The sequence below is a fragment of the Danio aesculapii genome, chromosome 6 (assembly GCF_903798145.1).
Source record: "Danio aesculapii chromosome 6, fDanAes4.1, whole genome shotgun sequence".
NCBI classification, from domain to species: domain Eukaryota; kingdom Metazoa; phylum Chordata; class Actinopteri; order Cypriniformes; family Danionidae; genus Danio; species Danio aesculapii.
In genome coordinates, this window is record NC_079440.1 from 46,336,242 (window position 1) to 46,397,189 (window position 60,948).

The 60,948-nt window shown below is 37.2% G+C and overlaps 1 protein-coding gene across 1 annotated transcript; it reads right to left on the reverse strand.

The window, feature by feature from the left end:
- Window positions 1-12,459: 12,459 nt before the first annotated feature.
- rybpb (RING1 and YY1 binding protein b) lies at window positions 12,460-50,764 on the reverse strand. The gene is made up of 5 exons (XM_056460383.1): window positions 50,578-50,764; window positions 49,843-49,968; window positions 20,435-20,710; window positions 20,263-20,358; window positions 12,460-15,599 (listed from the first exon to the last, which is right to left on the reverse strand). The coding sequence occupies exons 1-5, from the start codon at window positions 50,601-50,603 to the stop codon at window positions 15,350-15,352; spliced, it is 774 nt and encodes a 257-aa protein (XP_056316358.1). The 5' UTR covers window positions 50,604-50,764; the 3' UTR covers window positions 12,460-15,349.
- Window positions 50,765-60,948: the final 10,184 nt, after the last annotated feature.

Here is a 60,948-nt window from a genome sequence, read left to right on the forward strand (position 1 = left end):
TGATGACGTAATTATCATTCGACTCCCCAACAGCGGCACCTTGCTCATCAGCAAAATCCTTTGTTAAGAGATACGAGAAAGATGAAAAATAGATAAATAAAAATAAAAAGCGCAAAGGTAGTGCTGAAAAGGCCAGAATTTTAAAAAAGCTGACTACATTTTCGTTAAAACCAGCAGCAGCGAGAGTACAACAACACATGAAGACGATGAAACAGCCAGTAAAATATTCGTTAAGCTAGTTAGGAGCAGTGCAAAACAACATTGTTTGCAAACCCCCATTTATGTAACTTTTTCTTGTACTGTAGCTCTTCAGCAGCAGCTGCCTCTTGTCTAGTTTACGGTTAACAGTAAGAGCCCCGTAACGTTACCAAGCATAAGTCATGAGCTCAACATACAAGAATGAACAGGTAGGATTGTCATTGAGTGAATATAAGAATTCAAATAATTAATATTAATGAATATTACACCTGCTCAATGAAAAATGCCCTGAGACAATTAATGAAATCAGATGATTCACTACACTAATAAATCTGACTTGATCAGAATGCTAAAAATGGGAAAAAGATGACGCCATCATTAGAAAGTAATACTGTGATTAAAAATGTCAGGCAGATAATACTGCAATATTTGTATTATTCTTTATTTGTGTTTAAGGACTGGATATCTGTAAACAATTTTGCACAGAATATATATATTCAGTTATTGCAGAAAAGGTAATTGGTTTTGGAGATTTAGCAACCCTTTAAAGTTCTCATATTCACGAAAAATATTTGAAGTTAGAAAGCAGCTGTTTCCTTGAAAAAGATGTGATAGTGTCATTAGAAAATGCAATACATTTAATTTTAATCTTTATTTTATACATTTAGCTTAATATATATTTGTATTTATTTGATATTTTTTCATTTCAAGGTTTGGATATTTATGAGCACTAATTCTTACAGAAAATGGATTCTAATATTGTTACATTGTGTTAAGTGTTCAAATAAATCTTCACTGTGAAGTACTCAATTGGAAATTTTCAGTTATTTTAATATAGTCAGTCATGAACTGAGGTGGGCCGGTCTAAGGCTTAAAACTCCAGGGCTGAAAAGGAGTCCCACTCCGGCCCTGTGGAAATGTATTTTACCCCAGTATTATAAATGGTGTTTCTGTGAACATAAATGAATGCTGATGTCTATTTAACTGTTTATATTTTAATAACATTACAACATCGATGCGGTAAATGAAATCATATAAAAAAATTAAATCATATATATATTAAAAAAAAAATTAAATTAAAATACAATTTTTTTTTTTTTAAATCACATTAACTGTTCACCGGAAGTTTCTCAGTATGGGAAGAAACACTAGCTCTGCATATATCCCATATAAAACTACTAAGTAACCTATCTATAGAATTGTAGGCATCATAATTAAGCACATCTAAACGTTGTCAGAATTTACTTCTTAATGTAAGAAAACCCCTAGCATTCTGTCATATTGTATCTGCGCCAAATTGATCAACTTAAAAGTAGGCAAGAAGAAGGATGAGGACGGATGAGAAAAGAGGCAGATTTAAAAAAAAATCCCATAGATTCTCTGGTGTAAACACTTAAACCAAACAGATCACCGCAGCTGTCTAAATCTCCACCGCTCTTCTATCCTTTCAAACCTTTGCAAACACTATTGTCTTACATTCATCAAACAGCGGACTGAACAAAGAGAGGCTCAAATTCTAAGCATGCAAGATTTCCTTCCCGCAAAATGGAGATCAATGCTATATTGACTCACACTCATCAGAGTAAATGATTTTTCCTATTGATTCTGCCTGAAGACTGACATGTGGAAGCCAGAGGAGTTGAGCTGTTTTATGGTAAGATCTGTAAGTGCATTTCTGTGGATGTAAACAATCGAACACGCTTGGTCATAGGTTACCTAACCAAATACATATCTTATGTTACGGGTTGAAGAAAAAAAAAGAAAAGCTTAGCAATCATGTTCCGTGAAAGCATGCATCTGCTTGTATGGGGATTTTGGAACTGGGCCAATTTGACTAATTTAATTAACGGAGTAATTTAAGATGAATAAAAAAAGTCATTGTCAGTCAGTATAACAATATTTAAGCTGATTGTCATGAGTTAAAATATTGAGCATTTCCGCAGTGTTGGACTGACAATACAGGTCAAAAGTGCAACAACTGTCTATGATTACCCAAATTAAGTACATTTTTAAAACTACCAGAAGATGTCTGAAAGCATTCTTTAAGATGTCAGATTTTTCTAGAGCATGTCTTTGGACTGTGGGGGAAACCAGAGCACCCGGAGGAAACCCACGTGAACACAAGGAGATCATGCAAACTCCACACAGAAATGCCAACTGACCCAGCCGAGGCTTGAACCAGCGACCTTCTTGCTGTGAGGCGATCGTGCTACCCACTGCGCCACTGTGACGCCCTATTACTGTTTGATAAAACATAATTATTGTGAGTAAAACAGACAAGGAAATGGGAAAACTGTGTACAGATTTGACATTACGTCAAAATTATTTATAAATAATTCATTTTCTCAATATGAACCATTGGTAATAACTTATTCAGTCAGATTTGATCAATACTGTTCAAAGTAATCTGATTTAGTTTATAATTTAGATTTTTTTTTTATATACATTATAGAAATACCATTAATAATAAGCACAACTTTGTGCATTGTTGGTGTCCATTTTTTTTTTTTTGCACATATAAACAGTGTTGGGGAAGTTACTTTTGAAAGTAGTGCATTACAATATTGAGTTACTTCCTAAAAAGTAACTAGTTGCATTACTTAGTTACATTTTATGGTAAGTAATGAGTTACGTTACTTTTAAGTTACTTTTATTACCTGGCTGAGGCTTAAAATCTTTCAGAACTTTTTTTTTTGAGTTCTATAATTAACAACGCATTGTATAACCTACAACTTTATTTACCTTAAAAAAAAAAATACATCAAAAAATAATATTATGGATAATGTTGTCTGAGAACGTCCTTACGCCAGAGCTCTACATGCGTATTTACAGATTATTGAGAGTTTAAAGCAATGTGTTTGCTACTTTTGTACTATTTGTCTTAAGTAAAATCACTGTCCATTGAGACAATCCCCTTTTTCTTTTCTCTGATGCGTTCAAAATAATGAACACATTCTCTCCCTAGGTATGTCCCAAATAACATACTTCTGCAGTATTCTACATCATTTTGTAGTATAAATAGTGTAACTAGTGCATTCACACTGAAAACTGTAAAAAGAATAAGTGCACTTCGAATACCCGGATGATGCCCTTATTCAACCGTTAAAATGTAGTGTGGAATGTTGGACACTCCATGCACTCAACAGCCACTGCTTTGCTCACAGAGTGGAAGGGGCGGAGCTTTCGGGCACTGATGTTGGATTACTTTGGCTGTTTCTCAATTCCAAGAACGCGGAGAACGGACTTGCGTTCTTGTGAAAACCTGACTTGCCAGGTGACTTCGGAAGAACGAACTCAGGAGACTGCAAGAACAGAACACGTCCTTTGAGAAATGAGATGCTGTGTTCTTCCTGAGTGTCACATTACCTTCACACGTTTTTAATGGTAAATTATTTAAACATTACAGCAGTTATACAACTATTTATTGTTTTTCCCCTTTTCACAATATTTACTAAGCATAAGACTTTACAAATATACCTTGCACAATACAAATACAATACAAAAAAAAAAAACCACATTTTAATACGAATTTCAACAATTAAACACCCTTAATGTGTTTATGCCTCTATTAAGATTTTCATATTAATGTTTACGTTTACCGTTTCATTTAGGGAAACTCCTGAGGTAAATACTGTAAGTTATTTATCTGAACTTTATTAATAAATCTAGATTTAATTCCTGCGCTTCCCACCTCCAGTCACAATGACTTCTGGGACTTCTAGAGCGAGGTCGGTGCTCAAGTCTGCATCAGTGTGACCTCAATACCAAGAACACATCCCGGAAACTTTCATGCGTCCTCCATTCTTGCTGGAGTTTTGGAACTGAACTTTGGCAGTTGATGATGAGGTTACATGAGAACAAGATCGCTAAAGAATGCATATTGAGAAACAGCCTTCATTTTTTAAAGTTTGGTTTAGCTAATTTGGCAACCGTCTAACATAATCTGGGAAATGGTTTAAATTTTCGCTTAGTAAAAAACAGCTAGTGTTCCATTTTGGATGACACATATATTCATATATTATGCTGTTGAGTGTGTAAGTGCATAAGTACATAGTGGATAAGCTATTGACTGCACGATTCATTGTAACTACTTTCATTTTAATTCAGCAATTTATTTTTTAAAAGCTAATTAATTAAACTAAAAACAGTAACTTAAATATTATTACTTATTTCTTAAAAGTAATGTGCTACTTTACTCATTACTTACAAAAGGTAACATTATTACATTACTCACGTTACTTGTAATGCGGAAACCCCAACACTGCATATAAAAACACTTACATTTACATTCATTTTTGACACTTGCACAGCTATTTTGCTATTCAACACATTTCCCAGTTTTCTCCACTCAGTCTCTGTTAAACACTTTTTAGAACCATTGGCCTGTTTCCTTCATATTAAAATCACTTCCCCTTATCTGCAGATGTTTTCCCATTCCCAAACATATGGAATTCCTCACCCTGTGGTCTGGAGGGAGGGAACGCTGCAGAAGAGACCCATCTGGAGTGGGAACAAGGTGGATAATGGTAGAGGCAAAGCCCCCCTCTCTGCCTGGCTCTCTGGAGAACCCTTGGGCTTGTCTGGAAATGCATCAGTCGGGACATACAGCCACAGCAGGCCGATACAGAGCCTGTCACCGGATAGCCCAGGGAGAGGAGTTAAACTACAATTGGTTCTGCCGTTTAATGACAGAAGCTACAGGACACTAGAGACCGGACGAGTGCAGAAACAGACAGGCTTAGTGAACGCAGCTGAAGGATTATGAGCAGATTTTGGGTGATGATGGAGACAAGTGGTTTTGAGGCCATGGATAATCACACGCAAAGGCAAACTTTGCCACTTTTACATGCTTATTCAGGCTGATCATCTTGCGTAAAGAGCCAATAATCAGCATTAAAGCCCTTTCACGTGTCAGGGCTTCAACACATCCATCAAAACAAGCATCATGTGGCATTTTGCCTCTATATTTAAAGTGACACAAATAGCATTACATAACGTGATTTCATGAGGTTGCTATGTGGTAAAAAGTAAAGGAGGGAAGAATACAACACTGAAAAGTTATTTGACTTTTATACATACCATTTAAATTTACTTGAAATTGCTAGTTTACATCTCAATTTTTTTTGACCTTTGACAGTAGGCAACTCACAGTTTTGATATACACGAATTATATGTTACAGCTAACAAAAGAAATGAGAATTTGCAAGATATTAACACTGAACTCATGGATATAAAAACTGAATTTAGCATTTTTACCTCACAAGTTTGAGCAGACTAACGTTATTCTGCTATATCTCACATCAGAAGTGAGGTGTTTATATTAGAAAAGTCAGAGAGGCTAGTCACACTCAGAATTCCAATTTTGTCTTAAAATTCTGACTTTTTTCTTTATAATTGGGAGAGTAATAAACATGTTTCTGTGGTGTAAACTGCCTGCTATCCGGATGACAAAGTAGAGAAAAAGGATAACGTATTTTAGCCTACCTTATCATGCGGACGACGCTGGATGACGACGAAGATGAAAAGATGGACCCCAAACTTCTGTTCCTTTTCATCTGTTTTAATCGTCATCTTTAGACTTTTTTCACACATGCACGTCTGATTTCGAGTCACAACAAGTTCCTGATTGCCATTGCGGCGCACGTTCTGTTGAGACCATTGGTTCAGACCAGACCCGCTCTGTTAAAGTGGTAGTACGCCCTTAAAAGTATGTAATTTTTTGTGAGGGAAAAATATTTACTTTTGAGTGTGTAACATAAGAGTATGCACGCTTTGGGACACTCTAAACAGATCGGCGTGTTTTCTTTACTTAGCTGTCAATCATCCACACTTGTCATATTTAATTTCCTACCTTATAGAGTGGTGGAACTATTACGTCATCTTGTAGGATAATCGGCTGCTAGCAAAAAAACCGAGAGAGTAAATCTTTGTCATGGACCATATTTCTAAAAATAAGCTTTAAAAGTTGTCTGGCAGGGTGGTGCTGACGTCACAGGTGAGCGCCCCGAAGGCACTGTAGTCCGTTTATAGCCTAATGTTAGCTTTTCAGTTCTTGTGTTTGCATTTAAGATCCAAAAGTGCTAAAAGTTGTATTTTCGTCTGAGGATTATCCGGCTGGACAAAATGTGTAGGTGTAATGATCTGTGTTTGAACACAGAGCTTATTTGCAGTCTTTGAAAAGCCTATGGGAAAATCTCATAGGAATTTTATCGAGGGAACCAGTTTTATGCTAGCAGCCGATTAGCCTACAAGGTGACGTCATAGTTCCTCCACTCTAATGGAGAAGCAGCAGCAGGTAAATCTCCCATTCACGAGTCTTTCATCAATCTTTTCAGGTCTTTGGATAATTAGGCATTCGGACATTAATGTTCAAACACATCTTTATAAAAGTTCACTATTGTTGTTACAGATTAAATATGAACTCGATTTAAATATTTTCCAGTGGGCTATATTAATTAACAGTCATACAAACATCTTTACCAAAGCCTCTCTACTTGACGGTTGGTCTCGTGCATCCATCATGCTTGTAGTTTATCTACACTTTTCGTTTAAGGTTTTAATCGAATTCACGCTCAACACGCAATGTATTGTGGGCAATATCAGCGGTTAGAATATGGATGCTTCTACACTTAAAACTTTTTACTGGAAATAGTAAACCATCTGGGAACCTTTGGCATACTCTCTTCAACATACTACGATTTGGGACATACTAATTCTATTTTCAAATACTATTTAGGATGGATAGTATGCGAATTGGGATTTATTTTAATCGAGCAATCCGTGACAATGGACAATATGCACAGCTAGTGTTTTTCAGCCAATGATGAACTTCCGGTGAAAGGTTTGTGACTATTTTTAATTTCATAAGGTACCTTTTACAGCATCGATGCTGTATTGCAATTCAAATATAATCAGTTAAATAGATGTAAGCATTTATTTGGCTGTTAAAGTGTCAAAAGAGACGAAAGAACGTTTAAATGCAGGCGCCGACATTAGCCGCAAGCCAGGGGCAGACTTAGTGATTTGGGGCCCCTAAGCAGTTTTATGTATGGGACCCTAGCATTGAAAGTCAAAACATTCTATACATTCTAACAAACATTCTAACATTTTATAGATTTTAATATTTAAAGACACCTTTATCGTCTTAATGTAAAATTAAATGCAATAAAATCACAAACAAACTACAGTTAATTAGACTTTTTGTGATTAGATTTTAATATTAATGATAAAAAAACAATATTTAAACATTTAATTTACAATCAATGCAACTAATCTTGTCACCATTTTTCATATGAATTGAAAAAATAGCTGTTTGTGAATCAGCGGCCGTTAATTTTCACTGGGAAATGTTATTATATTTGCACAATCCCTCTCTTAACAAGTAGCTTTTATCATCTGAAAGGTGTTTGGGCCAGAAAGCAGGATCGCTGAGGAAGCTGGGTTTCATTGTTTGGCTTATTTCTACTTTTTTCCCAATTATTTTCAAAATTCTCACTCTTGTACACTCTACCAACCTCTACTCTGATCGCTGGCTGACAGTGTATTTGAAACACTCACACCTCGCGAATGTGCAGTACGGAAGGAGGGAACTATTCATATGGGGGCCCCATGTTTTGAAAAGAAATAACAACGTTAAAACCTGTAATTTTATGATCAACAAAAAATTATAAAAGAGCCATATAAATAACACAGGCTTCTTGGCATTGGTCGGGGCCCCCTAATTCCCCAGGGCCTTACCTCGCTTATTGGTTAAGTGTGCCCCTGCCACAGGCTCGCGCAGAAATTCAATTGAAAATACTGAGGTAAAATTAATTTCCATATTTTAAAGACATGGCGTGAAAAAATATAACTTAATGCAGTGCTTCTTGTTTCGACTGTTACCCACTTTATATCATATCTTAGCCAGGCAGTGAAGATTGCTTTTTTTTTTTGGAAATCAGATCTTAAACACAGTGATTTTGTATGGGAATGGGATGACAATTACCCGGAAGCCCTGGGGCTGGCTGACTGAAATTAAAAGTCAGTGTGCGTATACCCCATTGAAAACGGGAATCCACCTAATTATACTTAATACCTAGTTGCGTTCCTCCATGTTTTCGGACACGGTGATCTACTGTGCACAATAATCTACTGCAAATCACAAAAGAAAAAGCAGGCCGTTTTATTGTAATACCTTTTGAAAAACATCTTTTAAACACTCAGAATAAAACAGACTAACAAGTAAATTACTTTATAAAGGCTCTTGTCTGACTGAGAAGCTGATGTGCATTCATTAATATTATGTCTCCAGTGCTAAAGGTGAACTAGGGATGCAATAAATGATCTAGCTTCTCTGAAAGTGACAGGGTATCAATAAACTGCTGCAATAAAACATTTCCATATGTGATTTCTTCTTTATTTGTGAGCGTATTATATAATACGGTCGGCTTTTGCTGTGGTGATTTGTATATTGGTTTCAGTGCTTCCCACAGTTTTGAATATATTTGCGGTGGTAGCCGGATTGAAACACAGCATTTACCCGCATCACATAAATAGTTAACTATATGCGACAAACAAAACATAATTTCATTTTTAATAATAATTGTATTTATTATGACGCTGTTTCTTTTCAATAGGTTAAAGTAAATAAAAAGACTGTTAAAATAAGACTGAAATTAAAAAAGAAATACTTTTATGCTATTAAGCAGCCATGTGCACCCACTGACAGGTAAAATCTGCTTCTCTCTATCTCTTTCAAGCTCAAAGCAAATTTGAATGCCAAAGCATTTTAGATCTGTATATAAAATAGCCTATGTAATATATTAACGTCATCAAATTAATAAAATAATCAGCAAATGAGAAATAAATGACAGAAAAATGTGTAAAAACCGACAATATCTCTAAAAATTATCATAATTGCAAGATTAAAACAGGTTTTTTAAATAAGGCAAATTAATGCGCTATTAACCATTACTAATGGTGCATATATATTTTTCAGCCAGTTTAAATGTCAGTTCATCCTCTCAGAGTACAGTAAAGTTTTTCTAAATCGTTTAAATTAATGAATCTATTATTTAGATCTATTTATCTAGATTAAAGACCTATCTGTTCAGTAAAGCATACACTTAGTGCACCACTTAGGGGGCTTCCACACAGGTTATGCATCTTGTTGATATACACTGTGAACATCAGCTACGCTAATGAACTACACTGTTCCTATTTACTATGACCTTTTATGTGAAGCTGCTTTGACACAATCTACATTGTATAAGCGCTATACAAATAAAGGTGAATTGAATTATTTACTTTTTCTCTCGGTCTTGCAGCTGTGCGATGTCAGCTGTGAAACCAGGCGGAAAGTAGTATTTAATAAAAGAGTAATGCAAAAACGCATATGCGCTTCAGAAAGCGAATGTAAAAGTTGAGTCCTGGACATTTTAGGAGATTTAGAAACCAGGGCCGGAAAGTTAAGTACCAAAAGAGCCCGTGTCTGTGGGTTTGAAGAACACACTGCACGATTATTGACAGATCTCGTGGGCACTGAACGAAACTGGTGAACAAGAGAAGATTTACCGGGCATTTTAACATAATTTTTCTTTAGCACCTAAAACTACCTTTCTTTTAGCTACAAGACTGAAACTTTTAGGCAAAGAACCCACATTTGTCTACTACAAATGTCCACTATTTAAATTTATTAAACTATATCACAGACTTTGTGAGATGATGACAAATACAAAGTGGTCATTTGTTACAACCTACCCTACTACTAGGGTAGGTTGTTACACTTACTGGGGTGAGTTGTAACAGGTAGACAAAATGCACAAGGGTGCAACAAATGATATGCCACAACACATTTACTGTAAATAAATGACTGCAACAATATAATTTATGTGAATATTGGAAGCGTATGTGCATAGTGTGTGTTTATGCATGCACATGTGCGATTGTGTGTTCATGTCTGTACGTGCACATTCATATGAATGTGTGTGTAAGTGTTTGTATACTTTCAAAACACGTGTTCCAACCTACCCCAACACTGTCACCCATTGTTTAGCTTGCTGTATTAGCATGGTGCTGTGAAATTAGCATGGTTGATACACCATTCTTTACTAGAGAAACTACAATTTGACCTGATATAACTCACACAACATCATCCACAATGGCAAAGGTACTAAACAATATTATCTTGTTGTTATTTTTTACTTTCTTACCTCAGAATTCGATTTTCTGTTGTAGCTTCAGGAGGGATCGCAAGACTAATTGGAAAATCTCCATGTGTGATTGTTAATTTAACCTGAGGAAACTGAAAATGTTACATGAGCCCTATATTATCCCTGATTCGTGGAATTGGTAGTGTTAAAACTCTCCCTGTGTTTCAACTATACCCGGTCTCCCCTACTTAATTGATCACGGATGTTTGGTTATATTGAGCGGAAACAAAAAGTGTAAAAGGATGTTAATAAAAATGTGTTACTAAATATACTTGGGACGGCCGTTAATATACCTGCTAAAGTAAAGTCTATGTGTGACAAGCACTGGGTTTACATTGTGCACTCCTGAGAGTGTCCAAAAACATGGCAGAACTCAACTCAGCCTCACATGAAGTCCCATAGGCTTTTTACTGAGCTTTGCATAGGAAGTTTGCAGGTATTTAAAAAAACTTGCTCATATTAACTAATGGACAAAACGGATAGAAAGTTTTCAGTTTGTTGTCGTCGCCAATAGCCTTGTGGTTAGTGTATCGACACATGGCACCTAGGTGTTCACGGCGACCTGAGTTTGATTCCCGGATCGAGGTCCTTTGCCAACCCTTCCCCTATCTCTGCTCCCCACACTTTCCTGTCTGTAAAATCTCCACTGTCCTGTCACAATAAAGGTGAAAACCCCTAAAAATAAAATTTAAAAAAAGAAAGTTTTCAGTTTGTAGCTAAAATTGGAGTTGCGTAAAAACCCATTAACAGTCAACAAATAATGATCAATCAATGACTGTTCTAAAAATAATAGTTATTTATTTTATTTCCATTCGATTGTCCTAGCATGAATGAACTGCTTTAACGTCACTGTCTGGATACATATCTCCTTTCCATATTGTTTAATTTCATTTCTGTGGAACCAGCCATAAAAACATATCATGCACATCAACAGTATAATCATTGCCTGCTTCACAAGTCAGCAACGAATGAAGCCAAAATGGAAATGACTAAAAAAAATTTGTGTTGACAAGCACTCAGTGCAGAGCTCTAATGCCTCCATATAGTCCAGTGCATTGGGGAACACTGATGCGAGTCATTTAGCTTGAGAGGGAAGAAGAGCTGAATATCTCAGTAGGGCTAAAGCACTTGGTCTCCTCAGGGTGTAGTGTCTCGGCGCTTTACACGAGAGGTGAGAGCACTTCTCTGACATCTCCATCCCAGATGACACAGCTCCCAGCACGCCTCAGGGCACCAGGACTCACTATCAGAGCAGCACACATCACTCAACACGCAGAGGAGAAAGCTGAATTACTGCATAGCAAATTATTTATCAGAAAGGTCAATGGAGGAGGACCAAAAAAAAAAAAAAATAACTGCGGGGAAGTGGCTCTGAAAGCATTTGGATTTTTACGCATCTCATTGTATTAGATATAATATAAATAATATTTATTGTAAATAAAGAAGACATCACTATGACTATTATTATAAAAGAGCTAGGTATAGTGTTATTCGATAGTCTACAGCAGTGTTTCCCAAAACTGTTCCTGGGGGCACACCAACAGTACATCTTTTGAATGTCTCCCTTATCTGACCCATTAACTTAAGGTTTTGGAGTCTCGTCTAATCTTCGGATGAGTTGATTCAGGCGTGTTTGATTAGGGAGAGGTTGAAAATGTGTACTGTTGGTGTGCCTTCAGGAACAGGGTTGGGAAACACTGGTCTACAGAACAAACCATCATTATACAATAATTTGCCTAATTAACCTAATTAACCTAGTTAAGCCTGTAAATGTCACTTTAAGCTGAATACTAGTGTTATGAAAAATATCTAGTCAAATATTATTAACTGTCATCATGGCAAAGATAAAATAAATCAGTTATTAGAAATGAGTTATTAAAACTATTAATGTTTAGAAATGTGTTGAAAAAAAAAAATCTCTCCATTAAACAGAAATTGGGGAAAAAATAAGCAGAGGGGGCTAATAATTCTGCCTTCAACTGTAGATGGAAAGAAAAATCTGCTATATCTTGGATCAGCAATTTCTCCACTGTTAAAGTGGAACTGAATGATAAAGACCAAAAACCACAAGTTACATAAATCCAACATTTTATTTGTGGAAAAGAACACAAGCAAAATGCATCAATAGACATTTCTACTGGAAGCAAAGGAAATGATAAAGAAGCCTCTAAAAGCAAAAAAAGTCGTGCACATGCCAGAAGTCTGTTGAATGTTAGCATCGTTTCAGCTATAGACAAGGAGCAGATCAATGTTTAAAAGAATAAAATAAGAGGGCAGCAGAATGTACAAGTGAAATTATTGAGCTCCACACTAAATTGACCAATAACAGCAACTAGCAAGAAAACGAAAACAAGAGAACTCTTACTGACAAAATTAAAAAGGAAATTTGCAAAAGAAAGCATTTTGTACAAGACAAAATGAAAGGATCTGGGACTATACAGGTACACTCAAATCACACAAGGTTAACGCTATTGCATATGTAAACAAGCATTCTATATTTGGGTTTTGACAAACAAAGCTAAAAAACAAAACCAAAAAAAAAGTGTAACCATCTTTACACAGTAAATTAAGGTTACTGGTCGTACACAAGAACAGAACTGCTTGCGCGTAAAAAGAAAACATTTAGCTCCATTGCCATTCATAGCCTATTATGTTGGCTTTTGCACCGTTTCGAGACATACATAAGCACAGTTTAAATTCATCAGTTGTTTTATTCCCCGTCAAATTTAAATAAATTAAAATACAAGTCATCGTTATTTTTGTATCCTTTACAATTTTACAAAATTCAGATTAGCATTTCTGACAGTGGATAAGGCAAGTGAAAAAAATGGCTATAGTCATACATTTTACGAAATGTGTTAAGCTATACATTGTAAATTCAACGACTTCGCAGGGGTTAAAATGCAGTAAAGTCTTAACGAGAATAATTAAAACCCCATTGATCTGTGATTGGTCAAACATCCCCCATTCTAGTCATTGCGTTGCATACTTCTGAGTGAAAGAAATGATTTTTACAAATAGTGTCTATATTGAATTGCACTGATCTAAACTGGGTCAGAAAGCAAAATCAATAGCAATACAACTTAAATGCTTCGTATCCAACAATCAATACCGGTTTGGTTGGTTAACATCACAAATACATAAACAAGACACACGGTTACGGTTTTAAAACAACCCAGCGAAAGCCTTCATTTATACATGACGCTTATTAATCCTCACACTCCAGTCTAATTTGAATGGTTGTTAACAGAAGCAGAGCATCAAAGTTGCCAGTGGATCAACATGTCCATTTATCACTTCATATCAAAACATATATTAAAAGGAGGGGAAAAACAGCTTGATGGGACTTCACTGTAACACCAGAATGAAAACGCTGGACTGCTAACAGAATCTGTGTGTTAAACGCTTTTACAGGTCGGATTCGAATGTCTATGAATTTACAAGTATCTTCTGCATATATCAAGAGGACAAGAAGTACACATTAGAAATGGATTATATTAGACTTTATTAAAATGTCATATCACACATATGGTAATTACATTTTGACTTATTCATTTGCCTAGCATGTCATCAATATCAAATTCCTTTGGTCCTTCAATAAATAAAACTCATATCATATACACATACTTTGTACAAGTTTAATACAGTTCAAAAGGGAAGATAGGCTGACTTTTAGAACTGTGAGAGCGTCAGCTAGACATCTTGAGTTTTAATAGTGGGAATATTGCGTGAAATCATGCTTGCGTCGTTATTTTTTTTGGTTGACACCGAAGTAAACACATGGGGAAATGTTAGTAGTGAATGCTTGCGAGAGAGTTCATATGCATTCAACTCAAGTTTGATTTTTATTGACGGGTCTTGTTTTAGTAAATCTGCTCTGATCATTTAAAAATAATATGGGGAAAAGAAAAAGAGTTTGTCTTCAGATTAAAACGAGGCTAAGTAAAAGCCCTAACATTAAAATAGTCTCTTTCAATCAAAAATGACTAGAAAAGGCAAAAGTAGTTCTTCAACAGTAAAGGTCTACAGACCTTTGAGACGTCCAGACCCTTGTAGTGTTTTTACAATACATCACACTGTATGTAGACCATGAAGGACAACAAAAAGCTGTCGAAGAAAAAGTTTCCAATACATTTCGCGAGTTAAGTCAGGTGAGCGTTAAGAAAGCTCGGTTCCGGATGTTCAAATCCAAAGCTCACATGTTGCTCGCAATGTTTCCTTGCAGGTTTGTCAATCCCAGCTGTCTTCTCCATTGCACAACGGATGTATCCGATTGGTTCACTGACAAAAGCAGACGTTGGGACCCCCCAGTGCACATATGCTCTGATAAGTCTTGTAAAATGGACAAAAAAAGAAATGAAATCCCAAAACAAAGCGACTGAAGAATGTAGTCTTGAAACCAGGACACAGATATTTCCATTGTTTTCAAAAGCAGAGGGATCTGTTTCAATGGTGTGAACGTCAGTCTGAGGACTGAAACCAATTCACAGTGAATCTAGCACCATTGTGGGAAGTTTCTCAGGAATCTTCGGCAAAATTGGTTCAACACTAAAGGGGAGCCATCAGTAGGAGCTACTTCAGTCGAGTGAAAATTCAAGAGAGAGAAAAACAGAATCTCTAAAAGTTGAAGCATAATAAATAAGAGCAAGAATGGTCCAGAATAGTTGGTGGTTATTGTGCACAGCGGACGTTTACATATATAGAATTTTTTTACAAAAAAAAAAGTTGAGTTGATTCAGCTGCACATCCACGTACAAATATAAAACAATACATACAAGAAGAGTGGGATGTCTCCGGTAAGGGAAAGGAGGGACAGTTTGTTCAATGACCCAAAGCCATGGTCCAACCATTCACAGAAATGAAACGTTCCTCTTTCAGTCATAGAAAGGAATACGAGTTGGCTCAGGGCAAGGCGAGGGGCGAAATAGGGGCAAAGTACATCCCTGCTGTATGGACAGAGCTCAGAACGACTCGTCATGCCCAAGCGAGAGGTCTCCCTTTGGGGTCGACGCACGGGATGAGCCCTTGTCCATGCTCTCTGAGCCGGAGCTCTGGTGCTGCTGTTCAGAGCTGGCGCTGGAGGTCACTGTGGAGGAGGAGGTGGAGGAGGTGCGGGTCTTCTCCTTAAAGTCTGTTATGATCACTGTGACGTTCCCCACTGTGATGGCCAGCTGTTGGGCTGTGCTCCTGTCAATGTTCTTCAGCTTGGGCCTGCGGATACAGAGAAAGAGAGAGAGATATTCAGTCAAGAAGTGTGACTGTGATGGTAGAAAATAGGTGACATGACTAAAAACAGGACATATGCTTCCTTTGTATTTTAGTTAAGTTTTGTATTTCCTTGACAATGAAAAAATTGTCACATATATTCATGAAATTGCTGTACAGAAAAGTAGCAGATGATGTCACTTTGCAACGCATGATCTAGTTCAGTGTTTCTCAACCATGGTCCTGGAGAACCACCAGCTCTGCATATTTTCCATGTTTACTTAACCAAACGCACCTGATTCAGATCATCAGCTCATTAGCAGAGACTGAACGACCTGTAATGGGCAAAACAGACAAAGGAAACATCCAAAACATGCAGTGTTGGTGGTCCTCCAGGAACAGGGTTGAGAAACACTGGTCTAGTTGACCAAAATAAAATAAAATAAATAAATAAATCTCTTGCTGTTTTGGTGGTCCAACACTCACTTATGCATAAAGACTGACTTGAAATATGCATTCCCATGATGTTACTATTTTTGGTTTTAATAGATGAAAGCTATCAAATTCTTAACAAATTGGCATGTCAGTCTTTAATTTAGGACTCCTAAACCTTAGCTCTACATTTAATATGAAAATATCTCCTATAAACACAAGTTCAGCCATTATATATATATTATTTTTTTTCAATATAATTTAAAAGCATTTAAAAATAGATTTGCTTAATTTTCAAAGAAAATACACTTATTTGTAGCACTGGAAGAAAATCTTTATTTAGAATTAAAAACAAGGAACATACATTTAGAATTCAATTAGCCTGCATTTTAATATTTTACTCATTATACTATACTTTATACTCTTTATAACATAATATTGCACTCCTCAGAGTTTCCATTTGTCCAGAGACGCCTTCCCCATCAGCCAATCACTCTCTGATTTCTGGGATTGCAGACATCGTCCAGATCCACAGCAACAAAGTCAATCCTGCCCTGACTCCCAGTTTAAGACTTCTCTCGTTTCCTTAATAAAAGTTTGTCTCGGCAGCTTTGTGAATAGTTCTTTTTCTTACACTTTTACTGCAATTTAGAGAACTAAAACAAACATATTTAGTAAATACGAGTTCGGATTTTTAAAACAATTTCAAACACCCATTTTCTAAACATCAAAGCATAAATGAAAAACCTAAAAATACATACAAGATATCATTTTTCAATTGAAAAAACTGTGTGTAAATTTTATCCATAGGTTATCATTAAAACAAGAAACTCAATTTGCTGAGAGGTGTTAGGAACACTATTTAACCAAAGAAATTGGTAAATAAAAATCTTAGGGTGCTTTCACACTTGGTCTGAATGCCTGGTCCGAACCAAAGTTCAATAGTACACCCTCGGCTGGTTCGTGTTCACACCATCTTTTTTCCTTCTGAACCCTGGTATGCTTGCGTCATCAAGCTGCTGTTTTGTGTACAGCTGTTGCTAGGTGACAGACATAAAAGCAATGCGCCAAAATGGAAACGTCCGCATATCATGGTCATCCTGCTTTTACTGAATCTTTTGCTTTTTATTACCAAAACACAGTGAGCCACTTGCATCTATCTGCCGCAAAAACATTAAAAACATACAGAACATCACGCCATGTTGCAGAAGCCGTTTTTGGTGGACACAAACAGACATTATCACTGTTTGCACTGGGTCAGTCCCACTTGTCACCAAGGTAGGTGATACACACACACACACACACGCACGCACGCACGCACGCACGCACACACGCACGCACACACGCACGCGCACACACACACACACACACACACACACGAACATTATGATAACTAAAGTTTGTTGTACAGTTAGCGGGTCACTTCTGTTATTTGGTACGATTGCATTCATATCAGAAGTGAACTGTACCAGAGTTCACACAAACTGTTCCTCAGACCACCTCTTTCAGGTGGACTCGGGTACGGTTCATTGGTGCGCACCTGAGTTCAGAAGACCGTGCTCACACTAGCTAAATGTACCGTACTCTGACGTCAAACGAACCTGGGTGCGGACCAAAAGTGTTAGTGTGAAAGCACCCCTAAAGCGCAAGTCAAAGGGTTATTATCATTATAACGTCTTACTAACTTTATTTTGTATTACTGCCCCAAATTAGCATATTAGAAAGATTTTATTACTATTATTATTATTATTAGGTGACATGACACAGATGACTTTTGCATATATTTTGAATATATAGTTAGACAACTGGGGGCATGACCTGCGTTTCACCTTTGGCAGTATTTGCATGGTTTGGATTTAAATAGTGAAAAGAACAGGGGTATGGTCGTTGCATGCAAACTATGTTGAGGGGAGAAACATCAAGAAGAGTCCACCACACAGTCCTTAAAACAAAAAAACTAAAGTAGCTTTACACTACACTCTCTACAGAGTAACAACATAAAATTAAGTTACTTTACTAGATGATTTTGAGAGAAAATAAGGCCAAATTTATCTTTTAAAAACAGCTAAGAAAAAGAGATGAACAAAGATCAGCAAAATTAACACGGAACGGCATACATTTCAATAGTTAAACATCACCAAAACTGACATCTACACAAAAAGCCTGATAGAAAATCTTTCAAAAAACTGAGACATGTTTCAGGGTTGTGTGCATGGCAAAAGCACAAAGCTAAATCTCATTGATTGGCATTAGCCTCAGTTGTTAGTATGCCTTCAAGACAATGTGACACAATGAGCTGTGCTGGCAGAAGCAGACAGAAACAGAATGGTGGGACGGCAGCCAACAGGGCGTGTGTGGGAGTAAAACTGTGCTGCTCATTTGAGATCAGCTCACGACTCGCTCATTCAGAGAGAAAGACACATTCAGAGAGAGAGAGACATGTGTGAAGCAGAGAGGTTTCTAAAGTGACTTTCGCCACTGCTGTCTGCCAGCTTTGTTCACTGTCAGAATGACATTCAACACATTCTCAAGCCAGATATGCAGCAGCATGTATTATTATTACACATCTGTTATTGTCACTATAAAAAAGTAGAATTAAACACCTATATAGATATATATGGCATTGTCTAGTCCTAACAAAAGTGCTTTGGATATCAGCACCTGATTTGGTAACAAGTTCTTTAAAAGTGCTGTATGCAAGTTTTTGACTTCTAAAGCATTGACATATCATAATATGTTTGCAGATATTTAAGAAACATGCTGTGAACATTCTTGTTTATCTGAAAAACTTTGCTGAAGTCAGATATACTGCTTTGGAAATGTGAGTAACGTGCCAGAATGTCTGTCTTTTTTTAACATTTAACACACCCAATGCTAGTTTAGCCAATTACATTTCAGCACCCCGGGTTGAATTGTTGGAATACAGCGTATTTCATTCATAAAGTATGCGTCTGTGACCAAAATGCGACCTTCGGTGGACAGTAGCAGACTCTGAAATGAGATGCAGATTCAGAGTTCCACATGAGGCTATTAATTAGCAAATAATATAAATATTATAAACGTAAACATTAGATGAGCAGGTTACATTGTAACCCTGTGTCCTAACAACACGCTACATGATGAGATTTGCAGTTTGCACCAAAATTGGCTGTTTGCACCAAACGAAACACGACAGAAATTTAAATACAGCCATTCAGAAGCACAGAATAGTGCACTTACTGCACTTCAACGAAATGGCAATGTTTATAATCTAACACATATTAAACATTTTTTAACATTATCAAATGTAGGTGCTAAATCACTAATTTGTGTTGGTTTGCATTATTTCACAGTTCTAAAATTCAATTTCAAACTATTTATTTTATTTTCAAGATCTGAGATGAACTGTCTACCGCTGCTTTCAGTATGGCAATAAATGAAACTTAAAACTCACATTATCAGCATTTAACATTGAATAAAGCACATGAGATGTAGCTAAGGTCATCATTGGGAGTTTTCTGTTGTTTAGCTGCATGAAATATAAGTCATTTCTATAATATAAATTTCAGGTGTTGGTTAAGACAAAAACTTCTGTCTTAAATAAAAAATATTCTTTCTATGGCATGCCGTTGCTTTAGAACAGGGTTTAAATCAGCCTTAAATCAGCTTTTAGGCTCAACATTCAGGCACACTGCTGTTTGTGTCATCAATCTGGCAACCTGCTCTTGTGTGTGTTTTCAACCAGGTGTGCAATACCTAGTTCAACCACTGTGGGTCAAACTTGCATACAGCACCTTTAAATGACAAATAAAAGAACAGAAACCTGTGATGGCAATAGTTTTCAGCAGCCATTACTCTTGCGTTTAGATGGTGATTTAGAAATAATTCTGATATGCATATTTGATGCTTTCAACATTTCGAAACATTGTAAATGTCTTTTACAAGTATTGACATTTTGGTTGATTGGCAAGTTTTATTAGGATGGAAGGGAATTTAAAGGGAAAACCCTTTCGACAGTATTAGCCTCAACTCAAGTGAATGGAAATTGCAAAAAATAATATTTCACTTTATGCACCACCCAAATACAATGACTTGTAGAAAGAAAGATCAGTCAAACTGCAATATTTGCCATGTATTGAACACGGTTCCTCTCAAAAAAGTGGATTTGCCATTGCCATAAAATGTTGAAACAGAAAAAGTGGTGCTTTGGCATACTTGGCTGCTTTATGATCAAATTACAAAGATAAAGGTGAGATACCTGGAGTTGTGGGAGTTCTTGATCTTGGTTGTGGATTTGCCAGACTGTATGCTGTTTCGTTCACTGGGTGGGCTTTGATGGATGTCTGACTTGGGCCTGTAAAGAAAAACTCTTCAGGTTACACAAGCCATAAATCAGAAGATTCTCAGATTCTTACTAGTGACTAACAGACCTGTTCTTCTTGCTGTTGGGTTTCTTGGTGATGGCTGGGGTGATTTCTTTCTCCCTGTCCTTCTTCTCTTTTTCGGGCTGCTGCTCCTCACTCTTATCCTTGTCCTTCTGTTCAACGGGGTGTTCATCGGGTGGATTTATGTCGGGACGCTCTTCCTCAGCCCGATCTTTCTCAGGCCTCTCAGGCTTCTCCTTCTTTTCTTTCTTTGGCGGAGGAGGGGTGGCGTATTGCTGAGCCACCTGCTGTGCCACCAGCTGGGAGTTTATCCGGGGTTTCCTGTGGGGCCCAACAAGAGTTGATAGTCAGTATCAGTGTGCCACTAAATCCGTCTTAACCAACAGAGTAAACTCTTTAGTGACCTGCTGAGCCTGGTGGTTTCGGTCAAGTGCAAGTTCACCATCTAAAGCCTGAAGTACAATTATGACCCATTTCAAATAAATGTTGTGGGTTATAACACATTATAAATCACAGTGCCCCTCAGGTGTTTCACATTTATAAGGCAAACTAAACTACTTTAAGTAATGCCCTCATGTACAACAAAACTCTGACAAGATATTAAAATTCAACATTTTCTGGAAGTTTAAACTGCAAAACCTAAAAATCAGTAATAAAAGTGAACAAAATGCATCAAGTTATTTCATAAAAATTAGGGCTGAGCGATAATGCAAAAAAAATATTACGACATCATGTTTCATATCATTCGATATCGATAATTATTGAATATTTTATAACAATACATTTGGAAATATTATGCTTTTTTGTTATTTAACCACTTTATTTTAAATTTACCAACATTACTAAGGTAAATAGTTTTAATAGTCAAAAACAAAAATATTTAAACAAAATCTTTCATGTCTTTATAATAAAATAAACATACGTGTTAAAGAGACTCTTAAATTTAAATAAAAAGTTAGAGTGTGTGCAATGGTGAAGGTAGATCAACATCTGTAAGGTGAATAATAATGACACAGTAAACCTCAAACTCTGTAAACAAAGCAAATTATGATAGTCAAATCTGAGCTTTCAAGTAAAGGAACAAACCGTCATTATTTAAATACATAATGCAATATTACAAATTGAGACTAGATTACATACAATGCTAAAAAAATCTTTCAGATGGGGTGCCAGTGGCTGGGATGCACAAAAGAAACCAAAAAGCCAATCTGGCAACATCCTTTTTTATTTACAATCTTTTCACTGCTGCTATACGGCACTCATTGTTGGTATTCTGACATGAAGTGACAAGCGTCTGCACGTGGATTCTTTGACCATTTACAATGAGCTTTGCGCTCGAGCACCCCTGGCATCTCTCATAACTAGGCAACCATCATGCGTTTTCTCAGAGGATGGAAAATGCGAACGACACTTGTGTGCCGCTTGCTCAACGTATGTGTGCGTGTCGCTCTCATGTGCACGTCCTGCAAATCGTGCGCCTTTATTGGAAATGACAAACTTACACAATCTTATTAGCATTGCTTCCATGGTGCATGCTCAGCAGACACACTTTAATAAAACTATAGCGCTTCATACCGAAACTTCATACCGAATCTTTTTTAATTGATATTGACAATGGTGTTCGGTCAATAAATATCAATACCAAATTTATAACCCAGCCCAAATAAAAATTATTTTATAAATACAAATTTCAAATAAATACATTTTCACTACTAATGTACATGATAAAAACAATAATAACAATAATTTGTAATGTACAACAAAACGTACTAGAAACATTACAAAAATCGAGAACAGATGAAACATTGCTTAACTGGAAACTAGTCAGAGTTACAGCCCAAACCAACATAAAAATAAATAAATAAACACACAGGTATGACCATTCACAAAGCAAAAACAAGTCAGACCAACTTCCAGAGCAAAGGGTTTAAATCACAAAGCTAATTTCAAGAATGAAGAACAGTTACATCAAGCACCATTTTCTAGAATAATATACAGTACCAAAACACATCTGCATGTAATCCACCACAGCCAGTGTTTACACAAAACCACTTTACAGCACAAATGCTGTGGATTGTGGTGAGCACATTAAGACATACCTAGCCAGCTAATGACCACCACAAGCATTTCACTGCCTAAAACCCTTTCACTGGTCCTCTGAATGTGACGACGGCCCTTCGCCAGCTGTGTGGGTCTGCTGAATGTGTAATCTCATTACTCTATTCCTTTAATAAACGACTGTGAGGATCATAGGGTGGGACATTTGCGGCATGTCATTGTCATAAGAACTAATCAGATTAGCTAGGTTTGGCCCCATTTGTGACAAACCGAATAGAAAGAGGTTTTCAAGCTGGAAGTCCTCTGAAATCAACCCCATCAAAACATGGGGTTGTCAATAAACAATAACAATAACAAAAACTGACATAAAACGGCCTATTTATGCAGATTGTGCTCTGATTTACACCAAAACTGGATGCTCCAAGATTGCCTGAATGAGTAACTGCTCTTTTCTATGCATTGGAAGAATTCTGCTGCCTTGATTTACAGTAGAATATTGTACAATTATTATATAAATATAAAAAACATTTAGTATACATGTATAAAAAAAGATACACATGTGTGTATTATACATTATTATGGAAATATAAACTTTTATTTTGTATGTGATTTGTCATGATTAATCATTTAACAGTACTACAAGTATTTACTTTCCCATTTCAGTCCAGATTTAAAGTTTAAACTTGTCAGTTTCACTTGCATCCTCATTTACAAAAAGTGCAAGCCCAATATTAATCGCTCTATAATAATAGTAATATCAGAATAACACAATAAATAAGTTTGACAATAATATTGATAATATTCGTCTGTTATATATCATAAATACACCACAATGTTCTGCTACATTTTCTAAGTTGATTGATGCTGGAAACAAGTCTTTGCAGGTTTGAGGTTTGAGATGCGTTCTTTTGTTTAGTGAGTGTGTCAAAAACACCCAATCAGCAGCAAAGTATATAAACCATGCGGTATTAAAGAGACAACACAATTAGGCATGGGATGATAACCGGTTTCAAGGTTTACCACAGTATGAAAAAGTCAAGTATTTAAAACCATTAAAATTTTTTTTACCGTTTTTATGAATATTTGATTGAGTTTTTTGGGGGGCAACAGTATCTCCAGCAGAAAAGGACCACCCACATTCAAGAGCTACTGATCAGCCCATGAATCAGAAAACATTTGAAAAACAATCACTTATAAACAAACATCCAAGCATGATCTGGACATGGATTGCTGTATAATTTAAAAGAAAGAAAGATATCTAAAGACGCCTATTTAAGTTGTAAAGTTGCTTATTAAGAAGTCAGTGTTTTTGAGACTAATAAAAGATAGCAGAATTCAATGATTTATTTGAATTATTTAGCCTGACGTAATGTTCCAAAACATTTTAAATGTTTTTTAAAATAAAATATATTGTGTTCAACAAGGAAAAAAGTTGTTATTTACCCAGACATTTGAAAAAGAGCATACTTCAGCGCAGTAATCACAATACTGTAAAACCGAGATGTTTTTAATTGATGGTTATCATACAGTCTAGGGCTGCACAATATATAGTTTCAGCATCGATATCGCAAGGTGTGAATCTGCAATAGTCACATGGCAGGATTTGCAATTTCAAGTCAGGATTACAGTTAATCAGTTTAAAACTAAAATGGAGTAAAAGATTTTCATTTGGATGTGTCTTTATGACCCGGGACTGTGTAAGATTTTTTAAAAATTTAACCATTAGGTATATGAACCAAAATGTATTGTATTTAATTATTTATACAATGAAGACTTTACCATGTACACAGTGTTATTTTATATGTTGTTGTTGAATTTCTGTACCTCAACATTGTTAGATTCCACAGAAAATTATACCTGTGAAATGATTCTGTGTGGAGTTAGCATGTTCTCCCCGTGTTCCTATGGGTTTTCTCTGTGTTCCAAATGTTATAAGTTATCTAAGTTATAATTCATCTTATGAAATTATATCACAATATATGAAATCACAGACACACTAAATATCCCATTGTGCATGTGTTTTTATCATGCAGAACTAATACAGTCAGAATCTTTTACTGGTCCATGCCTACACACAATAGGTGCAAGTAAAGTCTGTTCTCTTTTATTCTGAACTGCAAGGTCAGAAACTTTAACAACAAGTGTATTCATTCATTCATTCATTTTCTTGTCGGCTTAGTCCCTTTATTAATCTGAGGTCGCCACAGCTGAATTGACCTCCAATCTATCCAGCACATGTTTTCCGCAGCGGATGCCCTTCTGGGAAACATCCATACACACTCACACACTACGGACAATTTAGCCTTCCCAATTCACCTGTACCGCATGTCTTTGGATTGTGGGGGAAACCGGAGCACCCAGAGGAAACTCACACGGACACAGGGAGAACATGCAAACTCCACACAGAAACGCCAACTGACCCAGCCGAGGCTCAAACCAGCGATCTTCTTGCTGTGAGGCGGCAGCACTACAGCGCCACCGTGTCGTATTATTTGGCAGTATTAAATGCTTATTGATATTGGTTTGATCAGGCTCAGAAAATTCTTCATAAAGAACAAAGAATGGCCTTCTCAGTTAACATACTTGCAACTCTTGCCTCATCAGAACAGGGTGGTCAATGTACAACTGCTTCGGTTTAAAAACTTTTTGCAATGTTTGTCAAGGCTCAATGCTTGCAAGCGAAATGCTACCAGGTAAGTGATTAAAAAAAGGACAATTTTAATTTGTTGAGTAATGCAAAGAATCTTTGTGGGTGAGGAAACCTTTCTTTTGCTTCTGCGCACGCACACGCACACACACACACACACACAAACACTCTCTCTGTAACGGTGGGAAGGCAGGCAGAGGCTGGTGCTGGAGGCTCTCTCTCCTCTACGCGGTGTTGAGTTAATTAAAAGCCGAGGGGCTGTGTCTGAGATCTGAGGCAGAGCGCCATGCAGCCTGAGCCAGCTCACGTTCCTCAAGCATAATGGCCAACATCTGGCAGCAGCTGGGGGTAACAGAGGATTTCAACTGATCATGGGGGAAGAGCTCAGGCCCACGAGTGCTTTTTGCTTTGTCTAAACATTTAGACTTGGGAGTCCCCTTCACCTCAATATTTTAGATCAGTCGCAGTTGCCAATGTTTGGCTGTTTAGATTGTGGTTCGATTCCTAAAACTCATGAATGAAAGATTAAGGCCAAACAAATACTTGACGCAAGTGTACAAACATGGAGTCTAGGGCCAGTATGTGTGCTTTTTTACTACAGTGGAACCCACTGAAAATAAACATGAGAATAGCACACAAACTGTTTTATCCTTTGAGATGTGACAAAACAAGCATCGTGCATTTGCATATTTATGTTTATGACTGCAAGCATGCACGCATTGGGACAACTCATCCATACATTGCACTGTCTGGCATTTGTCCCAACAGTTTGTTATTAGAATCGGGTCATGTAATGCCTAGCTAGGGGTGTAAGAGTTCACATAACAGCAAATAATAATCCAAAGGAAATGCTGTTAGACGAAAATCTCAAGATCTGTTGGTCCTTTTGATGGCCCATAACTCGAAACCAATAGATAACCCATGCTGGAGGTAACATCTGAAGCATGGGAGGGTTTTAAGAAAACCTGTGGCCCTTAGATAGCGATAGTTCTTTCACTCCCCATGACTGATGGGATGCAGCCTTCCTCACAAAGACCAGCCAATGAGAAGCCAATCAATCCCTCATAATGGGGAATCATGTTCAAGAGGCCAGCACAACTCCAATCAATACAACCTCTGCAAAGAATCTAGATGAGCTTCAGGGCCGCTGGCAAAATATACTGGAGCGCATCTTTTAGAGCATGTGGGAATAGTATGCATTGAGTCTGTGCTGGTAAAGACATAGAAAAGATCAGAAACTAACACACTGCAGAATAACTGAGAAAATGTACAATATTTAAAAAGTGAAAGTATACAAAAGTCAAATATTAGCTCGAAATGGCATATCTAATGCAGAACATGGGAGGGAAGCTGTATGAAATACATGCTTTAAAAGCATATCAATTGAAATTATAACTGTATAGTATAGACTTTTGACTCCAACATATTTTTTAACACACATTATTAAAAGTTACTTGTAAAGTTAATGAATGACAATGAGTGTGAATGAATCAGTGATCCCCACATCAGAGTAGATCTGTCACTGCACATGGATATAATGAAATGTTCTACTACGCATATCTGAATGCGGTCTGGACAAGTACTATATCAGGCAGTTTTGTACTGTATTGTCTAATGTAGGGCTGCGATGAGAATCACCATTTTTTTTTGCTTAAAATCAGGATCACGATTTTCTCACAATTCACCATGTAAATGATGTGCGCGGTTTAGGTTTCACTTTCACTGCCGAGTGCACTCATGTCATGGCTGGCGTCACTTTGAGGAAAATATAAAACAAATGCAAACCATACTTCCTGTGCAGCTCGCAAACGATCGCTCTGTGCAACAAACTGAACGTTATTTACAACTTTATTACCTGTTATTCACAGCCTATGCAGGTTCTGTTCACTAAAGTAGACATTATTTGCGGCCGCGTGAGCCTCTCAGTAGTAAACAAACAGTGGGTCAGCTCACGTGTGATTTCGTGGCTGCAAATACATCATTATATGAAGACAGAAATCACATTTTTGGGTGAATTATACTATAAAAATACAGTATGTGACACTTTTAAAACCATTTGGAAGTGTCCAAATTGCTGAGCAACGTATATAAAAAAACGTGAAGACTTGTGCCACCTCTTTTATGCTTCTCCCGAACTTGAAAATATAATTGGCTAAATCGTAGAGATGTTGGATTAAGATTGTGTGGGGGGCTCGTATCAAGATTGCAATTTTTTTTTATTCAATTGTGCAGCCCTAGTCTGATGTTTACATCAATTCTGCTTCATTCTGATATCTTACAGCTAGAAGAAAAATAAATGGAATTTACTTCACTGACAATAGCATGATTCAAAATAATAATAAAAAATAAAACAAAATCTCAAAACCAAGAGCACTAGTTAATCTCCTGCTGAGCAACTGAAATGTCATGGAAAGTAATCATCAATAAAAAAAAAAAAAAACATTGGCTGCTTCTCAATGTGTGTTATTAAGTAAGCTTGGGTCCCTGTGTTCTCGAGTAACATCATCATCAACCACCAAAATTCAATTCCAATATTCAAGACTACAAGTACACTCAGATATGTTCTGAGTAATAAGTAAACTCAGATATGTTCTTGATATCAAGGATGACTCAAATGCAGAATTGTGAGCGCAGCACTTGTTCAAAGTCCCAGAATTCATTTGGGCTAAATAGAGGGGGAGGGATGTTCAGCATTTTATATTCACTATTATTTACAGTTCAGGTATATAACTTGTTTATCTCAGCGGTTTGCCTAAATGAGATCGTAAAACATTCACATGAGAATTTTAATAAAGGCATAAACACTTGGAAAAGTGTTCTGATGTGAAATGCAATGGGAATATGGGGCAGTAGCCAACAGTGTTAGAAAAAGTAAATCAACATAAAAACACTAAATAAAAAGCTATCGGTTTTTCTTTTACTTGTTTTGCTTTTTCTACATCAGTTGTAAAATGTTTTATTTGTGCAAAGCATCTTTGAAATACTTTTGTACTTCTTAAAAATATATATTTAAAAAAACAAACAAACAAATTATAGTATGAATTTCGTTTAAATTATTTGAAAACTTGTGAAAGTCATGCTAACATCAGAAAGATCACAGAATCTTATTTCTCACAAGATGCGTTCTGTGTTTTAGAGGTTTTCTTCCTCTTAGGAAACTTGGCATGACTGGTCTCCACGAGAAAGCGAGTCAATTCTCTGCGTACTTGTTATTGAGAAACAGCCATTGCTTCACATCACTTTAATCCCTTCACCGTCATCACCTCTCAAACCATGCTGTTATTTACAATATCACTTTACTTTTTCTTCACAGTTAGAGGTTTCTTGGTTTTGTTGAGAGGTGATTCCTACATGAGACAATGACTGCTGCTTCGAGCTCAACTGATTAAAAGCAGCCATCTAAGTGATAACAGTACAATGATGAATGATTTCCTGCACACTTTATAATTATATATTACATTATATCAGACCCTTTTTTATAATTATTTTTGTCAGGGTTTTTCACTTTTATTTGATAGGACCGTAGAGAGGATTGACAGCAAAGCATGGGGAGCAAAGAGAGGGGAAGGATCGGCATATGACCGTAAGGCGGAATCGAACTCAGGTCGCCGCGAACACCGGAGAGCATATGTTGACGCACTAACCACTACACCACTGGCGCTGACTATATCAGACCCTTTGACTCAATTTATAAAGGCTTGCCATTGCAATTCCAGGTATGGTAAGGTATGGAACACTGATGTCTTGCGTGCTTGCTCAAAAATTTAAACCAAAAAAAGAAAAAAAAAAAGTTTTAGTCAAATAAGCTTTAGTCAAATCTGTCTAAATTAAGTGTAGAGGAAAAAAGAAAGTAAAATTGATTCATATAGCACCTTTCACAAACAAGTTACAAAGAGCTTTATAGGAAAAGAAAATATATATCCAAACAAGTTAAAATCCAAGTACACATACCACCAAACGTAAAACCAGCTCACCATACTGCGAATAAAAATCTTGACCAAAAAGATTTCTTTAAAAAAAATTTTCACAAGTTCAAGCGAGCCCAGAGTTCTCAATGCTAGAGGGAGAGAGTCCCAGAGCCTTGGAACACAGAAAGTATGGTCACCTTTAGTCTTCAAGTGTTCTGGGAATGGCTAAAAGGTCTTGACCAGAAGACCTCAGAGACTTGCCACAGGACTGTGTATGTAAAAAAAAAAACTTTTATAAAGGGGAGTGCAAATGCTGAGTAAAAGCCTTGCAGCAGCATTCTGCACAACTTTCTGCGACAAAGAGGTAGGAAGCTTTCGGTAAGGTAGCAAATTAACAACAATAATCTGAAAACAATCAGTCAATGATAAAACATTTTATAAAGCATGGACAGTAGCATGGTTTAGACCCTCCGCTGCAGTACTTTGAGCACTGGGAAATTTGCTCTAATCCAGACCTGGGATTGTCAAAAGTGCACGATCCTCCACTTAACAGGTACTTGGCTTAGTTTACCTCCTGAGGGGGATCCAGAAATCCCTTCTAACGTGAGGTTAGCCCGGGAGTCTAGCGCAGGACAGGCCCGTGATTGATTTGATTAACCTCCCCTCGGTGGATCTCCTGCCACACGGGGAGATTTGTATCAGGGGCAGTTCAGCGAGACAGAAACAGGCCGAGTGCTTGAGCCATGAATCAGTGCCAGCTGTAACTCAGCCACGAGGGCTCACTGGCATGTCAGGACTGCTGTCAACACTCCCCGAGCACCACAAAAACCACACAATGCATTATTTACTAATCGACACATGACTACCTCATCACAACCTCGCCCTGGTGACTGGGAGTCGTGTATGAACACAGGTGGCACCTCTCCAGTGGGAAGAGCACACAGTTTGAGATGGACAGCAACCAAACTCACATTAGCGAACACACGCTGCCAAGTCAAAGGAAACCTGATTGGAGTTGCATGTGAGAGGTCATTGTGGTTCATGGACTATATTTCGGAAAAACATGCTGCTCATACTATGGATTAATCAAGGCATATTTAATTTAATCACTTTTAATTTGACAAATGAAAATGAGGCTAAGAGTGACAATATGCTGTATTATATATTGGAGTCACGTAATTCAGCTAACAACCACAGAGATTGGGGATTTAAAACCATTTCCTGTGTACAAAAAAATAGGGTTGCACGATACTGGAATTCGGTACCAATTGATCCTAAAATTTTAAAAACATCAATTTCCCGCTGAAGCTCATCAGTTCACCAAACTCACAGCTGTTTACTGAATGTAACGACAGATACAGGGACACTGGAGCGTTTCAAAGCCACGATTCATTAGTGTATCACTCGTATGTCAGCTTTTAGACAAACCAGCTGATCGACGTGACTTTGAAACGCTCCAGTGTCCCTGTATCTGTGGTTACACGCAGTAAACAGTGGTGAGTTTGGTGAACTGATGACCTTCACGGCCAATCAGAGTCATTTCTGTTGAGCACGTGAACAGAACAGCAAATCAGCGCCGTTTAAGAACGTGTTCAGTAATACTCATATGTCAGCGGGAAATAGATGTTTTTAAAACTTCAGTATCGATTGGTACCAAATTCCAGTATCGTGACGACCCTACAACAAACAAATAACTAGAAGTGTGAACCTATAACTGGTCTCATGGTTCGGTTACGATTATCATGCCATCGATTCGGTTCAATTTGATATTTCGGTGCATTGACGATGCTTTCCATACACGGTGTTGTTTTTTTTGGGGGTCGGCTATAACAAGCTGCCTGTATAAACACACAAACACACACACGGACACACAGCACCACAACACTGTCTCTCATTCACACACATACATAGACAGCAACAAACGCACGCACGCACGCACGCATGCTTGCTCACTCGATATTGTGAGACCGCCCACTCCTGTTAAAATTACACCAGAGTTACCGACCGCTCCCGCGCTTTTATTCAGAAATTTATTCCCGCGCCGCATGAAATCTGGTCGGGTCCTGCGACAATGCACAGGTACAACTGCGGGAATGTACACAACCGAGAGGAAAAGAGAGGGGAGGAAAAGGCAGCAGGTGAAATGGGCCACAGTGAGAGAGAGAGAGAGAGAAATTGAGTACTTTCATTCCCTCAATCGCAGAGAAATAAGGGCTTCTGCTGTAAGTGCCAGTGAAGGACTCTCCAGAAAACACACACACAGTGAAATTTTTAAGTATTTGGTGCCTGTAGTGTTGTAAATACCTGCGCTCGCCTCCCTCGCGACAGAGCGCATATGAGATAAATGACGTCAGTATATAACCGGTTATGATTATTACTGAATCGATACCGAATTGTCTGCGTCTGCATCGCTGGGCACCGAAGAAACAATTAATTTTGACACCCCTGAAAATAACTAAAAGTACAGAAAAGCTGCTTTATCATGCAAACTCTTAGCTTCATAGCTTCTAACTAGGATCCTTGTCTGCTTTATATAGTATGTATACTGTGCAGAGCTTATTCTCAGTATGCATGGAACTTCCAGATGACCTACATTTGACAAACAGTGCAGAATTCAATATAGCACTCCATGTAGAATACTGTATCCCAAGATGCACTCCCATCCACTTATAGTGACCAAAGAGCTGGAAGAAACAACCACAATTTACCCTATAACACCTGACATGTGATTTCATCTTGGTGCCAAGAGAATAACATTTCCTATGTAAAATAAGAAAATACATAATTAAAAATGCATTAAAATGCTAAATATTCATATTTTCTTCCAAGATGATAAATTGATGAATAAAATATGCGTTATGTTACAGAATGCTAACATTTCCGGAACAGTACAGTAAAAAGTGAACTACTACTCCATTCTAAGCATAGTCTAGCACTCATTCCTTTGTTGTACAGAAACCAGCTCGAGTAAAAAGGAGAACTCCGAAAACAAGAGAAAATGCATGGATCATTAAAAGTCACAAACCCAATACAACCTTTAAGATTGGTTCATTAGTTTGATTCTTAAAGGGGATGCTGAAACTGGCTATACGCTTATTTCACACGGCCGCCATTTTAAAAAATGAAAGCGAGGCTGCCGTGGGAAGAAACCAAGTAGTATAGGATCAGCCCTGTAAACGCTGCAACAACTTTCTGTGCACTACAAAACCTCCAGCTGTTGCTGCGATTTCAAAATGCTGATATGACATAAACATCACTTTAATATCATTCAGTTCAGTTTAAACAATTAAAAGCATATTATGCATCAAAAAAACATCACAATCTCTTTAAGAGTGATACGCTTAAGTGTCCTCCTAGGCTTCAGTTCATGGCACCAGGTAAACATGACGCTTCCCTGCTTCAGCCTATTATTCCCTAACCCAGTGAGCAATAAAACAGTGCAGTTCTCTGTAGCACACTCTCGTGTTGTCTGTAATAGTGTTGTCCCGGTACTGAAAAAAAAAACGTCCATTTCCCGCTAACATTTAAGCGCCGTTGATTCACCGGTGCTCAACAGAAATGACTGTGATTGGCCGTGAAGGTCATCAGTTCACCTCTCTTCAGTGAGTGCAAAAACAGATACACAGACACTAAAGCATTTTAAAGCTGCGAAGATCAGTCCAGTCATCGTGGATCGCTTGTCTGTATTTGCACTCGGTAAACACTGGTAAAGTGCAGTGAACTGATGACCTTCATGGCCAATCACAGTCATTTTTGTTGAGCATGGGTGAATACTACGGCAAATCAGTGGTGTTTCAGGATACGCTCAACAGTGCTTAAATGTTAGAGGGAAATTTAAGTTTTTTATTTCAGTACAGAAATTCAGTATCGTGACAAGTCTAATGTAGTGAAAGAATCAGTTTATTAACTCGTGTTTGATAAATGGCATCTTAAATGTGTGTTTGGAAAATAAAACATTAAAAATGAGGTCCGATATCCCTTTTTATTTTCACTATCCATTTAGAACAGACCTTTGGGTCACTCGGAAAGGGTTGAAATGATAAATTCTTTGGGAATGAGATATACAGCCAGGTACACATTGTTCCTATGTGACTCATGCGATACCTCCAGGTTTCTTCCCACCGCAGCCTTAATTTCGCTTTTAAAATGGCAGCCGTGTAAAAATCAGTCTATTGCCATTTCTATACCACAAAGAATAAAGGAAGATCTGCAGGCACCATGGAAAAACACTAAGGTGTATCTAATAAAGCAGCCAGTGAATGTATAACTGGTCATTTTCTAAATGTAGAACTGAGTGACAACAAGCCTTGGTGTAAAAAGCCCCCCACGGTGGCATGTGTCACTTTAAACTGATGTGTTGTAATTAATAACAGCACACATGGAGGCTCTTTAATTCCTGGAGCAGTTGGCATTTCCGTGAGACTCTGGTCTAGGCTTCAGTTACAAAACGTTAGCGGTGCAGTAAATTACGGCAGTGTTAAATGAAACAGATTGCTTGTAGAGGCAAGACCGAATGAGAGAACGCTTCAGTGAAGAGAGGCTACAAAAAAAGCGCTCAATTAACACAGCTCTCCAATTCAAGTGCAGCATAACCAGGCAATCATAGTCATTGACTCTTGCATGCTATGGGGGCACAAAGTGCACTCGAGAGCGGACAATCAGGTCATATCTGCTACTCACACATAGTATCGGACTACAAGGCTGCACCTTTATAGGCGGACTGAAATCTGAAAAGCAATCTGTTGTCCTTTAAAGGACAAGGCTAGTTAAACTGAAACCAGACTCTCTACTGAGCCTATGGATTTAATTAATCTCTGATTGAGGACTGTGAATGTAAAGGCAAATTTAGACATCCTTGTCCTAAATATACACTGCATTTTTTTTAGACATTTCCTGACAACATCCTTAAGATTCACCACTAGATTTGACATCATTCGCCTCTTATATCACGGCAAACGTGACAGTTATATGCAGTGGCAGTTCGCACAGCGCCTTGATCCTCTGGCGCAGAAGCATTAAGCGTTGGCTGGTGGGGGATGATGAAGCTGCCATGTGTGCGCGTGTTGAACAAGCTCTGGGACCGGGCTCCCATAAGCCATTCTACTAAGCGATTAGTGGCTTTGTGCCTGCAGTACAGAATGGAGATAGCGAAGAGAGCACCTAGAGAGCAGGCCTTGGGTTCCTGTGCTGTCGCTCTCAACTGGGTGGAGGACATTAAACATTCATCTCCACCTTCTGGAGGGATCCTGCCCTCCTTCTTCCCCGAGGAAATTGCTCTCTGGGGAGATCTCAGCTGTGGCGAAAAATCTAAGTGTGATATCTAACTGCTCTTCCTTGATGTTGATGTGAAATGCAATGTGAATACGAGGCAGTAGTTAACAGTGTAAGAAAAAGTAAATCAGAATAAAAACACCTAATAAAAAGCGATCCGTTTCTCTTATTTTGCCTTTTCTGGATTAATTTGTGGGGCAAAATACAATTTACAACAATTGTAAAATGCTCTGAATGGAACAGATCAATAAAACCTAAATTAGATTTTGATCAAATTAGCTGAATTGTCTAGTTTTACACAAATGGTATGACAAAAGTTTGATACAAACCATTTACAAATGAATTAAAAATATTAAAATTACACATGACAAAAAAATGAAGTAAAAGGAAATAAGAAAATATACTTTTACTAGGCTTGGGTGGTATCCAAATTTTGATATCGTCAAACCTCCCCCTATTTTACCTCAGTATTTGGCATTATTTTGATGTAAGACTCAGACAGTAACACCAAACTGTTGGCTTGTGCCTAAACCAAAACTGAATACCGTAGGTATTTCTATCTCTTGAGGTAGGGTTCTACGATTAATCGAAATCGATTTGTGATGTCGATTTGAAACATTGCGATTATCTAATCGCAAGAGGCTGCGATATGAAATATATTATTTAACTTCGCCCACCCAGAGCAAATGCGTGATTGGTTTTACTAGCCAATTGAGTGAGCACACTTCCATTCTGCCCAATCAAAATTGCAACAAAATTATGCGTAACAAACAAACAGGAAAGAGTGAACAAGTGGGATGATGGCACCTGCCGCTTCAGAAGCAATAATAGACAAAATAATATCAAAGAAAAACAGCTCGTTGGTACTATGGGAATATTTTGGTTTCAAAGTCACAGACACATCTTGCTAAAAAGTCAACTAAAATTACTGCCAGTGATGCTCAATCTAGTAGCTAGCAAAGTACAATTTCAGAGTTGTTGTCTAATATAAGTTGATATCTTTTCAGTTCATTTTTAACTAACACTCACTGCATTTTAGCAGTAAGAAGCTACAATACAGATTATTGAGCTGAAGCTACAAAATTAAATTGCAAATGAAATCGAAATCACAATATCTGTCAAAAAAAAGTCGCAATTAGATATTTTCTCATGGTCACCTTTTTGTTGCACAATTTGCAAATTGTCTCGTCTGTATTTACCACCTCTCCTTTCTCGTTCGATCGAAAACTGAAATACTGCCAAACTGCAGAAGTTTCGTTCTTTTTCGAGACCAGGTCACTTGGTGTATGACTCCTGCCACACACCTCTTTCTTTCTCCTCCACGCCGTCCCGTGATGACAACCACACATACGCATTTTTAGGCATTTAATAAATAATATTTTATATTTAATCCTTGTCTCCAGTAGAAGTGCATTGTTTTTTATGGCGGTATAGCGGTATTGAAACTGGTACTGTTGCTATTTTAAGATCCCGCGATTATACGGGGACATATCACCGTATTACCGCCCAAGCCTAAGTTTTACTCCTCATAAAAGACACAGGATTTATTCCTTAAGCTGTATGAAAAAAAATAAAGGCAGTTTGTATTTGGACATCAGGCACAGACTCTGTGTGGGCCTGTCTATATCCAGCAAAAAAAAAAAAAGAAAGCAATAAAAACTGTTTCTCTTTCTCTCTAAACATCTCTTTCACTTTTTGATCTATCCAAGGAAAGGCTTCCTGTGTTGTCTGACCTTTCACCAAAAGGAAACCACACAATTCCCCTCATCACTCAGACTGCAAACCAGGTGTAATGTTTGTGTTTAACACACATAAGGATCCATCTATCAGCAAAGGCTTGCCGTGTTTCTTTTCACATGATGAGCTGAAAGAGCGACTCCTTTTCTGTCAGACTCACTCAACCTTTTGACCTGTTGTTGCCTCTGACCGATATAATTACAGGTCACTTTTTGAATCGGTAATATGCACTATTCAACAAAACAATTTGCTGAAAATGTATGTCTAGACTGGCCTACTCTGCTAAACTAATAAGCACTAATGCAACAAAGTGCTTTTTGTTACCCATTCAAATAAGAAACCATCTCTTGTAGATGAACTGCTCCTTTGTGATTCACTGAAAGAAAAGTTTCAAAACTCCCACACTCAACAAAAATATCTAGGGACTGTGGGCATACAAAGTATTTGAACATTAATGTGACATGTAGATAGGGTTGGGTATCATTTGGTGTTATTTCGATACCAGTGCCTTAACCGATACCTTTGAGCCACAAAATTATTTGACAAAAAAAATATTTTAATCATTATAAACGAACAATATAATTACACATTTATGATAAGTTTCAAGTATAAATCAATTCATATTTTATACATTTTAATTGCATTAATATATTTTTTTGATCATTTGTTTGTTAGCAGAATGCAAGATCTGCATTACACAATTAGACATTACACAATTAAACATAACATTAGCTTATTACTAACCTGGGGAAAGGCTGTCATCACAATCAGCAAACTTTTTTTTTCTAGGGATGGGGCTTGTGACTACATTTATATGAACATCAGTAATGGAATGGTTTGCATTAATCAGAACAAGACCATATGATTAAGGTGTTTACACAAGTTACTTTTTTAATTAATTTTTTTTCTTTTTCGACTTTAGCTGCAGTTGAGCAGTTTCACTTTCATTCAGGAACATTTCATTCATGTCCCTGTGACAAACTAAGGTATTGGATGAGAATATGAAGTAAGGACTGCTGGAAGAGTGTTGTTTTAATAGAATTTGATACCGCACATTGAATGAAAAAAAAATACCTCCGCATTTTGTGACAAGGGAGTCTGTGGTCCTTTAAGGTAATCAAAAATTGTTTACATGGTAGACTCTTAATCAGAGTATTGTCTTAGTTTAAAATATTAATCTCTATGTAAATATACTCACTGAAAGTGCCAGATGATGTCACTAGCTGTCAAAGACAGTGCATTCCTCTCCCTTGAAGTTGATTCCATGAGCCCTCAAATTTCATAAGTTTGACGTGTTTCCCCCCTTACACACACCTTTTGTAAAGCATCTGCTTTCTGTCGCCATGTCAGAATCCTTGCTTCTAAAATATAGCCACACTTTAGATCACTTAGTTTAAGCAAATTAGATCATGCGTGTTGATGAAGGGAGTCGTTCTTCAGGATGCGATGTACTGCACGCTTTGCCTTCTATATCCAAATGCTTAACATCGCAGATGTCCAAATCCATCAAAGTTGTTAAGAATTAAATGTTTAGAGATGGAGTTAATGCACTCGCTTGATGCTTCTTACGTCCTTGTCGCAGCACCAGTGGCATCGAAATTAGGCACAGAAATTCATATGCTGATTCTGTCCAGTGCATACCGGTTACAAAAGTACCGGATTTGGTACCCAACCCTACACAGAGTAGCAGCATTAAATAAAATATAAACATGTGACATTTTCTAGCACTCTGTGCAACACCAAAAGCTTTTGTATTATTAAACCAATAAAGCATTTGTTCGTGAACGCTGCATTATTTGACATTTTTACAAGATTTTAACCAAACTTCCTTAATGTTTTCAAAGGGGAATAAAACCTTCACATTATGAGCTCTCAGAAAAAAAGATGTTTCCATCACCTTCATATGTTATCTGTGAATCCCTGCCCTTACTGCTCTGAAGAATTTCAATATGTCACAGAAAAACACATCAGCAAGCAATAAAGTAAGCTGACTAATCCTCTTAGCACTAACATCTATATACAAGCAGAGCTGCAGATTGTAATGGCTTTATATTTCCTCCGGCAAAAACAGATTCCGGCTCATATCAAGACGAGCTGTCAGTCACGTCGGCTTCCATTGTCTGCCTTGCCATCTTCATCAGCGCTCTGCTCCACAGACTACAGCGAGGCAGCGGCTCTCAATCGAAACCGCTTACGTTCCCACTCAGTTAGCTGATTAAGTGTGGTCACCGAACGTCACTGACTGTGTTACGTGATCTATGCATGAGTCAGGCGAACGGCAGCCTCCTCTGCTCCACTGACTGAATGACATGCAGCGGGTGAGGAGGAGGAGAGCGGGAGTTGAAAGAGGGTGAGCCCAGTGCTTCCCTGCGCTGGGTAATGATGTGCTCCATTCTGCCTTCCCTCTGAGAGCCTCTTGGCTGAGTGAGCACATCCCAACAGAGCCGTCCATCAAACTCAGCAGGCAGTGGCCCACAACCCCCTCCTCGCAGCGCGCACACACACACACGTACAACACGCACACTTGCTCTCCTGCTTTCATTCACTCGCTCTATTCTTTTGGGCCCTTTTTTATCTCCTCCCTGGTGCCTTGTCATCTGCCTCCCTTCAATATCACACGGCCAGCAATTTCTCTGTTGCCAAATCACTTCCAGGCCAATTTCAGCCCACCCAAACACACACTCTTAGTTCAAACTCAATACATTATGGCTGGACAGTGTGGAAATGTATAAAATCTCAGCATTTCCAGTAAGTTCAATAGATTCAAATGGATGTTTTTTATGTTTAGCTTAAATATAAAATTACAACTAGATTTAAATATCACACTATTTGTTAACCATTTTGTTAAAAATGTCCCGCAAATGAAGTAGTCAACATTGTGTAGATGCTAAACAAATGATTTGCTAAAGATCTTTGCAGAAGAGATGCAAACATGAAGGCAAAACTTGTCTGTACAGAAATAATGTATATAAAAAGTATATCACAAACTGAAATTATACGCAAAAGAAGTTATTTCACCGCACTGGGTACAAACAAGGGATGCTCTGATCAGGATTTTTGCAGCCATTACAGAGAGTATCGATGCCACGTCATGGTTGATAGGATGATACCAGGTATTGATTTTGATGCTTCGAGCTTTATATAACTTTGCCATTGCATAAAGCATATTTTCCCCAAGTATGATACTTAAGTGGAGGTTTCTCCTTACCCAAGAGAATAAATGAAAGATGTTGCATATAATCACTTATTAGGGCTGGGTGATTTGGCTTAAACCAAAATCTCGATTAATTGAACATTTTAACTCTCTTACGATTAATGAACAATTATGTTATTCACTTATTTAATTTATTTTTTTGGCCTCATAATTCATTAACAGGCTTTGTACAGAGAGATTTCTGCTTGAAGGGTGCATTAATTGATTTTAAAGTAATATTATCTATGATTATTTACTGAATGTTGAACAACTGAAATTAAAACACACACACTGGTTAAAACCAACTAACAAAGAACTTGCACTTGAAATTAATTGAAATAATCGACTTGGATCCGAATGTCGATTTAGATTACTTTTTGCTTAATCACTCAGCCCCATCCCTTATAATCTCTTATAACCACTAAGTGTGGACATGTCATGGTCAGAAAGAGCTTTACAGAAAATAATAGCTAAAACTAATTTTTAAAATTGGTAAGAAAAAAATAATGCAATTTGGAAACATTGCAAATGATGGAAGAATAATTCATGTCTCAATGACAAAAACATTTGGAGTGCATATTTGATGCATAAGTTAAAATGTCTTCCACTGCTTGTAAACTCGTAAACAAACACTTGCGATTGGTTCATGAGATCGGCCAGAGTAGAATCAGAGTCAGGAAACGTTATTATCGGCTGATACCGATCTCCGACCGATCAATCAGAGCATCCCTAGAAACAAACCTTTACTGAATACTGGTCACATACTAAATAATACTATTTTGTCTACAACTGCTGTAGAAAAGTACTCAAAATTGCACTTAAAAGTGCTGTCAGTACATTTAAACAAACTGTTGCACTGAAATAAACAAAATAAAAATCATAAATAAAAAAAGTATTGTTCTCAGAGTTTTGAACTACACTTATTACAACACAATTTCACAGCAAATGTGATGTAGGGTTGTCACGATACCAATCGTTACTGGAATTTTAAAAACTAAATAGTGGCGAATTTGATGAACTGATGACCTTCACGGCCAATTACAGTCATTTCTGTTGAGCACGTGAACACAACGGCACATCAGTGCTGTATAAGAACATGCTGCACAGCGCTTAAATGTTTGCGGGAAATGGACGTTTTTAAAATTTCAATACCGATTGGTTTCGAATTCCAGTATCATGACAACCTTAATGTGATCTAACTGAACCTGCATATTTTAATGCATTTGAACATGTTCAGCACCTGTAGGTAACCTGAAATAAACAGTACAAATATTTTATCAAAAAAAAAAAAAAATCAGTCTGGATGATATATTGCTCTAGCATTATTTAAAAGCTCTACTTCAAATTATATATATATATATATATATATATATATATATATATATATATATATATATATATATATATATATATATATATATATATTCACATCACACCAACCTTTTTACTTTAATCTAAGAATTCTTTTCTGCACATTTGCTTAAATGTCTACAATCTCATTAGGAAGTTTTAAACCCTCAAATCAACACACTCCTATAGATTAAAAGCTTATGTCTGTGGTTTAGTGTGGGTCTAAATGCTGATAACTGTGGATAAGCAAAAGTGTGTCCAAATGTGAGTGTGCAGAGGCATGGGGGAATCTGACACAGTGTTAGCACAGCCTGATTATGTAATTTCATTATCCACGACAATCTGCACTCAAGCAACGGCAAAGAAAATTACTGGATTGTAAATCTGTGCTCCATCAATTACACACACCGAATCTAAGCCATCCTTGCTGATTTCACAAATCAATAGTGTCAAGACAACATTATGTTATTCCTAGCGGAACAAGGCACTTAAAACCTCAATTTCCCATTGAATCATGAAAGCCTCCACATTTGAACAGATTGTATGAAATTCTTGCACAGTGACATACTTAATTTTCCATCTGCTTGCTCTCTCTGCGTCTACCTTTATATGACAGAAAGACTGTCAACAAAGATACCGTCTGTTGAGTCTGGGTGGGAAGACACCTCACAATCTGACTCAATTTTGATTCAGTGACTCTATAAATGATCAGCTGACAATCATTATTCAAAGCTGAAGAGACTAGTTGTCAAGTTCTATGGTAAAATCCATAGCCAAATGATAGAAATACAATAAAAGGAGGGCTTGCAGCTTCCATTCAACATCAGAATGACCTAAAACTATATCAATTACTGTGGATATGCATGATGCTGATCAACCAATGCACTTAAATAAAAACACTTCTAACATTTAATTAATTTATATTCAAAATTAATGTATATTCAAAACAATAAATTAGAGAACACATATTATATAAAAAATAAATAGGAAATAAGGGTAATATTAAAATAACTGAGAAAGAGTGGGAAAAGTATTTTTAAAACACAGTCGAAATCAACATCCTCTTCAGTCTATAGGGAATCTGGTTGGAAAAATATCATTCATTTTTTCGTCACCCCTGAGCAGAAGAGATACTTAAACAAAAATGCAGTCTGCTGGAGACTATGTGGCTCAAATGCAGCAAATCATACACATATATTCTGTTTTTAAATTCAGGCATTTTGGCAAGAAATTCATAAATGTTTAATATATTCCATATCCCCATTGATTTTCCTTTCTCAATTCTATGGCTTAGGCTTCAAATGTTAGAAGGTAAATCTGACAAAAAACTGCTGAAAATGTTGCTGGTAGCTTGTAAAAAGCCATAACCAAAAATGGTTACAGCTTGAAATACTTCAAATTAGTGACTGGTTTGACAATTTATGAAATCTGTAAGATGGACAATGAATCGTCGTTTACAGACTGAGGAGCTTAATAAGACATTGAGAAAATGGGTAGAATATATTCTTCCATTAAGCCCAGATTTAATATAGAATGTATAGTCAGAAAGATGTGAATTTGATTGTTTATTTTGTGTATTTTTTGTAATGAGAGAAAACAAAAGAAAGATAGTGAGAAGAACAATAAAAAAATAAAATAAATAAATAAAAATGTACATTTAAGATCCTAAAAGTACCATTCTCACAGTTTCATACATATATAGTTCAGGGAAAAAGGGGAACATTGGGTGCCACAATATAGGTTAAAACAGAAAAGTACACAATTGAATTGTAATTGAAAAGCAATAAATCGGTTTTTCTTTTGACAATATACAAAACAATTATGAGTAGGGCCAGACAGAATCTGCAGACATTTGTTGCTATTTCGGCGTAGAACTTTGTAAAAAATGTGCGGACTTACGCGGAATTATTTTGAGAATATCATAACTAAAAACGTAATAAATGACATACAAAATAACACATTTTTTAAACTTTTATTTAATGTTTACAACGCAAATCCATCTAGATCCACTTATTTGGTAAACAAAGCAAGTCTCTCATATAATACATCTATTAAAAAGACAAAAAAATATGACTTTACAAACTGTATTGTAAATTAATTAAATGAATTAATTAAATTAGTAAAAATAAATTAACAGTTTTATATTGGTCAATATTACTGAAATTAATTTAAAACTGAACAAATATAAATTTACATACATTTACACAATAAATGGACTCAATGATGGGCCAAAAATCTGCAGATTTCTGCGTGTAAAGATTCCGTGTGGGCCCAATTATGAGTGTATTGTTTTTCTTATAATGTCCTTGAATTATTAATGTAACTTCAATATTTATTTATGGAAATTCTTTGTATTTGATAGTTTCTTTTATTTCTGGATTCCGGTGTTTGGTTGTTTTGTGTATCCAATGTGGAAGACTATATACCATACATCTGTATGTAAATTTGGGAACTGAAATAAAAACTAAATGAGAAAAAAATAAATAAAAATGGATATTGATGCAGATGCATTTAGGACAATCTTGTACACAACAAGCATTTATTTATATGATGTCCTGTATGTTTTACCAATAAACTGCATTTTTTATTATTTATTCATTTATTTTTTGGCAGCTCAGTTTAGCACTAGAGTGCATCTGTTAATCCACTTTTCCCACCACAGAGTGGGCTCAATCTTAAAATATTGTGCAAAAAAAATGCAAATCCTTGAGTAAATCTAATTTACATTAAGATTAATTCATTAGTGCCGTAGGGAATAGTGTAATCCAGTTCTAAAAATGGAATTAGGGCTGCACAATATATTGTTAGAGCAGCGATATCGCAATGTGTGTGTCCGCAATAGTCACATCGCAAGATATGCAATGTTGAGTTGGGAATATAGATGACCAGAAATCAGGTCAAAACACACAATATTTGTGAAGACACCGCAGAATTGAACCATAACAGATTAAAAGTTTATCATCTGCATGAGTATTTATGGCCTGCAACTATAAGTATTTTAAAGAGTTTAAATTTTGGAGTTTTTAATAGCACGTAAAGAAGTTTATCAAAGATTAATTTTATTGAATTATTTATATGATGAAGACTATGCAATGTTATTTTACATTTGAGTACATTTTTGTAGACTCTCCCCAGAAAAACATAAAGCACTGTTTATTTCACTTTAATATTTGCTCTATTGTGTTTATGACTTTAGTTAGTTTATTATATCTAAATAATAAAGTACATAAAATAAACATGTCACTTTGCTACAAAATCTTCGCAATCAATCTAAAGTAATGACTTAACAAGAGCTATTTAAGTCATCTGGTGAAATTGTATTAATATCGCAGAGAAAAAAAATAAAGCAATGTCAAATGAATCCAATATTGTGCAGCCCTAAATGGAATAGCTTCTCTTAGAGTCCCCTCACCTGCATTTTACAATTTTACAAGAGAATAATTTAAAACTATTTCATAGGATCTTACTTTTACGAACATGACAAATCTCATTGAACTCCAGTAAATTTGAAAAAAGCTCTTGTATGCAAAGCATTTGATAATCAACACTGAGAATGAAGGAAACAAAACTGCTCAAGGAAGAAAAATCTTGGGCTGGGACCTTGCAGAGAGGAAGCATCAGGTGAAGTAAAAGTACACCGTCACTAAAGATCAAGGTAACACAAAGACCAACTGGCACTTCCTCCTGATCCGGCACATCAATCACCTTAAAAAACCCCTAATGGATTCTTCCCTCTAACCTGTGGGTGACTGATATGCATCTTGGAACACAGAAAGCACGGAATCGGATACTGAAACAAGGTGTCACATTCTTCACTCCTGTTCTCAGGATTCCAATGTAATATTAAAACATGGTTCTTTAAGGTGTGTGAGGAATGCTGTGCAGGGAAATTTGATTTTGATGGGCTCAGAGGAAAGGAGATCATTTTGAAGCTCTGCTTGAGGCTTGACAGGGTTTTTTAGTTCAGATTAGTTAAAATTGAACATTAAAGCCATCTCAAGGCAACCTGAATCCAAAAGCACTACCTCACAAATTATATGCACTCCATGCTTCTTATATATCAGACAACAAGCCTACAATGAATCAGTACAAATTTCTTCCAGTTTAACAGTAGCGTGACCCTAGATAACCCCTACTGCCATGGAAACACAAAGTAAATGAGTCTACAAAGTGTGCAGCTGCTGTGTGGGAAAAACAGTGAGAAACATGCCCTCCAGCAAAGATGTCATCCAACTCATACAATCCTGCAAGTTGCGGATACTCTAGCATGAAAAGCATACATATAATTCATTCAACACTTCATTAGCACACTGTTGAGCATCAAAGTTCCCAGTCTATTGCTCTGTTTGAATCTGCTATAAGATGAGATTGGCTTGATTGGATCACAAGTAAAATGATAGATACATACTCCCGTTTACACCTGGTGTTCTAATAAATCTCTTTTGTACACTTTTAAATGCTTTGCTAATTTCTTTGAGTCTATGAGCAGGTTTATGTATTCATGTATATTCTGATCGATTTAATTTTGAGAAATAAGCTCGCACAATTTAAATTATGATATACAGTGCGGGTTTAGTCCATCAAAACTAATCGCTATTTTGTATTTTCTATTAGATTTGATTCAGGTGATTGGCTACACCTTCTACAGCTGGACTTTCTTTCTCTGAAAGCATTTGAGAGTTTCTTTGGCTGTGTTTTGAATCAATGTCCACCCTGGTTTCATCTTCATCCTCCTGATAGTGTCGATGTTGGACTGAAGCAGCTAATATTCATTAACACTGTTATTCAGCAGAGGGCTGCTGAATAAATTCTGAGAGATTTCAGCTGCTGTCTGGGCTTTTACTGCCCTTCTACACCTCCCTTTCTTCATGCGTTCAATACTTTTTCCTGTGTTATTTTATTTCATTACACATAACTTAATTTGTAAAGTAATTAGAATTGTTTTCTTTTCATATATGCATTTCATTGGTTGTTAAAAAGTCAACAGCAACTTTAGAAATACGTTTTCTGAGAAATATGGTGACCTGTTCAATACTCATTTCCCCACTGTACTATGACAGCTGCAAAACTATGCTGAATACTGTATGTTAATTTGCATTCAAATTACAACCGGTACGAGAAAGTTGTGCTTTTGACCCTTTTTTACTTCAGTACTAGGGTTGTCGTGATACCATTAGTTAATCTTACTATACTACACCAGCTAAATATCACAATACCAAGTAGTATTGCAATACTGTAATTCATAACTCAAATTATAAAAGGAAATTATCAGAAATACTATATTTTATTATAATAGGCCTACTTGAATTTAATACATAATTCCCTTAAGGTCAAAAAGTATTATTTGCACATCATTTCACCTAAAATTTATTCACTCTTTTTGTTTAATTTGTAGATAACTGACAAACAAAAAATACATTAAAATAAAGATACAAATTATACAGAATGAAATTAGTTACAAAAGAGCATTGTCCAACAAACTTAGTTATATGAAGTGGTCAAAAATTGTCTCATCAGGCAACAATCCTAAGTAATTCAAAATTTCACTAATAGAGTTGTTCTTTTAAAAAGATTTTGGCTGTTGTTGTAGCTACTAAATTATATTAATAGGAACAGAAATTAACTGATTCAGGTGTGTGCTCGAACTGAAGCATTAGAAAACGTAAAATAGGCTACCATAAAAGGCACAAATGCAACTTCAACTTTAAAGGGCTCCACGGACTAATAAAATAAAATAGTATATTGTTGCACAAATGTGTAAGCATTTTAGGGATTATTCCACATGCAAAATCTATAGTAGATAAACCAATAATGACGATACTACCATTTACAAACTACAGTGGCACAGCCAGTATTTTTGAGCCATAGTATCGCCATAGTACCGGTAAACCGTGCAACCCTATTCAGTACAATCTTATGACTTCAAAAGGGAAAATTAAATCTGGCTAGCTGATTTTACCATGTCCCGTTGTGTTTAAGAATATAGTCAGAAGACATTAAGTCTTTTGTGACTGTGAACTACCTGTGAAAGGGCAAAACGTTCTAGTTCACACCTGTTGTTCACTTGTGACTGAATTAACTTTAAAATGCATCTTTCTAACAGGTGTAAAAGATCATTAAGTTAACACCAAACCTTTGTGCAATCTATTAGTCAGCCAGTCAATCATGCAAAAGACACAGTCATGCTCAATTAGCGGTTTCCCTCAAAAGTTGTTTTTAAACCTCATTTAAAAAGTCTACAAACACCACGCCGCAAGTTCACGCAGCATGAAATGAATCGATCTCCCTGAATTCAATGTGCTGAGAAATCAGATTAAGCTGAAACCATTCAGACCTTCTTTACATGACAAAAAAATGCATTGCTAATCTACAAGCATCCTTGCACAGGGGGTTGCCGCATTCTTTGAACTCTATAGACCAACAAAGATAAAATAACTGGTGAGTGGAATGCGTTATCACACCACAAAGACTCGTTCATTGAAGGAAACAGAGATAAAAGGTGCTGAGATGGGAGCATAAACCGCTGCACACTTGTAAGAGAGCGCATCGTTTCTCTGCAAGCACCCTGAGCTCCCTCCCGTGCACCACTGGAATACATCAAACGTGGACAAGATGGCTAATTAGTCCTCATTACAAAGGGAGCCAGGCTTCTTACATCAGCAAACAATCGCATCCATCAAAGCTTGACAGCGCAGATCAAACAGAGACAGAGCGGCTCTCTTCAGCAATATAGTGCGATTTCTATTTAGCAGCCTGATAGGAGCTGGGCTGTTGCTAGCAAGTAAGAGACGAGGGGTTTCCGACACATGGCATCATTTCCTGTCATTACCACGAAACATAACGCGCCTGCTTTCTGCAAACAGATCCATGAGCCCTGCGCCGTTTTGAAGGGAATAAACTGACTAATCGTTTTTGACAAATACACCATTTTGGAGTGTCTGACTTCTCCCGACACCTCTTCTTTTCCCCAAATGTCAGAAAAGCACTGAGTGTAAAAGAGCAGATGAAAAGGTTAGAGCACAGGATTACTGTGTGCAGCCGCATATTACTCATAGCTGTAGACACCACATCAGTCAGCTGATGAGAAGTGTTGGCGGGTTCACACATCATAACAAACACAGCCGAGTCCAGACAGACGTAAAACATACGTGAATACCTACATTTGCTTACAGGAATACAACCACGGTGGCATTTTCAGCAAACCACATATTTATTTGATTCAATCAGGGGATTACAATCCTGAAGTAATCCAACATCTCTCTTATTTTTAACATTTCAGAATACTTACTTGCAAAAAGCAGTAGATCAAATTACTAGCATGGCCAAAACAAATACAACAGCTGGAATAAAAGCCCTGTCACACTTTGAGAAAAATCGCTGAACAAACTGGTGTGACGTGATTTTAAACAAAATCAGGTCAAAATAAAATGAGTTATTTAAGTGCAAAACAGCTTGCCACGCAAACATTCTGAAAATTATACTTTGGCTAGCGAACACCTTTAACCCTTTGATGCACAAGCTATAACAACCCCTTTAAATTCTTAATTGAGCCCTTTTCATTTTCTATGTTCTTGCCTTCTTCCCTGGGCATTCTTTGGTTTTATATTTTGAAAGAATATCTATCTATCTATCTATCTATCTATCTATCACAATATATATATTTTTATCTATAAAATAAATATGTGTATGTAAAATCTTTGAGAAATGTGTGCCAGGTGAACAGTGTTTAGCAGTAAATGCATTTCTTTTGGCAGCAATTAGGCAACAGCAAAGGGCCTATATGGGTCATTTTTGACACTTATTTTAAAACTGATGTACAAACACAAAAACTGTACTAAACACAAGTGTTTGTGTGAGTTTAAAACAAGATAATTTATGAAAACCTGTTATTTTAAACAACAAAATGCATTTAAATTAAAGATTCTGCAAAAAAAAAAAATGCTCAGCCATGATAGAAATAACAGGAAAATAGTATGGGTCATTTTAGACCCATGGTGTGCATAAAAAGGATAGTGACAGTGGTAATGATTTATATTTAAAATGTAAAAAACAAACAAAAAACAGTAGAAGGCTTTAAGCTGATAAAAAAAAACAAGTTTATCCAGGATTATTGGAATTCCTGGAATACTAAGTGATAAAGGTGACATCTTGCAAAGATACAGAAAAAAATAAACTTAGTCGGGTCACTTTAGACCCATATTGTGCATCAGAGGGCTAAACAGACCATGCAGATTATGCAATGGGTAGATTAGGTTCTGGGGCTCTGATTTGGGAAAAAAAAGACTTCAAACCAGATAGTTTTAAAGTGCTATTATTTTTCAACAACAGAGAAATAGCTTGTGGGGTTTAATCTGTAGCAAAGAGTGCATCTTTGCTACTTTCAGAAAGCTGCCAAGCATTCTGAACTGGGGGGTGGGGGGGGGGGGGGTCAATCAAGGGTGACCTCCAACATGTCTAGAACAAAGAATGAGAACCACTGGATTAAATGACCTTTATAAAAGGACAAGAAAAACCTAGACCTGTTAGTGACGGCTTCCAACTGAATCACTTAGAAATTGGAGCACTGAAATCATCCAATTAGACAAACCAGAAAAACAATATTAACGTCTGCTTCTTTGCCCTTAGCTTTATTACAAATGAGCAGCATGTTAGTCTAATTGTAAAATGAAGCAGAATCGTTTCACTTGCATGTGTGTCAAAACAAATGACACATCATGAAGACTGATTAAGAATTTCTGACACCACAATGACCTTTAAACTGTTGCAACCGCTCAAACAAGGGAGGAAAAACCCAAGAAAATTAGTTTCCTGTTATGGATCTGAACAGCAAAGGTATCTATAACAGTTTGACAGCTTAAAACACACCCAGACATTAAATACATTAAATACAACAGACAAATGCCAGCCATACAGCTTTCAATTGGAAATCTGGCTGAGCCACAACATGCAAACACTGCAGCACTGCAATAGCAGGTATGCATCTGCAAGCATGCACGATCATGGAGCTGCAGTGAAAGCATTTGAACGCAAATCTAACGCAATAAAATGCGTTCAAGCTAATGAAAGACAAAGAAAGTTTGCCTGCCACTGCAGTGACTACACAGGCTGTCTGCCACACTCAATTTAGCGCCAGTCATCAGACTGAACAAATGACATTTCACTTGCATGAGACGACTGGTGATTCCATGAATCTTAAAGAGCAAATCAACAAGTAAAGCGTCCAAATCGACTGCATTAGTGATGAGATCAAGATTGCAATGCTGCAGAAATCCATTGTAAATGCCCATACCTGGTAGACGTGCCCTTCCGTACATCACAGATGCTGCATTTGAAGGCTTCGGCACTGTTTCTGAAAGTGCACACGCTACAGTCCCAAAATCCGTTGTCCGCTGTCGGTTTGGCTTGTCTTTTTGGCCTTTAATGACAAGAGAAGCTCAAATTATTAAGGTCAACTTTCACGTTTGCCCCTAACATCCTACACGTCGACTCGAATGCGTTTAACCGAAGCGAAGTGGCACAGAAAGTGACAGAAAATCCGACACATGACGCGCGAGGACGGTTTATTAGAACCGGAAAATACTGGAAACGCACGCTAACCAGCTAACTAGCCACGGTTATTCTCCACAGCTGCTAGTCACCAGAGACATGTAATTCACTTAAAGGGTCTAAGATTGGTGTCCGCTGGCACGGCAGCTAGCGTTAGCCAGTGAGCTAAAGATATCGCGTCGGTGAACGGCGTGAAATCGAATGTCAAAAACCGTCCGTTTAACGGCGAACTTCGATTAAAAACCCCGTCCAAAGAGGCCAGGCGTATCCCGTAGGAGAGAAATCTCTTTGTCTGAGAGGCACCGAGTCGTGTTTAGAGTCCTCTGTGAAGAAGAGAAAGCCGCCATAGCTGCGCTTGTTTCTGAGAGAAAGGAGAAACACTCCTCGAGAAAAGCATCCGAATATCCACCGAGCAAAAAAACAGCCGCGCGGACACCAAAATCGCCCCAGAAACTACCGACTGTTGACGCTTTCTTACCTGGTCGGGCTCTTTTTGTCGCCCATTGTGGAAAAACAGACTCTCAGAAGACCGAAAAGGGATCCGTAATTAACAATAATTGTGCGTAAAGGTCCGTGTGAGCGTGTATGTGTGTGTATGGTGGATCCACACTGAGAGAAGCGCTTGCAGGCAGACTCGCCTTCCCCCGACTGACTGACTGACTCTAGGCAGGGCGAAGAGACTGCGGACCCCGTGACTGCGCCGTCCAATCACCGCGGTTTTCGATTTAAAAGTCTCGCCAGAAATAATCGGCACGGATGGAGTAATACTACTACACTGCTCTCCGATTGCCAAACGTAATTAAGACTGTGTGTCTGTCGAGGTGAGAGAAAGCAGCAGTGAAAGACTGACTCGATGACTGAATGACTCTGCTACACGTCAACAGCGCTGAGGAGTGTGCGTTCAGCTGGGCTACAAAGTCAAGTTCAACTTGGGACACCTCCATACTGGAATATACATGCATGCGTTTACTTTATTCTGTGCCTTGACATCTCAAAGCAATGCATGGGAATGCTTAGGCATGACATGATCCCAGTGACAGTTTTAAATCTGTCTTCAAGCATCTTAGAGTGCAACAAGTTTGTCACTGCAGCCAGTTACATACAAGTAATACAATATAGAGCAGGGGTGCCCAGACTTCTTTATATGAATCAAGGGCCAAAAACCAAATATCACTGGCAGCCGTGGGCCAAAGATAAACATACCAAACTATTTTACATTAAAATTGCCATCGGTAATTTTCTCATTTATTTCATAATATTTAAGAATCACTTTGAATTGTATTAACTAATGCAGTATAGCTTTTTAAAATGACAAATCATTGCAATAAAAGCATCACATTTATAACATACTGGTGTTCAAAGCTGAATACACAGGTCAAGTAGAGTCTGCCTATGACTTGATTTGCTCACCAAACTCTCTGCATTGTCCTCAATCAGTCGCGTGACAGTTTATACATTTTAAAACTTTATTACAGCATTTAAACTGAAACATTTAATTTCAGTTCGCTTTTTTGTTGCTTAACAGTAAAACAAACAAATAAAAGGTTGCATTAAATTTGAAATGACAATCTCTAAAGCATGCCAGTCATTCTCCCTCTTCACAGATGGGATGGTGGGCCAAATCAAAGATTACCAAGGGCCAACTTTGACCAATTTTTAATATCTCTGACATACAGTTTCTCAGTTTTAAAAAGGCATAGTTTACCCTGAAAAAAAAATTTTGTTCTTAATTTACTCATCCAAGTTACTTCTTTTCCTCCTCAGAACAACACAGATTTTTAGCTGAATCCATGATCACCAGCACTTTGAGAGTAAAAAAGTTATTACAGAAGGCAAAATACACATATGTTGTCATTGTTTCTATTATTGTTGTAAAGAATTCTCAGTTTCTTAAAATCATTTACATTTTTTAATGAAAGGAGCTGAGCCGAAAGCCAAAGCTTTTGATTTACCGGTCAATTTACGTTCCTACTCTCACCTATGTTCATGAGCTTTGGGTCATGACCGAAAGGACAGGATCTCGGATACAAGTGGCCAAAATGAGTTTCTTTTGCAGGGTGGCAGGGCACACCCTTATAGATAGGGTGAGGAGCTCTGTCCCCCGGGAGGAGCTCGGAGTAGAGCCACTGCTCCTCCACATTGAGAGAAGTCAACTGAGGTGGCTCGGGCATCTCTTTCAGATGCCTCCTGGATGCCTACCTAGGGAGGTGTTCCAAGCATGTCCCATCGGGAGGCAACAGTATTTGGATGCAGCCCTTATGTTGCAAGCTGAGATTGCATCACTCAGAGGTGCAATGTCAGACATAATACAGTGAATAGAGCTAGTGATGTCACTGTGAGGGGTAGGGCTGGGGTTAGGTGAGCACATTAAAAAACATTGGATGCAGCTCAGATTGCATCTGCACCGAGTCTGCAACCAGAACCCTCTCTTGGGAGGAGGCCTCAGGGGAGGACACAGGACACGCTGGAGGGACTATGTCTCTCGGCTGGCCTGGGAACACCTTGGGATCCCTATGGAGGAGCTGGAGGATGTGTCTGGGGAGAGGGAAGTCTGGGGTTCTCTCCTAAGACTGCTGCTCCTGCAACCCGGTCACAGAAAAGTGGACGAAAATGAAAGGAAATTAAGGAAACAATCATAGCAAGGGGCCACACAGTGGCTCGGTGGTTAGCACTGTCGCCTCACAGCAAGAAGGTCTCTGGTTCGAGCCCTGGCTGGGTCAGTTGGCATTTCTGTGTGGAGTTTGCATGTTCTCCCTGTGTTCATGTGGGTTTCCTCCGGGTGCACCGGTTTCCCCCACAGTCCAAAGACATGCACTATAGGGGAATTGGATAAACTAAATTGGCTGTAGTGTATGTGTGTGAATGAGTGTGTGGATGTTTTCACTTGTTAACATCTGGAAGGGCATCCACTGTGCAAGACATATGCTGGATCAGTTGGCGGTTCATTCCGCTGTGGTGATCCCTGATGAATTAAGGGACTAAGCCGAAAGAAAATGAATGAACAACCATTGCAATTAAAGTATAAAATAAATTAAACTAATATTTATTATATTAATGATTAATTAATCAAGCATTATATAATTGTAAATAGTGTCTTGTGATCTAATTAAACATGTCTCTATTTCTGCAACTGTGCCTATTAAAGATTGTGCCTAAAAAGAAAAGCTGGAGTGAGAAATTGTTGGACATAAGACCTTTTAGAAAACAGAGTTGTCATTACACCTGTAATTTTTGTACAAATCAACAGCATGAATTGCTGAAAATATGCACAAAGAGAGTGACATTCATTTTATACCAACTTTAAGCTTGCACAAACTGCACTTGTTGAACACACAAGAACCAACGTATGTCATGACCTTTTATCTGCGGTGGCATGCGTGACCAGAAACTAACTGTGCCAAAATAAAGGGCTGTGTTACTTACTATAAACACAATATACCTCACCTGTTTCTCACCGCACGGTCAATGAGATCAAGAAGGGAACACACACGTAATGAGCAACAGACCGAGATGTGAGTGTTTTTCTTACGGACTTCATGATTTCAATTTCTCAAGTGTCCAGTCTTCATCTGCGGCTCCCATTTATTTTGGATTGCACAGTGAAAACAAACCCTCGAAGAGGCCCCTCATGGCAGACACAAGGGCCCCTATGTGGGGGGGGGGATATGAAATGTGAATCATTAGCTGCTCTCCAGGGTTTCAGCCCCTCTGTGCCCCCTTTTCTCCCCATGGTCTATGTTGCAACTTCATGACAGACTCTCATAAGTTTATTACCGACTGATGTTGATTGGAGGTTTGATCTGGAACTCACTGCAGATGGTTTCTTACAAAATCCAGGACAGCTAAGAATACAAACATCTAAGGTTTGCAAAAGCCAGGAACTTCAAAGGCCAATTCAGAATAGGATACTTCAGGATACTGGAATCACACAGTTGTGAATGCAAAATACAACACAGATGCTGTCAAAGTGTTTTCATCACGTCAGATGAAACATGAAATATTACACAGTTCTGAATACCCGAACTTACAAACATCAAGTTCACACTGTGCCTTCAAACGCTCATTCATTATTGAATGCAAAGAACTTGGAAAAGTTATACAAATCTGTCAAATCCAATTCAGAAAACGATACCAGAACCACACTGTTGTAAATACAAAATACAACAAAGTGTTTTAGTCACAACAGATGAAATATGAAATATTACACTGTTCTGATTACCTGAACTCACAAACATCAAGTTCACACTCTTCCTTCAAACACTGATTCATTATTGAATTCAAAGAACTTGAATGTTTGTGAGAATCTGTCAAATCCTTAATTTAGATTAGCTTGCCTGTGATGTTTTAAAATTAGAAAGGTACATTTGGCTGTCACCTTTGTGCTAGCAGATTGATGTCAGATTTCTAGCTCTTGCGTGCTGTCTCATGAATGATGTGGGAGTAGGTGAATTATAAAGATGACTCAGATAAACACATGCGATCACAGATGAAGGAGATGAAATGGAGAGAAACTGAGAACGTGGTTTCTTTCTGTTCTGTTCTCAGTGTGACTGGTCAATCTTTATTTGAGGATACATTTTAACAGCCAGTGATTTTTTTGGATACATGGACTTTAACAAAGACAGGAGTTTATTAGAATTGGCACCAGACCCGAGATTGAAATGAATGAATAAATTAATAATTGATGTGGTTTTCCCTTATAGACATCTGATCTATGGAAATATATGCAAATTACATATATGACATAAGTTCATATTTGTATTTCACATATATATAAATAATTTATTATATATGCAACATATATTTTAAAACATTGAAAAAATGGCCATTTACTTATCTTTCAACTGTTTGAAATACAAATATGTTCATATATGTTATATATAATTATATATGTCCATATATGAACACATATATACAATTATAGCAAATATATATATATGGACATGTACATATTTGCAATTCCAATGGTTCAAATAAACATATCTACAAGGCACTTTTTGTGTCTGTGGATTCACTCTGAATATTCACCCTGAATAACTTCCTATATAACATATAATAATCAGTATATTGGCTCAGAAAATACATCTGTGCTTCTGTAACTTTAAAGAAAGTACTAAATAATACAGGTCAAAATGGGTCAAAATATTTCCATATCGAGTGTTCCTGTGTTTGACTCATGTCAGTCAATCTATGTGTATGTAAATGTATAATAAAAAAAGACAGTGGCCTGTTTTGTAATTATTATTTGTGTGTGTGTCAGTTGTACTTGAAATGAAGACTTCTTTCTAGAACATATGATGCTTTGATGCTTGATGCTTTGACTGACCCAGATAAGTCTAAAACTAGATGGGAACAGGATTTGGGGATAATACTGAAAAATGACCTATGAGGTCAGTTATGTAGAGATGAGGTTTCCTCAACTTGAACTCCACATTAAGACTAATCCAGTTAAATTTCTTACACCATCTTTATTACACTCCATACAGATTGCACACATTTAAAAACAGTATTTCTCCTATCTGCTTCAGATTTGGTATAGAAAAAGGAAAATTTTTGCATTCTACATGGCTGTGCCCTAAAGTGAAAGTGTTGTGGGTACAAGTGCAATATCATATCACAGAGTCATGGAATTGAATTTCCATTGGATCCAAAGATACAGTTGAAGTCAGAATTATTAAACACCCTGAATTATTAGCCCTCCTGTTTATTTTTTCCACAATTTCTGTTTAATGGAGATCACATTTCAGCACATTTCTAAACATAATAGTTTTAATAACTCATTTCTAATAACTGATTTATTTTATCTTTGCCATAATGACAGTAAATAATACTTGACTAGATATTTTCAAGACACTTCTATACAGCTTAAAGTGACATTTAAAGGCTTAACTAGGTTAACTAGGCAGGTTAGGGTAATTAGGCAAGTTAATGTATAATGATGGTTTGTTCTGTAGACTATCAAAAAAATGTAGCTAAAAGGGGTTAACAATTTTAACCGTAAAACGCTTTTTTTTTATTAAAAACTGCTTTTGATTTAGCAGAAATAAAACAAATAAGACTTTCTCCTGAAGAAAAAATATTATCAGACATACTGTGAAAATTTCCTTTCTCTGTTAAACATCATTTGGGAAATATTTAAAGTAGAAAAAGAAAATTTAAGGGGGGCTCATCAACTGTATGTTTATTGGGCAATTACACACACTCTAACCTCCAGCATAATCATGTTATTAAGCTTACTGAAATGTTATTGACAATCACTTTGCAAAACGTATTGCTTTAAAATGGAAAACAGACATTGATGTACCAATTGGGCTATGGAGAAGTTTTCAACTCTATACCATTGGAAAAGACCACATATTCTATGATAGGAGAGGGTGAATTACTTAAAAACATTTGAAATCTAGTTTTGAATTATATTAAAACAGTACCACATGATTTTATTTGACAAAATAGTTTTTCCCATTGGCTTATACTGTATCTCCTCCCTTTTTATTGATTTATCTTTATTTTATTATTTTATTTTTATTTACAGTGTGTGTGTGTGTGTATTTTTTACCTGAGTTTGTTTACTGCTTAGTTTCGGTGTTCTGTATTGATAACTTTTGAAAAAGCAAAATGAAAATATAAAATTGACTTCTTTGAAACGTTAGAAAACTTTAAAGAAATAAATGAATGCTTTCTTAGAAAACACACATTCGCATACACACACACACACAACACAAAAATCATTTAATTTCCTCCAGGTTAGTCCTTTTATTTTTCAGGGGTCGCCACAGCAGAATGAACTGACAACTATTCTAGCATATGTTTTACACAGCGAATGCCCCTTCAGCCACAGCCCAGTACTGGAAAACACTCATAAACTCCATACACATGTCTTTGGACTGTGGGGGAAAACCGGAGCACCCAGAGGAAACCCATGCGAACACAGGGAGAACATGCAAACTCCATACCAGCAACTGGAACAGAAATGCCAACTGGCCCAGCTGGGAGTCGAACCAGCGACCTTCTTGCTGTGAGGCGACAGTGCTAACCACTGAGCCACCGTGCCACCCTCCACAACACAAAATGTACTATTAAAAGAGGCCTTGAAAGCATTGAAGTGCAACGATGGCAATTTAAAAAGCCACTTTTATTTGACCTGCTTACTTTTACTAGGTCATTTCAATTCATTCAGAATGTTTGTTTCTAGGATAAATAAAGCACATTATGAATCAATTAAATCAGAGGGGGCTAATGTATCCTTAAAATAATAGTCACAATAAAAAGCATTAAATGCCTGGCTCAAGGACAAAATCAGGGTGACCCTACAATTCTCTCATTTAGTTTGTGCTTGGTTCATGATTAGTCCCTAATTATTTTCAAACCCATAATTCGACAATTACCTCCGATGCACAACTCTGATCTTTGCTGCCATTGTCAAACATGTCTCGCTTAACTCTCCACAGCACTTTTCCTTTCTACTTTTGTAAGCTAAAGGCAAGTGATAAAGAAGCAAAGCGGAGCCTGCTAATTCAGTGTTTTATGCTATTGAAGCCAGAAGGAGCAGAAAAAAGAATCGGATGCATCTCTGCAGCCCTGTGGACAGTTTTCTTGCTACTGGGAATGAGTTTATGCAATTTGTTCTACTTGACCTTTCACCTTACAGATAAAACACATCTGGCTGCCGCCCTTAGGGCTGCTTCTTGTTGGCTAAACTTAATGTGTGTGCGCGTGTGCTTGTGCTGAGCTTCAAACACATTTTCAATGAACAGTAAACACAGTGTTTGGTGACACATTTGAGCTACTTACAATCCACGTTCTCTCTTGGGACAGATGTGGTTGACCATTTATGCATATCTGGCACTGACACTGGGAATTTTATGGACTTTTTGTTTTTTCCTGACTGATTCAAAACAAAATCTGGCCTAAGCTCTCAGCTGGCACGTTACCAGAGAAGGGTTTTATCTGCATACTTGAAACGCAAATTCTTTTAGGATCCCACACTATCAACCCCTCATTTAGATCTCTGGCACATTGAAGCTTGCTTTAACCTAACGAAACATTAAAAAGTTCACTGTTACCGGTACTTTTTTTTCACATTTCTGATGTTTTTTCCTGGTAATTCTTAGTTTATATCCCACAAATTTGACTTTTCTTCTTAGAATGGCAAGGTTGTAGATCATATCTCGCAAAGACAGATTAGTGAGATATACTGTGAATGCATTCAGAATAAAGAAAAAGCCAATTATAATCCCAGTAGCAAGAAACAAAGTCACAATGTAAAATTGTCAGAACTTCAAAACGCTGTATAAACTTTATATAAAGATATAAATGCAAAATACTCTATAGTCTACACTACCTGACAAAAGTCTTGTCATCGATTTGTTGTAAGAGCAACAAACAATAACTTCACAGAAGGTAGATGTTTCCAATGAATCATCTGTTTAACTGCATCTCAATCATCACAAATACTGCAGAAGATCTATTGGAACCCACATGGACTCAAGATTCTTACAGAAAATCAGTCAAGTTGGGTAAGGGAAAAATCATGGTTTGGGGTTACATTTGGTATGGGGGGATACGAGAGATCTGCAGAGTGGATGGCAACATCAACAACCTGAGGTATCAAGACATTTTTGCTGCCCATTACATTACAAACCACAGGAGAGGGCAAATTCTTCAGCAGGACAGCGCTCCTTCTCATAATTCAGCCTCCAAATCAAAGTTCCTGAAAGGAAAAAAGGTCATGGTGCTCCAGGATTGGCCAGCCCAGCCACCAGACATGAACATTATTGAACATGTCTGGGTTTAGATGAAGGAGGCATTGAAGATGAATTCAAAGAATCTTGATAAACTCTGGGAGTCCTGCAAGAACGCCTTATTTGCCATTCCAGATGATTTTATAAATAAGTTATTTGAGTCACTGCAGAGATGTCTGGATACAGTCCTCCAAGCTCATGGGAGTCATACACAATATTAATTCTTTTTCCACTGCACCATAACTTCATATTCTATACTGCACATTATTTCTGTTAAGTGATGAGACTTTTGTCTAAGCAAAGTCAGACCTTACTGTCCTAATTAAATAATAAAAAAAATCAAGGCATGATATTTTATTTAGGTAAAATAAGTGTAATCTAGAGCCCTTTGCATTTCATAAAAGCCACTTCTGATACTAAAATATCAACTAGAAGTCGAGTTATTATTTGTTGTTCCTAAAATTTGGGTAGGTGACAAGACTTTTGTCAGGTAGTGTAATCTAATAGTCTAGAAAGCTTATAAACTTTCAACTTTGAAAAAAATAAAGTTGCAACTATGGAAAATTATTTATTATATATTTAAAATTATAGGATAAACTCATAATTACAAGATAAAGTCAGAGCTACAGACTTAAACTAAAACTTGTGAAAATAATGAAAAGCACACCCCCATTTTGGAAAAAAAAGAGACACATTTCTGAAAGAAAATCAAAAATGTGAGACACAAACTCAGAATTCTGAGAGGAAATGTCTGAATATTGAGATATAAACTCAGAATTGTGAGAAATAAAGTCAGCATTATCATAATTGCAACACACGCATGATAAAGTTGAGTTTTCAAGATATCAAACTGATAATATGAGTTCTCTTACAATGAAACAAACACTGGTGGTCAGAGTCTCAATGATGTCAAATCAAAACAGAAGGAAAAGCAGGAGGCTTTTTTTTTTCATATGTGTCTGTGCTCTGGGAGAATGACGGGGGGAACGGAGGACATGATTTCCTTTTCCACACAAGGAATGTCTCCATAAGAGTTCCTGTTTGGAGAGTGGCTCTCTCATTTTGGTAGAGAGCCAAAAACTGCTTATGTTCTGATGAGCCCATAGTGATAAGGAGAAGCGCAGCCAAATCTTCAGGAAGGTAGATTATCCCACCAAACGCTGGCAAACGCTCAGAGCGCGAGTGTTTTATTTGTCAGAGAAAGAAAGAAAGAGGCAGACTGCGAAAGTCAGGTGAAGAGACTGAAAAAATGACGACAAAGGGAGCCAGACTGAATGTTGGGGGGCGAAGGGGGAGAGAACGAGCGCGAGAGAGAGACTCCTTTAGTCTCATTCTACTGCACAGAGCTTTGCTGAATCCAGGGCAAGCTTCACAAAAGGTTGCAGAACAAAGGCCTGCGAGCTAAGTGTGTGTGCAGGAGAGTATGCATATGCACGCAGGCAGCGTGGTGGGAAGGCTCAATCCCATGGTTTGTTAACTCAGAGGCGCACTGTAACTTTAAACAAGAAAACGAGTCGCTTTGCGTCAGCTGCCAGCTCTCCCACTCTCACTTTCAGATGTCGGTTGGCTCTTTGAAATGAAGAGTGCTTGCTTATCTTTTCAAATTGTCACTCTTCACAGATCCTAAAAGGTTCATCAAAACCAAAGTCACTTGAAAACAATCAAGCATGACAGAGCAAGAATTGCGGGGGAGTTCTTGATCAGAAAAAAACCCTCAAATCAAGCTCTTTGAGCATAGGTCACCTTTAGATGAAGGAATGAGTGGTTTAGAGACTTTGTAATGCTTTTATGTGGTACTTCTGACAAGAGCGGTTTATTCAGAAGACTATAAATCACTCTGTGCGGTCAAGTAGACTTTAGTCTCACAGAGCTAGACATTAAACTGTCTGAGTGACGTTCACTGTTTGTTTTACATACCGTTTAGGGGTGGGCACATTTGAGATCGATGATACCACAATAATATACTATCTCGCAAGGAATGTCAGTTCATACGAAGTAATGAAATCATTTAGAGTTATCTTTGGAAATATAGTAGTTTATCTCATACTGGCAAACTGCCACCAAAAAAAAACACTGCATAATTTTCACGTTCATATAAGACTGATAAA

Coding starts and splice junctions, on each gene's coding strand:
- rybpb (XM_056460383.1), bottom strand. CDS start 50,603: ATGGGCGACAAAAAGAGCCCGACCAG. Junction 20,711..49,842: donor CGGAAGGGCACGTCTACCAG/GTATGGGCATTT, acceptor TGGGCCCCACAG/GAAACCCCGGATAAACTCCC. Junction 15,600..20,262: donor AAGAACTCCCACAACTCCAG/GTATCTCACCTT, acceptor CTGTATCCGCAG/GCCCAAGCTGAAGAACATTG.